This window comes from Humulus lupulus, chromosome 2, assembly GCF_963169125.1.
Source record: "Humulus lupulus chromosome 2, drHumLupu1.1, whole genome shotgun sequence".
Taxonomy (NCBI): Eukaryota; Viridiplantae; Streptophyta; class Magnoliopsida; order Rosales; family Cannabaceae; genus Humulus; species Humulus lupulus.
This window is the reverse complement of record NC_084794.1, coordinates 14,306,702-14,378,790: the sequence shown is the minus strand read 5'-3', so window position 1 is coordinate 14,378,790 and position 72,089 is coordinate 14,306,702. Positions and strand designations below refer to the sequence as shown.

Here is a 72,089-nt window from a genome sequence, read left to right as displayed (position 1 = left end):
CCAGTTAGAGGAGCGCAGAGATGGTGTCTTAGCTGGAGTGGCCAAGGACTTCTCTATTTCAGAGATGGAATACCAGAGGTACAAAGGTCGGATTTGTGTTCTGATGGATTCTGATATTCGGCGAGAGATTCTGGATGAGTCTCATACCACTCCCTATTCTTTACATCCAGGGTCGACGAAGATGTACCAGGATTTAAGAACCTTGTATTGGTGGTCGGGAATGAAGAGGAACGTGGTGGACTATGTGGCTAAGTGCTTAACTTGTCAGCAGGTAAAGGTTGAGCATCAGAGGCCAATAGGGTTATTAAAGCCTCTAGGTATTCAAGAGTGGAAGTGGGAGGATATCACCATGGACTTCGTGGTTGGTTTGCCGAAGACCGTGGGACAACATGATTCAGTGTGGGTGATCGTAGATAGGTATACCAAGTCCACCCACTTCTTGCCTGTTAGGATGACTTATACTGTGGAGCAGTATGCTGAATTATATGTGAAGGAAATTGCTCGACTTCATGGGGATCCGAGATCGATAGTATCCGACATGGACCCCACCTTCACCTCCATGTTTTGGGAGAGTCTGCAGAAGGCTATGGCATGCAATTACGATTTAGTACCGCTTATCATCCTCAGACGGATGGATAGTCTAAGATGACAATTCATATACTAGAAGATATGCTACGAGCTTGCGTGCTGGATTTTGGGGGATCTTGGAGTAAATATCTCCCATTGATTAAGTTTGTATACAACAATAGTTATCAGGCGACTATCGGATGGGAGGAAGTGTAGATCACCTATCCATTGGGAAGAGACGGGTGAGAAAAGGTACTTAGGTCCTGAGATGGTTTAGAGGACCAATGAGGCAATTGAAAAGATTAGAGCTCAAATGCTCGCCTCCCAGAGTCGCCAGAAGAGTTACTCGGACTTGAAACACAATTCTAGAACGGGTTGGAGAGGTAGCTTACAGATTGGTGATGCCTCCAGCTTTATCAGGGGTTCATGATGTGTTTCACGTGTCCATGCTCTGAAAGTATGTATAAGAATCTACTCATATACTGAGGTATGAGAACTTGGAATTGGATCAGGATTTATCTTATGAGGAGAAGTCGGTTTAGATTCTTGATCAGAAAGATAAAGTCTTGCGGAGCAAGACCATCGCCTTGGTGAAAGTACTATGGAGGAACAACAAGGTAGAGGAGGCGACGTGGAAACTTGAATCAGATATGCAAGAGTGGTATCCCAAGTTATTTAGGTAATTTCGATGACGAAATTTTTGTAAGGAGGAGATCGTTGTAGCATCCCAAATTTGCTAAGTAAGGCTTAGGGCCTTGATTAGCGTGCCTGGGGGGCAATAATTGATTTATTATTTTAATATGTGAATTTGATAAGTATGTGATTAGAAATGCATGTTTATGTGAATTAAATATGCATGTGTGTCCCATTTGGTTATTAGGGGCATATTTTTAATTTTAGCCCAATGAGGGCATAAATGCAATATTTGTCTATATTGTGAGTCGTACCACGAGTGAGTGGTGATATATTTGTGATGCACGATCCGAAACAGTGCTAGGGAGCAGTTTAGCTAGATAATCACAAGTGAGAATAATTAGTAGTTAGTGGCATTGTAACACCCTGGTTACCCCAAGATGGTTACTGTGAACTTTGAATCGTGCTTAACTCGCTAATCAAGTTCTTTGGTTAAAAACGTGCTTCTTGGTATTATTAATAGGATAAGGTGAAAAATCAATCAAAAAGAAATGATATATCTTATTTAAAACATAAAAATTGTTCATGGGCCCTTAAAAATGTTTACAAGTTATTTACAATCCAAAATGGTCATTATAGTTTGAAATTTACAACCCGTTGACCTAAGCGGTAAAAATAGGGTAAACCCCCTAGTTCCTCTGAGAACTCTTTGGCCGTGGTGGTCAAGCGGCCGCATATGTACACATCGCCACCTCAGCTCTCCACTCAAGGCTAGGTGAGCTTTTCTTTCCCTTTACCTGCCCCACATAGCACCCATGAGCCAAAGCCCAACAAGAAAACTCAATACTGCATATAAATAATATCAAATGGTGATCATGATAATCATCCAGGACTTATAGTCCTAAACTGATGAGTAGCAGATGCATAAGTCACTAACATGGGATTCCACACCCTTTACAAATAAGTGATCAAGTCACTAGCTTAAACAGAATAAGTGATTGATGAGCGAGTCACTAATATAAACCAAGGGAGTGACCATGGAGTCACTACTGTGTGTTCCGTACCCTTAGACATGTGACGATAAGGTCACATGGGCCTTCTGACCCTAGCTCTGAGTAACTAGTCATAGAACTAGGTAAGCACTTTTAGTTTTCATCGAACTTGAGGTCGGTCTGGCATTAATGCTCATGATGAGTCATTCAATGCTGATGTCGATTAGATCTAATATTTCATTGGCTCTGCGTTCATGATGCTTATGCCACTCCTGACTCTTAGGTCAGTAACATACGACCATTGCTCAAAACTACTGTCAAACTTGACTAGTAAGTCACAGCTTCACAGCTAGTTCTGACACCATTGTCGATTCTGACTAGTAAGTCAGTGCTATTCACAAGTAAGAAAGATTGATAAGCATTTAATATGCAATCGATGTCCACATTTAAACACTCAATGTTGCGTAAAATAAAGTTAAGTGCAAGTGTACACTATCAACAACAAGTAATATAGTAACAAGTACCAGATATCGTATCCACAATGACTGTTTCTTTAAGTTTTTACTTGTGAAACTAAGTTCTAATAAAATGATTTAAAAGCACTAAAATTGATTAAAAAGATTGTGGTCTAAGGAATAAGTAATTAAATACTAATTAAATGCAGAAAAATAAGATAAACAACTCAGGAAAATTGATTCAAGGAGTAACAAATGGTACGATGGAAACTAGAATAATTATCCCCCTAATATGCAACTCTGACACTGATGTTGGATTGATGCTGCAGCAACTGGAAGTTTATTAGCCCAAAATTTTAGTTAATTTTCATAGGCTTTTGTCAAAAAACTATGATTTTAATCTTTTAATTAAATCACATATGTCTATGCTAATTCAATTTCAAATATTTAATTCAAGCATCAATTCCATAAGACTATGCATGGTAATAATATATGTCTATATCACTACAATTTTGAATTCAAAGAGTTCAAGCATGCACCATTCAAATTGTGTGTCAATTAATTTTAACCTTTTCAGAATTAAAAATTAACCCAATTACCTACTAAAGGTGATCAATTAATAGTAAGCATTAACCATGATAAATATTTGAATGAATAAACATCAAATTTCATAAGCATCAATATAAAAGTGTCAAGACAATCACATATTAGGGTTCTAATTATCCTAGCTATATAGAGTTTAGCTCATACTCATAATCTCAAAAACACCCAAAGAAATACAATCCATAATCTGAAATTTTAGATAATAAACTGAAAGAATATAGAAATAAAAGTAAGAAATTCAAGCCCAAGTGATGTCTCAAGTGATTTGTCTTCTTGCTTTTCCTTCTTTTTTCCTTCCTCTCTCCTTTTTCCTTCACATTAATGGCTGCCAAAAAAAAAATGGGTCTCTTCAATATGCACCAAGCGGCTGGTATTCTCTTTTTTTCTCTCTGGTCGTGTATATATCCAGCAATATATCCAGCAAGAAAGAAGACTTCCCATATCATCTAGGTCATTCCTCCCTTTTTGTCATGTGGGCCTCCCTTCTGTTTAATTGATTTTTTTGTCCTCTTTACCACAAATGGACAAAATATAACTAAAGCCCACATATTCTTTTATCAATTAATTTCAGCATAATTAAGACAATTACACAAATGAGTTAAAGACCATAAATTTGAAACTTCACTCGTGGACCCTCAAAATAGAGCATCTGCCAGGATGCGATGCTGCAGCAATGCCATAGCATTCCTCAAATTCTGATTTCACTTCACACTTCAATTCTTTCTTAAATTGCTCCAAACTCAAAGACCACTTATCAAGATAATGAACCAACATTTTTTTAGAAAATTTCCCAGCATTACTATACTATTTAATATTATCCTACTTTAATTAATATTTAATGAAAACGCAATAAAACTACTACAAAACATCACAAATCACTCGTCCTTGATAAAAAATATAAGTTTAAAAGCATAAAAATAACTCTAATTCCTAGAGTTATCACACCCCAAACATATCTCATTGCTCGTCCAGAGTGATGACACAAACAAAACACAAAAGACACAAACTAAATAAAACAACTCAACACAAAAAAGACACAAAATCAAAACATACAATTTGGAATCAATCTACAAAGGATATTCAAAAGTGGGGATAATGCTCTCAAATCAATTATGCAAATGATAACTCAAACATGCTCACAAACCAAATTCCTCAAGTATTAAAATGCTAACAAGGCCAAGATTTTAATGTTATTCCGGTGAGTGTGTGAATAGTCCTTTCCAATCAATCCCAAATCCCTAGATCAAGTTAAGCAACAATCCTAAGGTTCAATTCATGCTTTCATATGATGAACTTGGTAACCCCTCTCCACTAATGTAGTTAGCTTAGCAATCTAGATCAATAGGTATTTATTTTTGGTTGAAATGTAGGCTAGGCTAAAGGTATGGATGAAATGGACATTTGTAGGCAATTTAATATCGTGGGTAATAATAAAAATGTAGAGTCCAAGAACTTTACTTAGCTAATTGTTTAGTAGTATTAAAGTATGTTTAGTATTATCTTTGTAACTGTGGATTTTTGGTTCAGACCGGGAATTATTTGGACACTCATAGTAGTACTTATAGATTTTCTAAGTTTAACCTATAGTTTAAGAATATTAATGTTAACCTAAGGTTTGATTAATGTGACTGATATTAAGGATTATATTTATTATATTATAAGGTTTAGACATCAACCAATAGGATTTTAAGCACATGTTATGAATGGTAATTAAGGATTAAGATTTTTTGAGGATTAAATTAAATAAGGGTAAAGTTTGAATGATATAGGGTCAGTCAGCAGCTTTGAATACGTTGAAGGCTTAGTCAAGGCTGTTTACTCCATTCAAACTTAGCTAAAAATGTGTAATTTCGTGTTTAAATATTCAGCGTGTGCCGATATATCGCAACACGTAGATACGGAAAACACGAGACGATGCACGGTCGCCTCGGGCATACTGGCCCAGGCGATATATCGCCTACAGGGGGCGATATATCGCCTCCTTCAGCATGAATTCAAACTCTTTTGAATTCATTTCCTTTCAGCCATTCAAACTCCTTCAACAGTCCAGCATCTTTTGAACGAGTCTTCAGCCTCTGCTGAACGATTATTCAAATGATTTTCACCTAAAAAGCCATTATTTTTATTCAAGTAAAATCAAGATATTTTCATTCCCAAACTCTATAAATAGGACCTAGTACCCAGCCATTATTCACCATTTGCTCTAAGTTCAGAAGCTGCTAGTGTTAAGTGAGTGTGAGAGTATAAACACCTGGTTTGGGGAAAAACTATAAGCTTAAACATCATAAGCTTATCAAACACTTTGGGAAGTGAGTTCTATAGTATTTCGGTGGAGGTGTAGATTGGTCTTTCAAGTCTTTGAGGTAACCAAAACTCTAGTTCCTTTCTGTATTTCATGTTATTTCCTTTCTCAAAACCTTCTACTCAGTCCCCTAACCTCATTCTTATTTTGGTTAGGGAATCCAAGTTCTTAAGCATATAAGTCGGTAAGTATGTTTTTTATGGTTTAGTCTTTCCATCCTTTTCATTTCTTCTTCTTCTTTCAACTCACTCTTGTTCATTATGGTTTTAGGAGTGTTCCAAAAGTCCCAACTCAGTCCATTATATCCCGGTAACTTTGGTAAGGAAAATAGGCTAGAATCAATATGATATGTGCTTATGTTATCTATATGTTTCATGTTATTAAATGTGTTATGATATGTATGTATGTTTGTAGGCTTGGGCATATGACCCATATGACTAACAAGACCCCAAATGGGTTATGGGCATATGACCTACTTAGCTAGTAGGACCCCACTAATCCCATGGGCATATGCTTGTTTAGTCTATGGGACCCCAAGAATAATGGCCATTATAATAAGTGTATGTTATATGTATTATGTTAAGTCTTTATGTTTCTTATGAAATTATGTGTATGACTATGTGTTAGATTTTCCTTGCTGGGCATTAGGCTCATTCCTTTCTGTTTTATGTGCAGGAAAATAAGCTTTAGAGGCGGTAAGATTCTTGACGCTTGGAGGATGTGTATCGATGGTGAATGGAGTCAAGGGGCCGAGCGTTATTCGATTCGAGGATGTAGTCTCATTTTATGTTTTTATGATTTTATGTGTATTTTCCGCACCAATTATGTAATGTCTTTTATTTTAAATCGTCTTTTGTTTTAAAAACAGTGGGATCCCATAATCCTTCTTAGTATTCTGTTTCTTTGTAAATAACTCTTATTTTGCAAGTTACTCAATAAATTATGGTATTTTCGTAAAAATGTAAGTTTTATGTATAGTTTCGTTAATGGTCCAAATAGTCTAGATTAGTGGGTCATTACAAAAAAATAGGCCATTAAGCTCAAGATAGGTTAATTAGGGATAATATTCAACAAGGTAGGCTTGAAAGGCTTAAACGGTCAGATGGAGGATATCTCGCCCCCTACAACAGGGGGAGGGATATCCTGATCTAACCGAGACCCAGGCTGGCTGGCTGGGACATCCGGAGCAGGTCATTTTGCTGGAACCCTGTTCCGTGAGTATTGAGCCAAGGGGCCGGCTCGGATGAGAGTCTCGATCTCATCTTTTAAATGCCTACAATCGTCGGTATTGTGGCCCACATCGTTATGAAAACGGCAAAACTTGGAAGTATCTCTCTTTCCCTTGTGGTGCTTCAATGGCTCCGGCCTCTTCCAGGGGACTCAAGTAGAGTTGGCCAGGAAGATACTCTCCCTGGACTGGGTGAGCTCGGTATACGTCATGAAAACGGGCTTAAACTTGTCTACAGACTTATTCTTCTTTTGGCCGTGCTGACTGTTTTCGCCATTTCCCTTTCTTTTGCCTCCACCGGGCTGGTTGTTCTGTGTGACATTTTGGGTTGCTGCCACGACCTCCGTCCCTACTCCAGCGGGCTTCTCGGGGACCTGGCTGGTTCCCGCAGCTGAAGCTTCAGCTTCTTGCAAGTTGATCCATTCTTGGGCTCTGTTAAGGCTTTCGTTAACCGAGCTGACTCCCTTCCTTTGTATATCCTTCCAGAGATCTCCTCCGACGAGGATTCCAGTTCTCATGCCCATGAGCTTGGAGCTATCATCCGCGTCTCTGGCTCGAGCAGCAACGTTCACGAATCTGCTCAGGTAGGCCTTCAGAGTCTCACCGGGCTGCTGCCTCACGTTAGCCAGGGAGTCGGCCTGAACACGGGCAGCCTTGGAGGCTCGGAATGCCCTTTTGAAGTCAGCTGAGAAGGTCTTCCAGGAACTGATTGACTGTCTTTTACTTTGCTTGAACCACTGCCTGGCTGGTCCGGTCAGCGTGGAAGGGAAGATTAAGCATCGCAGCTCGGGGCCAATGTTGTGGGCCATCATCAGGGTGTTGAACATCCCTAGATGGTCCGATGGGTCTCCGTCCCCATTGAACTTTGACAAGTGGGGCATACGGAAACCAGATGGGTACGCCGTTGCTGCTATACTGGGGGCAAAGAGTTCCATCTCGTCCCCTGAATCATATTCGTCTTTTTCTCTTTCTGATAGGAGCTTCCTCATTAGCTCCTCCATCTGAGCCAAGCGCTCGAGGGTTTGGTCCTGATGTCCTTGGTTATTCCAGGGCTGTTCAACAGCTTCGGACCCATTGTACATATTTGGTGGGTTATTGCCCCTCTTATCTTGAGATAGGTTATTTGGGACATTCCCTCTGTTACGTACTTCTGACAGAGCCCCCCCTGAGCGAGCCTGGCCATCTCCTCCTGCTCTGTCCCCTCTATGAGAGTTGAGGCAATCTCGAAGGTCGCCTCCCTGGGTGGTCTGATGACTCTGCGTCGAACTCAGACACTGGCGCAGGTCACCCCCCGAGAGATCACTTCGGTGACTGCCGGTCCAATGGCTCCTGATAGATAGGCTCGTAGTCCGCCTTTGGTGCTGAGGATCTGGGCTTTCCCTCGGCGCCCTGCTACGCCGGGAAGGTCCTGCCGATGGCGAATTTCTCCTACTACTCCCATAGGCTGGGATGTCTCAGACGGGCCGAGGAGGAGACGGATATCTGATTGGAGAAGGAGGATGCCTGACTGGAGAGGCTATCCTAGTTCCGTCAGGACGGATCAAGTTTGGTGGGGGCCTTTCGGCCCTGCCAACATGCTGGTCCCGCGCCTGGCGATCTGGACGAGGCGCAGGATAGTTGTTGGGAACGGGCTGATGTCGTGAGCCCTCCCCGGATCTCCTTCAGGAATTTCCTCGAGCTCCTCTGGGCGTCCTCGAGGATGGTTGGGAGCTAGGAGTCGACGTCCTGACCGAACGGCTGTATTGCTGTTGTTCGGCTCTAGGCATTCCTCCGAAGTCTGCCTCTCGATGGTGTGATGAAGGGGTGGAGTTGGCTGCTGGAAGTCTATCCGAACGGCTATGCCTGGACCGGTTACCCCGACGAGACTTAGGAGCCTCGCCTTGCCTCTCTCCGACGTTAACGCCGGTTGTGAGAGGGGGTAGTCTGGCTAGCATATCCTGGATTTGCTGGCTACTCGTTGCTAACTGGCTCCTCAGCTGAGCGTTCTCCATCTCCACCGCAGTATAGTAACATGGGTTCGGATTAGGCGGCCGGGGCGCCGAACTACCAGTATCATCTTGGTCCGCCGGCTGTTTTCCTGGCCGCTGCTGGACTTCAGGAACTTGTTCACTAGGGACAGCAGTATGATGAGCCTCTTGCCCATCATGCTGTTCTGTCTCGTTACCATGCCTGGACCGAGTAGTCACCATAGTTGGATGTTTGCGATAGCACTAATTGAACTTGCTCTCAATGAAAGCACCAAACTGTTGACGCGGTTCTTCGCCAACAGGTAATTAAGAGAAGAAGAGAAAGGGATTAGTGCTAAATGTAGAACTGTAACAGATATATGATCTTAGAGAATGAAAGAGGTGACTCGAGACACATTTTTTAAGTGGTTCAAAGGTTAAAATCCTTCTACTCCACTAGTCCTATTATTGCTCTATACTGGATATTTGATTACAAGGCCTTTTTTTTACAATAGAGAATCCAACCCTTATTAAGTCCCAGGGTCTCCATATTTATAGGAGAAGGCACCTGGGAGTTGGTAAGAAGGTCATCCCGTGACCCTCTTATCTATCACATCAGCTTTGTGACATTCATGATTAATTCCTAAACCTGACACATTAGTGTGGTCAAATCGATAGGTAAGGAGATAATGGGCCGCACGGCCCAAACCAGTCGTGGGTGTCTGAATACACACGTTACTACTGTGTGTCCGAGAAGTCAGGGGGATATCAAACACGTGATGTCTGATATATGCACGTTTACCTTGCGTGTGTTGACTTCACAAAGGGTCATAGCCTCCATATCCAGCTCGCACCATGAGCTGCATACTTGACTCGACCTTCTACCTTCAGAATCCCTGCCCCAGTCTTGGGCAATGAAGGCGAGCCCTTGGGGTTTCCTAGAGCTAGGTAGGTACGACCTAATGACAGAAGCTCCGGTCTGTGGTGACGTCCACGAGATAACTATGATTAGGCCGCAACTCGGCTGGCTAATCAGCCCGTGGGAAAAACAGGGCGTACACTATCTCATGTGTTGAGAATTGCCCACACTAGTCTAGGTGATTCTAAGGATACATTGGAAGATTGTGAAGAAAATAGAAAATCGTTTCAGTTTCTTGATAATACTCTGCGACAGAGAGGATACAAGAGTTAGAGAAACTGAAGGAATGACTCTTAATTCCGCTGCGTATACAGGATCTTTATTTATTTTCATGTATATCTAATATTAAACAAATTAATACGAGATAGCCTAAACACATGTTTCTAAAATTGAATTCAAAGAGAAATAATGAATAGAATACTTACAGTATATGCAACAATATTAAAGAGTCATTCCTTAAGTTTCTCTAACTCTTGTATCCTCTCTGTCGCAGAGTATTATCAAGAAACTGAAATGATCTTCTATTTTCTTCACAATCTTCCAATGTATCCTTAGAATCACCTAGACTAGTGTGGGCAATTCTCAACACATGAGATAGATATAGAGAGAAGAAGAGAAAATAACAAAGAGGCTTAGAAAATGATTTGTGTTTAGAGAGAATCTAAAACTATTAGAAAACTAGTGTCTGTCGTCTCAGAAATCTTAATTTATGACTTCTCTCTAAGCACTCATTTTAAAGACTCAATTAGGTCATTTAATTTAATTAAAAAATCAATAAAATAATAGCCAATTTGAAGCCCTAGGTCCAAATTATCATGGGCTTTAGGCCCGTGAAATTTCTCATTTGATTATAGGCCCATTGAACTTAAAATCAATACTTGTATTATTTTCTATTGATTTAATTAATTAAATCATTTATTTAATTTATTATTTATAATTTGAATCTTGATTTAAATTTATTTATTAATTTAGATACCAATTTATCTTAATTAATAAATCTGCCATAATTTCTCTTTTCTTCTCAAATTACATAACTCTGTGAAACTATCCAAAATTGACCTGCTCAACTTTGATAATTCTAATTGATAATTAAATCAATTAATTGAGACTATCTAGATGATTTTATCCAAGGTACAATGGGGACCATGGGCCTATGAAATCAAGCTCCAATAAGTTATCATAAATCTAACAAATAAATTTACTAACTTATTAATTCCTTGTGACTCTACTATAGACTCGGAATTGCACTCTTGAATTCATAGAACGCTCTATAACAAATATAGATACACTATTAATTATCCATTGTTACAACTATAATTGTCACTCAATCCTCTATAGGCGGTCTACAATGAGATAGGACTAAAATATCATTTTACCCCTCATTGTATTTTATCCTTAAAACACTTAGTTCCTTGTAAATGACATTTCAGTAAACTAATTTAATTACTGAAATGAGATCTTTATCATTTAACACCTTGAACCAAACTAAAAGGAAACCATCGTTTCACTTCTTCATCAGAAGTTATAGATGTTCATATCTATGATTAACATTCCCACTAAATTATACTACCGAGTTCCCAAGATGTAAGTATGGGCTAGTCTGTAGGGTAAGCTGGTAACGAACAAGTCAAATAACTCAAATAATACAATCAGTTAGAATACTAATCACTCAGAATTGAGATTGAATTGACCTATGATCAACTATATGATATGACTATAATAGATAATAACATTATGTTTACTTATCTTATTAACAGTCAATATCGGTAATGTCTGATGTAACAAATACATCCGATCTTATCTACTTTGCTAATGTTCTGGAAAGAACATAACACTATAATGTGTAAGTAGATCATATCGTAGATTGGCAAGTCAGTGTAAATCCGGTGCACTGACTAATCTTAGGACTAACTTATTTTGAACATATAATCATATTTATATTCCACTGTGATTACGTCACTATAAATAAGATTAACTATATGCTCGGGATTTAATAGAAGTTTATATTAAACAAATAATCATGAAAATAAAACTTGAGAACAAAGTGATTAACCAAGTCAAAAAATAATTTCTATTCTTTTATTGATAATAAAATGAGATTACAAAGAATTTGAGTTTTAATTAGAGCATAAAACCCCAACAGTTAGATCGTTCAAATTGGAAAAAACTGGAAAGTAGTATTGGTTGTCAGCCTCACTGGTCACAGTTAGGAGTATCAGTGGTAGCGACCACTAGCCTCTGTCCCCCAGGGCGCGACCAAGTATAAACAGTGGCCGCGACCACAGGCAATTTTTAGTACAAAATTTTCAGTTTTCTAAAACACCCCAAACCATTTCCTCATGATTTTGTAACATCCATACACCTAATGAGAGTTAAAAACATGTCTCCAACAATCATATTTCATAATGGCTTTGTGAAATCCAAACTCAAATGTGTAACACACAATCTACACTTTGTTGGGTAATATTTGGGAGTTACAAATTTATAACTGATTTTGTAACTAAAAAATATGTCACATTTGGGCACACACATGTGTCCAATTTTATGATTCTTAATAATATGTTACAAGGTATGACAAATCACATTATGTCACATTTTTTAATCTAACATTATATTATTTAAGATAATATAACAATTATAATATACATGATCATAAAAAAAATTCGTCGAAAATTATCCTGGTACCAAAAAACAGGAGAGGGTGTACCGGTATGCCCATTTTTAGGGGGTGTACCTTAGTTGTATCCTATATTTATAACCCATATATATATGTATATATATGTATATATATATGGAGCTTCTTAGGGTAGGGAATACGTAAGACGTTTTCTATTTTCGACACTTGGAGAAATTATGACCTAGTTTTTTTTGTATGACAGCGTACAAGGCATCCCGCCAATTTTTTGGAAATTCGAAATAATTTATAGTGTCGAAATTAGGGTTTAAACAATTTATTTTACACGCGTATAAAAAGAATTAGGCACACGTGTAACTGCCTGTTTGAACTTTGGTTTTGACACCATAAGTTATTCAGAATTTTTAAAAATTGGCAGGATATCTTGTATAACTATAATGTATAGAAACATGCCAAAAAAATATTAAGTTATAATTTCTCAGAAGAAGTACTGAAAACAATCCTTTGGTAAAGTTGAAAGTTATGCCCTGATTTATAAAATTCCTATAAATATATATCATTTTTACAACTATCCTCAAATAAATGAGAGATAAAATTCGGTCCAAGTGTCGTGTGATTTGGGTCACTAGATGTAGACAAAGTATCATGATGGCTTTGAAGAGTCCAAGTCTTTGGTTTGAATTCTTCTTTTTCCTTTTTGGGTTGGTTGTTTGTTGACGGTCACCATCTACATTAATTTACTTTATGTGAAGTTATTGGATTAACGCTAATTGTCTAGCAAAACATTGATGCTTTTAGGTTTTTAAGTAGCCTGCATTCTTTTTCTTTTTTCTTTTTTTTTTTGCTTAAAGAGTATCTTGCATTCTTGTTAATGCAAAGTACTACTTTTCTCATTACAGAATTATAGGTTTCCCTTATTGTGTTGTACAATGTTATAACCAGACCAGTCATCAGCATCTTGTTTGAGACCGTGATTACCGCACCATGAATGTGGACAAACTAACTGGCATAGACTTATAGGAACCATTTGTTCTCTCAAGTCTCAACTCCTGTTTACTGTTGCCCTCCCCCACCATTCTCTAGGAATCATACGAAAAGAAAATGGCACTGTAAATTTTTAAGGCAATCATGTCCTGCTTATTTTATATTCTCTGGATTTTGTATGGTACTGTTTTCTTTGTCAGGTATTCGGCTGCACAAACAGGAAATTCTTCATTTCCCAGAACCAGTTACACATACCATCTTGATTCAGGACTTCCATCAACATGGTACAACAACAACTCGGTGATCATGGATGGTGGGAAGAAGATGAGAGTTATCCTTGTAATACAAGGTTACAACCGTAAAATCGGCTTTTACTGCGGCTTTTACTCTGACGGAAGTAGTAATTTTTACTCGCTTTCAGTCGTCGCCGTTGCTGTTGCCGTTGCCGATGGAGTTGGAGATCATAATGTAGTTTGGTCAACCGATAGAAACTCTTTTGTGAAAGAGAATGCGTCACTTCAACTGACAAGAGATGAAGGCTTAGTACTAAGAGATTCAAATGGCGACGTGGTATGGTCAGCCAATAAATCTGGTAAGCCTGTGGTGGGAATGAACCTAACTGAAGCAGGGAATTTGGTTCTCTTTGGCAATGAAGGAACTGTACTTTGGCAGTCTTTTGATCACCCCAGAGACACATTGTTGATTGGGCAGAAACTCTACAAGGATCAAAAACTTGTGCCGAGTTTCTTTTCGACCAAAGGAAGCAACAGTCCCTTCTTTGCCGCATTAACAACAGCTCCCTATTTCTCTGCTTTTTTCAATACTAGTGATGGTCAATTTCTAATGTATTATCAGTTGGCGCTGAATAACAATTCAAGAAATCACTCTGTACTGCAGTATGGAAAAGCTGAACAAAAGGAGTTTGTTGCGAATATGGGAACATATTCTAAATCATCAAATCTTCTGGAGTCTATAGTGTTTGTAAAACTAGATCAAGGCGGACGTTTAAAGACTTATACTTATAATCCAATGAGTTCGAGCACTCATATTGTTGACATGGTCTCTCAAGAATGCCAGAATTCATCAGCTCCCCACCTTCTTAAAGAGGTAAGAGACATTACTTACCCCGATATAAGCAATGCAGATATTGAAGTTGTGCCCACTAGAACGATAGACGATTGCAGAAAAGCTTGTCTTCAAAATTGTTCGTGCATTGCATTTGTCTTCAGGAATGGCAAAGATATTTCAGAAGGAAGTTGTTATATGCCATCAGAGATCTATTCTACTGAACACAACAGCACAGGTCAAAGCAATTCACTTGCATTTATCAAGGTACTAAATACCAATGGGGAACCAGTGGCTCCTTCATCCTCTTGGACTGCAAGACATCGAAAAGAACTTATAATAATCATAACAGCTTCTACTTCTGGTGGTGTTGCCATGATAGTTGTTGTTTTTCTTGTGATGTCACCAAAGAACCAAAAGGAAGATGATGGGGAGGAAAATCTAAAACAAGCTCTTGGAATGCCCTCGCGGTTTTCATTAGAAGAGTTACTGATTGCAACAGAGAATTTTAAGGAAACACTTGGCGTTGGAGGCTTCGGATCGGTTTTCAAAGGGATTCTAGCAGAAAATGGGACAAGAATTGCAGTGAAACACTTAGATAAAATGAGTCAAGGGATGAGGGAGTTTTTAGCTGAAGTTGAGACAATTGGTAACCTTCACCACTTTAATCTTGTGAGGTTGGTTGGATTTTGTGCAGAAAAATCTTGCAGGCTTCTAGTCTATGAATATATGAGTAATGGGTCCCTAAACAATTGGATTTTCAACCCAAATCAGTCACAATATCTAGATTGGCAAACAAGAATGAATATCATACTTGACATAGCGAAAGGTCTTGCTTATCTTCATGAAGAATGTCGACAGAAAATTATACATCTTGACATAAAACCACATAACATTCTCTTGGACGAAGAATTCCATGCTAAAGTCTCTGATTTTGGGTTGTCAAAGCTGATTGAAAGAGATGAAAGCCAAGTCCTGATCCCAATGAGAGGAACTCCGGGGTACCTTGCTCCAGAACTGCAAAAATCAATAGTCACTGTAAAAGCAGATGTGTACAGCTTTGGAATTGTTGTTCTTGAAATTGTTAGCAGAAGGAGAAATGTGGATAGTTCACGATCAGAGTCAAGTTTCCATTTGCTTGAAATGTTGCAAAAGAAGGCTGAAGAGGATAATCTCATTGAAGTTGTGGAAGACTTAGATGAAGACATGCTAAATAATAGAGAAGATGTGATAAAAATGATAAGGATTGGAGCCTGGTGTTTGCAGAATGATCACACGAAAAGGCCTTCGATGTCTACAGTAGTTAAGGTCTTAGAAGGACTATTGGAAGTTGACCCTGGTATCAGCTACAAGTTTTCTCACGCCATGGCCTTTGCCTCTGATGCAAATGACCACAATACTGTGGCACCACAAGCATCTTTTCTTTCTGCTCCAAGATGAAACGCATAATTGATGAGGTAAAACAATTGTGTTTTACATTTGTAATTCTAGAATCATTTTTTTGTATAAGATTTTATCTTAACTGAATCATCTGAAATTTATTGTATTCGTTTCCAAATTTATTTATTCCTGATGGGAAATGTTTTGCTGGAGATTATTGTTGGCATGTCAAGAGATTTCATTTCATGTTACATAGAGTTATTGCATTTTTAGTTTTATTCTTAAATGGAGACAGAAACACTTCTATTCAAAACTGAACTAGAAATTTGTGAATATTTATTCTTATTGGTTGGCCATTGTATTCGCTCTATTTATATCTTATATCTTACAATCAATCAAACGTGTGTGTTGACTCGATTTTTCGCCAATAGTAGATTAAGAAATTTGAAAATAGATAATTAGGCTTTTATGAAACCATAAATAAAGAACACAAGAAGATTTACGTGGTTCAGTGATTAAAATTCACCTAGTTCACAAGTCTATGTTATTCTGTGTTGGCTCTCCGGAGAAATTGTTTAAGATAAGTTGTGTAAAGCTTTTGCATACAAAATTATGTCCCTTTTATTGTCCATTCCCCCTCTATTTATAGGAATTTGATGGACAATTTTGGGCAATCGTTAAATATTTGGTAACTTACAAAAATGGGTAACTTCCCCCAATCATAAATAAATTCCTTAAATACATTGATTGCCAGATATTGCACATTTATTAGGCAATGATTGCAATACATTAATTACGTATATAAAGTCTCTGAGTTTGTTGGCATTGAAGCTTGTGCGCTTTATGAGACTACTACGATCTGAATGCATCCCTCAAACTGGAAGTGTATGTTACGGCGATCTGACCCGAAAGATGCTTGTAGCCCGATGAGGGCGATCTTGGAATGATTCCATTCGACCTCTGTTACATCTATATGTCGTGATCAGGGGAGCCTCTTGATAACATCAGTTGACGTAAACTCAATCTATTCATCATGGAGCTAGTATACCCTCCCCAGGGCCAGCTGTACCTCGAAAAAGATGATTTAGGTCATATATTTTAGGTACAACATTTGCCCCCTAAGTCCTTGCTCGTGTATGACGTCACCCCTGACACGCACAGTAGGGACTTTTCTTCTTCTGTTTATGGGGAACGTGCTCGCCTACCCACTCGAGTATGGGACATGTGTCTGTTTTTTACAAGCGTCTGTTCAGGTTTCGAGTACAGTGACAGTTGTCTTGTCAACTTCTTGTCACTGTTTGATTCATTTAATCTTAGCCTTTCGATCTTGAACTACCTTGATCGTGTGGCTCTAAATCTTTCCCGATTTTTGCGTATATATAGGGGTACAAAAACCTGATTCTCGCCACCTTTGCATTTCAAAGTTTCTCTTTTTTTTTTTCTAAAACCCTCAAACTTTTATTTGGTGATTTCTTCTGTAGATTTCTCCCTTGCATTTTCAACTTGCACAATCTTCTCAGATTCCTTGGATAAAAAATTGTAAGTTTCTATTTTCTCTTTCTTAAATTTCTTTTACACGTTTCTATACGTATTTGTGAAGTTTCTTGTGTTTCTTACGGTTTTGTAAGTAGCTTTGGTTGTGTTTGTGTACCAAAATAGACAGGGCCCCTTTATAGAACCCAAATATTTGAAAGAATGGAAAAAGTAAGTAGGCTTTTTAGGCATTTTCTAGGTTTTAAGGGATGTTTGAATAAGAATGTAGGAAAAATGCAGATCTCTATTCTTGAAACTGGGTAGCTTAAAAGTAACTTTTCCTGATCGATTTTGCATTAAAATCGCTTCATAAAACCACGGTTCTAACATGCAATTTCCGAGGTGACAGTACTTTTCGACATTAGGGTGCATGACTTAGGGGCACGCGTGAATGCACGTAAGAGGGCCTTAATTACGCTTTAGCCCGTAGAATTTTTAGTTCAAAGAATGTAGCTTTCAATCTGTAGGTCGAATTCTCCCATGATCTTTGTCCTAGGTTACACCCCTAGATCGCCTTTAACAGTGAGCCTTGTTTTGTACCCATGCAACTTAACCATTGTAAAATGATCAACCTAAAAGGCAAATGTATAGCAGGCTCCTCCTCCCAAGGCCATCGGGTCACTGAAACCCCCATCCCCCATTTCAGGCCAATAGTTTTTGTGAGGCCGAGAGGATAGTCTCCCGAATAATTTTGACGCCACAAGTAAATAAAATAATGAGGGGCCACGGGATCGAGACAGATTCTAAATTTTATGCGCAACCTCCGCTTGAAGGTGATCGGAGTTGCACTCCCCTGAAGGACGACTTCGGGACATGGAGCGACGAGCACCTGAAGGCAGACGCATTCCTCCCATTAAGTTCATATTTTACGGACTTCTTAAATTTTGTGAAGCTAGCTCCGTTTCAGCTTCCCCTCAACACTATCGCCTCCTTGAGGGGCTTAAGTATTTATTTCTTAAGAACGAGTGGGAGGACCCCACTCCTGAAGATATATTATATTTCTTTTGCCTTAAGGCCAATTCAGACACCAGAACCAGTGGTGATGGTTTCTAATACTAGATTTCCAAAAACAACTAGCATCATTGACCTCCCCATCCATCCAAACGACTATAATGACCAGTTCTTTATGTCGAACGGGTACCATACCTACGATTGGCGTTATTTCAACCGACCTCGTAAGTGTTTTCGCCTTAGCCTTATTAAATTTTATGCCTCAATATTTGCTTATTCTTATCGTTTTACTTTCTTGCGCAGCCATTTACAAGAGGCATGCGGCTTCCCAAGCCGTTTGAACCAATAACAGACCCTTGCCTCTGCTTCTTCCGCTGAAAAGGAATACCGAGTAGTGATAACAGATGCCAACATATTGGCATGTGATTTGATAAAGAAGAGTCAATCTTTGGCTCTAAAACCTCGAGCTCCTCCAAGAAGAGGCCCATGGCCACCATAGAGGAGGCTAAGGAAGAGGAAAAGGTCGAACCCTTGGTGCGTAGACGGGGTACTTGAGGCAACCAAGATAATAATCCAGGTTGAACGGAATCGGGTGTAGCAACCAGCATCTCTGGCCAAGGTAACAATAACAATGATATTAGCCGAGATGCTGCCAACTTTGTGCTAGCTCGCTATGATCCAAGGAAGGTTGTGACTAGGCATCCCGAGGATCCAGACAAGGACGTCACTATGCGACAATGTGTCGATCTCGTAGTCCTTTGTTAGACTTTAGCCTTCCCCAAATGATTATATTTGTAGATAATACGCTACATATTAGGCATCAATCTTTTGAACAGTACGGAACCAACCTCCAACCTAAGTATTCTTTAGATTTAGGCAACTTTTTCCCAGTTACCAGGCTGCCCAGGTATGATCCAAGTTCGAATGAAGAGCTTGGGTCTGAAATGGTGCTCGATGTAGTTTTGTTAGAATATCCTCCACCTCTCATTGCTCAGGAGTTAAAGGTTCCCCAAGTAGCTAGCCCGACCCTCAATCTGAAACTAATTATCGTAGTTTCGTCCTTTAGTTTGGAGGGTAGGACTATTCTTCTTTTCCCTATTGTTTTTTTTAATTATAATTTATTTAACCCTATTTTCATCGTTTAGCAGAGGATGTGTCTTTACCAGTTCCGGTCCCGTCGTTAAGAGGCAGCGAGTCTCGAATAAGGTCGCCTTCGGGGTAGGAGCTTCAACATGAACTCAGGCCAAGGAGACCATGTCCTCCCAACAAGTTTCAATGGTAACGATCGAGGATAATCCTCCCCCAGCTCCCCGAGTGACTGATGTTGGGATTTGTGCCTTTAAAATGTATTTATGTATGAACGATTACTGTTAATTAAATAAATTTAATATTTTGCACTCATATTTGTATTTAATTATACATGTCATTTATCATGAAGATCCAATATTATTGATGTAGTCTTGAATTAAGTATGTGTATAATGATATATAAACAAGAGGATTTAATTCAAGAAAATAATATAAAAGTTGTTTGTAATCGCTAAATAAAGTGGGAGGTTTATTTAATAAAGATTATAAGTATGGCCTATCTTCTGTTTAAGACATAACATTTTATCCAGACTGTTAAGTGTAGCGAGGTACCATATACAATATAGATTGTATTGAACTGGGCCACGATGAAAGAAAGCACTTATGATAATCTCTGTTAAAATATAGAAGTTCAACATTCATCAATCGATGGTCGTTTGAGACTTTACCTAAATCGTGAAGTGAGTAATGAACTTCTATTTGTGCTTTTATAACTTTTAACTTATCAGATAAGGTTCAATATTTCTATGACTGAATTCCTGATACTTGGAGTCATAGAATTGCAAGTGGCTGGGAACATACTTCACAAATATGAAATATGCTCCTTACTTAAATGAAAGCGGATTAGTTGTTCCTTTTAGTGTTGATTCTATGCTTGAACATAGAGCGTTCAATTTCTGTTAGATAACAGAAACTTCATTCTATAAATAAATTTATAGAATAATGATCATTAGAGGATCAATGAAACTAATAGACAAGGAAATAATAAGAGGGCTTGACGGACTAAATCTAATTATGAACAACTAGCCGAGGGTCATAACTCATGCAATGACTAAATCAATGGACGACTTTATAGTTATAGCTTCTAATAATATAAGACTATAGTTTTGAGAGTTCAACTATGAATTTCTAGTGGAATAATTCATAGTTAATAAATTAATTAATAGAACTAACAGTTAGTGAAATTAATTAAATTATTGAAGCTTAGAACTATGAGTCCATACTATCTCCGTACTAGCTCAATAACACCGGTAGGATTTTGGTATTAAAATGAATTAATTAAAAATAATAAAGTATTACTTTTAGTCTCACAAAATAATATTATTTGTGAAATAATATTCAAGATATTATTAATGAAATAATATTTAATGGCAAATAAAATTATATTGATAGTTTTGTGAAATTAATTTTTATTGAAAAATTAATTTAATCATATTTAATTTTGTGGTATAATTGTATACTAGATAAAATAATATGATAAAAGACCAACAAATAATATTTTATAGAGATCAAATACCGCAAGGCCCAAAGCCCTGTAGTTGGCGCCAACCACAGTCCAAAAGGACTGTGGCCCACATAGAGGCCCAATGAGATTAGGGCTAGGTCTTATTTTGATTGTTATATTAATATAATATAACATCATAAGAAAAAAGATATCAGATGAAATTTAACGTTATTTTGCCGAGAGAGAAAAATAGAGAACTTGGTTCTCTCTTAATTGTGAGAAGAACACTCTCTCATGTGTTGAGATTAAAAAAAATATTCTTGAGTATCCTACCAAATAGCATAGACATCCACCTGTCTCATTCTCTTTATGTGAGTCATAGTATGTAAGATGGTGGGTTAAGAGGCTAAGACGTTATTTGATCTACACGTGTTCTACATCTAGAAGGTATTTGTAATTTTCTATTTTATTCAGATTCATGCGCATGAGAAAGATCTCATTCTAGTTGTGATTCCTAAAGTGTTCGTTCTTATGCTTTAATCATTGTTATTGTCGCATTGAAATATTATCCTATGCTTCCGTTACACTGTCAATCACATGATCAAAAACTAATAATTGATTCTATAGTTCCCTAGATTATCCTGTCAGCTCCTCCTGTTGCCATCCCAGCTCCTCATATCGAGGTGGGAAAATTTCTCAACCATCTCCGAGCTTCATTCCAGGGCCTTACTAGCCAAGTGGTCGCACATCTCAATCAGCTCTCTGTGAAGGAGATGGAAGCGATTGAGAGAGAGGTCGCCCCATCCGTTATGAACTCTGGCCTTGGGGTGTGTCTGACCATGAGTTTCATTGCTTCTTTTCAAAATTTATCCCATATTTTCTGTAGTCTAACCCTTCATTTAAATTTCAATGCAATCATGTTTTGCCCAGATCCGGACTGGAGAACGGATATGTTCTGCCCTTGCTGTTGTAGAGAAATCTGCGAAGGAGCTAAACGAGGTCAAGGACAGGTGCAAGCAGATTGAGGATGCAACCTCTAAGGAACTGGAGCAAGCTAGCAAAAATACTCGACGTGTTGAGGTGGATTTGGAAACTTCCCAGAACAATGAGAAGATCACCAAGGCACAAGCCATGGAAGTGATCCAAACTCGTGACCAGCTTCAAGGGAAAGTCGAGGAACTCCAGTTGAAGGTCAAGAAAGTCAAGGCATAAGTCAAGGAGCTCCAACTGAAGGTTAAGGGAGCTGATGCGGAGCTGGAAGAGTCCCTGGAACAAATGTTTTGCAAGGTCTAGTGCTTTAACCAAGAAGGTGACTTTTCCTTCCTGGACGCCGAGCTATGGGAGCGATATCTCGCCAAATTCTAGGACCAACTGGCGAAAGAACCGGCCGAGGCAGTGGACACGACCTCGGGGCTGGAGGAAATGAAGGGGAGGATGATATTTCTTCTCATGAGCAAGTTTCTAGAGCTCAGATTTGAAGGCCTCGTCTATTTATGCTTTATATGTTTTTCTTTTTTCTTGGGGATATTTTTATCCATTGTAATTAGGCCTTATAGGCCGAGAGAATTTTCCTTAGGGCTTTGTTCGAGGTTATTTATCCTTGTTTTATATTTACTTATCCACAATCTTTATGCATTTTCCTTTCTATTTATTGTTATTGTGTTTTTAAACCTCTTAAGTTTTTATACACATGCATAGTTATAGGGACTGCTTTAGATCAAATAGTATGCTTGATACCTGACCAGTTGTTCTTCAGGTCGCAGACCTAGTTATATCTAGGATTTTAATTCACAGTTTCATGCACCTGTTAGTATTCAGGCCTCGTACCTGGTCTAGTTTGGGGTTTTTCCTTTGCTTTGAATTTTCTTAACTGAGTTCTTCTTCGGAATTGTCTGGAAAACTCGAGCTTTATAAAGCCGCAAAATTTATAAATTTTCAAATTCAAAGTTGATAATTTTTTTTCTAAGTTGCAGAATTTTTCAAAGAATAAACTAAGGATGTATGCCCCCCAAGCGACTAGAATTTATAAATATTCTAGATCGCTTTTACAAAACGAACTTGTACAAAACAAGATTTAGTGACGAATTTGGTACTGTGTTTAAACTACACAACAACTATTTTATTAATTCAAGAGAAAAGTAAAGAAAATGTATTTTATAAATAAGCCTTACAAAAATTATAACATAAATTGAACTTAAAAATAGGCCTTTTCATTGATAATATTTCTTCAAATGTAATGTGTTCCAAGTTCACGGAACTGCTTCTTGTAACAAGTCATGATTTCACTCTTGGTCAAAATTTCTTTGCCTATGTGAGGCCACTAAGGTATTGACTGGGAGCATAACTTCACTACCGAAGATTAGTGAGAAAGGAGTTTGCCCAATAGAGGTACGATGTGAAGTTTTATAGGCCCAAAGTTCTTGCGGGAGTTGTTCGGACCACAACCCTTTAGTGTCCTCCAATATCTTTTTTAAGTTGGTCTTGAGTGTTTTATTCACTGCCTCAACCTGTCTGTTAGCTTGAGGGTATGCTACTGAAAAGAAGCTCTTGATCACACCGTATTTTTCACAAGAGTTCGTGAATAGGTCGTGTAGCGTTCCAAATGTGGTAATAAGGCTTAGGGTCTTGATTATCGTGTTGGGAGGGCAATAATTGATTTAATTATGTTAATATATGAATTTAATGATAATGTGATTAGAAAAGTATGTGTTAGGTGAATTAAATATGCATAAGGGCCTTATTCGGCTATTAGGGGCATATTTGTAATTTAGCATGTTAAGGGCATAAATGTAATATTTATGTATATTGTGATTGATTCCATGAGTGAGTGGTGATATACTTGTAATGTGCGATCCGAGACGATCCTAGGGAGCAGTTTAGCTAGATAGTCACTTGGGAGGAGCCTAAGGGTATTTTCGGAACACAGTTGGTGTTTGGGATTTACCGGGTAACGGGTAGTAGTTTATTAATGATTTGGATATGTCAGGATTAAACGGGGATTTATAGGAATACTCGAGGACTTAACGGGTTGTGGCATATCACGAGATCGCCCTTGGTGGCACTTGAAGATTTAGATGGGTTTAAGGGGTATTTTGGACCTTTTGGCTAAGGATAGATTTATACACTTAGGCATCTGTGTGGCTTGAGAAAACACCAAAATTAAGTAAAGGACAAACAGAACTTCAGCTCCAAGACTCATTCTCTCCATCGGTTCTCTCTCTCTCTCTCTCTCCCTCTCTCTCTCTTGTGGTGTTGAAGGCTTGAAGAAACCCTGAGGATTTTAGGCTAAGGAAGAGAGGAACTGGAAACTTGTAGTGCTGGGAAGTGATTCAGGGACTGAATTAAGTGCAGAGGTAAGCTCCTTAACTTGATCTTGTTGTTGAATTCTGCTGAGTTGTGTTAGAACCTTAGGCTTGCATGAAAATGGATTCTAAGACTGGTGTTGGGTGTTTATGAGTATATAAATTGTTTATGAGATTTGTTATGGAGCCTAGGTTGTGTGGAAGGGAAGTCTAGGCTTTATTATGAGTTTAATTGGTGTTTGAGGTATTAAATTGGGGTTTAGGCTTGAGGAAAAACGTAGGAAAAATGTTGATTTTCTGGGTTTGGGGGCTCGGGCCGCAGCCCTGTTCGCTGCGGCCCGTGTGCTCGAAAAGGCTGGAAAGCCTCTGTTTTACCTAGGCGCGCAGCGGCATGGGGGGAGCATGCCACGACCCATGTCCTCCAGCAGGGAAGGCCTTGCCCCTTGACCAAGTAGTGGGTCGCGTCCCTAAAGGGCATGTTGCGGCCCTAAATGGAAAAATAAGAGAGGTTAAGGTTTTTAGCTCGGGAACATGAATGTTAAGGCTCCAGAAGGATCCTGCTACCCAGATTAGTAGAATCTAAGGTCCCGGAGGGTAGATTTATTTTCCAAAGTTATTTATTGGTTTAGAATTTTATGGATGGTTATTATGAATACGTTGTGACTAGGTTTTCAACGAGGCTTGGGTTAGAGGACTGTGCTCGGGATCGCGCTATTCAGATAGCTCGGGACACAGGTAAGAAAACGGTTGTACCCGTATAGCGAGGCATGACCCTATTGTTTGTATTGCAGGGCGCAACCCTAATGCTTGTGTTTAATATGCGTTTAAATATCTGTGATTTTTATGCCATGTGATGCATGTTTGTGATTGAACGGAAAAGGTCGGAAACGGCATGAAGCCGGGTACGGCAAAGGGCCAGGATCGGCGTTAAGCACGCGGAGTACAGGCCATTAGGGTGAGACCCTCCTAAGGTGTTACAGCCACCCTCTCGGTGAAGACCGCGAACCCAGGGCCTGGTAAAGTTCTTGGGACGGCGTTGGCCGCTATGTGTTTACCCCGTTGGCTGTTTTGTTTTATATTGTGGATTGTTATGCATATGTTATATGTTTTGTGTTGGGTTTTCTTGCTGGACTTCGACTCACTGGTGCTCTATGGCGCAGGTAAGGGCAAAGGAAAGATTGACCAACTATGAGTACGGAGAGCGTGGAGCGACGGGTACATGTTCGGCCTACCTAGCTGCCACTGCCAAGGTTATTTTGGGAAAAATATACTGTAAATAACCATTTCGTCGTCTAGGTCAATCGTGTTCATTTTAAGTTGCAATACAATTTTCTAAACAATATTTTTGGGATCCCAACTGTATAACTTTCTATAACTTCAAGGAATTTCCAAAGTTTATAATTTTTGTCATTTAACGAGTTTAACTTCAGTTTAGTCACACTTTTAACCTAAAACATCGATTAGCGAGATAGTGGCACATTTTTAACTCACATAGTAACGACTCTAAGGAAGTAGGGCGTTACAGGTCGATATCGAATTGAGTCCCATTATCTAACATGATCTTCTTTGGGAGTCCTAAATGACATATTATGTTCTTTATGATGAAGTCAAGTACTATCTTCGAGGTTATAGTTGTCAATGGCTCGGCTTCGGCACACTTTGTAAAATAATCGATAGCTATCACAATATAGTGAACTCCCCCATTTCCAGTGGGTAATGAACCAAACAAATATATTCCCCATATGGAAAATGACCAGTGCGAGGAGATCATGGTTAATTCTACAGGCGCAACCCGGGAAATCGTCAAAACACGCTGGCACTTGTCACACTTTTGAACATATGAGGTCGAGTCATTCTTCAGGGTAGGCCAAAAATATCCCTGCCTCAATTTTTTTAGTGTTAGGATTTGTCCCCCTAGTATGGTCCCTACAGCCCTCATGGACTTCTTCAAGGATAATATGGGCCTCCTTGGGCAAAACACATATAAGGAGTGGCATGGAACGACCTCGTCTATACAGAATTCCCTCGACCAGAACATACCTCGAGACCAGGTACAACAATTTTCGTGAGTCCTTGCGATCCTCGGGAAATTCTCCAAAGGTGAGATACTCCATGATTGTAGTCATCCAGCTCAGGTCTTCGCGAATCATAGAAACTTTTTTCGATTCTTCCTCTATACTGGGCTTGTCGAGAAACTCAACTGGGACCACATTCAATTTGTCCACCTATTTGGTTGCGGCAAGCTGTGTGAGAGCATCTGCATTTGTATTTGCTCGTGTGAGAGCTACTCTATGGATTATAATTCAAATTTCGACAACTCATTTTTTACCTTGGCCAGACAAGCTGTCATCTTGATCCCACAAGCTTGATACTCTCCTAGTACCTGGTTCACCACAAGTTGAGAATCGCTAAAGCACTAGATAGTGTTTTCTTTTAAATCCTTGTTGATCCAAATTCCATGAAACAATGCTTCGTATTTGGCCACGTTATTGGAGACACCAAATCCAAAACTGAGAGTTATGTGAATGCGATGCTCTTTGTGTGTAATCAAAATTATTCCAGCTCCAAATCTGTGCATGTTTAATGACCCATCGACAAAGAGTTTCCACAATTCTTGGACCAATTCTCCCATAGGCTCATCTTGGAAATCAATGCATTTGGCCATAAATCAGCAAGGGCCTGCCCCTTTATGGATGTTCGTGGCTTATACAAAATCTCGAATTGACTGAGTTCGATGACCCACTTCAAAAAAACGTCTCGACGCCTCAGGTTTTTGCAACACCTGTCTTAGAGATTGATTGGCTAGGACGTATATGGAATGGGACTGGAAGTATGCCCTAAGCTTCCTTGAGGCTGGGATCAGAAAGAATGAGAGTTTCTTGATCAAGGGGTATCGAGAATCATCTCCCAAAAGCCTCTTACTAATATAATATACTAGTTTCTATGCTCGATTTTCCTCTCGAACTAAAATGGCACTGACAACATTCTTGGTTATTGCCAGGTAGAGGTATAAATCCTCCCTTCCAACGTGCTTGGATAGGACGGGGGGGTTCGACCAGGTGCCTCTTCAAATCTTGAAATGTCTGCTCGCATTCATTGGTCCATTCGAATCGTTTGTTTCCCCTGAGAAAATTGTAGAGGGGGAGACACTTATCGATAGACTTTGACACGACCTTTCTAGATAGAATTTGGACTTCTTTTCACGACATGGGCGATGACATCTCTAACAATGATCTGATCTTCTCTGGATCAACCTCGATCCCCCTTGAGTTGACAATGAAGCCTAGGAATTTCCCTGACGAGACCCTGAAGGTACCTTTCTAGGGATTTAGCTTCATGTCATACTTTCTTAGTATGCCAAAACATTCTTCCAGGTTGGATACATGGTTGCTGGCAGTTTTTTACTTGACGAGCATGTCATCGACATACACCTCCATGTTTTTCCTGATCTGTTCAAAGAACATCTTGCTTACCAATCTCAGGTAAGTTTCTCCAGCAGTCTTCAGCCCGAACGACATGACTTTGTAACAGTACATGTTGTGTTCGGTCATAAAGCTGGTATCTTCTTGGTCTGCAGGGTTCATCGCGATCTGGTTATATCCAGAATATGCTTCCATGAAATATATGAGCTCAGACATTTTGCCTCCCTAATGAATCTGCATTTTAGGAGGCGAGCTACCTTTTCTTCTAGGGTCTTTCCTCTTTCATTCCCCAACAGCCTTCTCTTCTGCTACTTGGCAGGTATGTTTTTGTCCAAATTCAGTGTGTGCATGATCATGCTTGGACTAATTCCTACCATGTCAGCATGTGACCAGGCGAAGACATCGAGGTTATTTCTTACAAACATGATCAAATTCCTTTTGCATTCGGCAATGAGCTTTTACCAATCTTTACAACCTTTGAGGTTGCATCCTGGTCAGGAATTACCTCTTCTAGCTCCTCCAAGGCTTGGATCTCATATCGGTCTTTGCCTATCCTTGGGTCAATTTCTTCTCGTTGGGCGACCTCATCCCCTTCTATTTGAGGTTCTTCTACCCCCTCGATGACCTCCATCGCCCGGGGCTCCTTGGTTTCCTCAATTATCAACATGGCCTTGTAACGACCCAACTAATCTAGACTTTGGACCATTAATGACTACTATACATAGACACTAATCTTTAAGAAAACGTACATATGAAATGAACATTACTTTATTAAAACTTGTAAAACAAATGTTAAACTATATAAAATTCAAAGTTGGATATGGGATCCCATTGTTTTGAAAATAAAAACATAATATATCATAAATAAATGGCTTACAAAATTAGATGTAGAAATACATAGAAATCATAATTAAAATACTAAAAAGCAACTTCATCCTCGAATCGTTCACGCAATCCACCGATGCCATTCTCCCTCAATACACATTCCCAAGCTGCCAAGAACCTTCCCGCCGCCAAAGCTATTTTCCTGCACATATAAAACATAAAGGAATGAACCCAATGCCCAGCAAGGAAAATCTACTACAAGCATGAAACATAATCATACACATAAACTATAAACTATACACATATATCTATAAAGACGTACATTATATAAGACTATACTATTAATGGCCATTAAAACATGTGAAAAACCATCTACGTCCCCTTTCTAATATCTGAGGTAGGTTAGATCACAAGGTAGGTTTATGATAACCCATCTATGTCCCCTATCTAATATTTGAGGTAAGGCAAATCATAACCATGAAACATAAGAAGACATATCATAACATATTATAGCATAACTTATCATAACATATCAGCATAACATATAAGCATATAAAGCTATCCTATTTTCCTTACCAATATACTGGGATGATGAGAACAAAGTCGAGATTTTAGGACACTCCTAAAAACCATAATAGAGAGGTGAGTATACTAAGGAAAAGAGATGAAAAGAACTAACTACACCATCGAAAAGATACTTACCAACAAAAATCTCACGTTCAAGATCTTAGATGCCTAACCAAGAATAGAGAATACGAGTTAGGATTTGAGTAGAATAACTATAAGAATCAATACAAAAAGGAACTAGAATAAGGAATACCTTGAATGCTTCTATGACCGAACTACACCGCGAACCGAAATATACTATAAACCTTACTCCCCAAGTGTTTATTAAGCTTATAATGATTAAGCTTATAACCCCAACCAAAGTGTTTAACACTCTAAAGTAATCCTAGCAGCTTGTAGGCTCTGAACTCAGCTTGATGAATGAAGAAATGGTTGGGTACTAGGTCCTATTTATAGAGTTCAAGAATGAAAAGATCTTCATTTAGCTTGAATAAAATAATGGCTTTTTAATTGAAAAATATTTGAATAATCGTTCAACAGAGGCTAAAGAGTCGGTCAGAAAGATTCTGGACTTATCAAGAGGTTAAGGATTAAAATGAGCTCGGTTTCAAAATAGTTCAAAAATCATGCACCATAGTCGATGTATCACCTATGCTAGGCGATATATCGCCTGGGCTGATATACCCGAGGCTCGTCGAGGTGGTCGTGCGAAGCTACGTGTTTTTCGTATCCCCGTATGGCGATATATCGCCCCCTAGAGCTGCAATATATCGGCATACGCTGAAATATTATACACGTAATTACACTTTTTCAGCCTAATTTGAATTGAGTAAACAACCTTGACTAAGTTCTTTAACAATTTCAAAGCTGCTGGCAAACTCTAGGATTTCAAATATTACTCTTAATAAACATATTCCTCAAAAATACTTAATTTCTTCATTAAACCTACACAAGACAAGTGTTAATATCTTATTGGGTCTATCTAAACCTTATAGTATAATAAATATCACCTTCATAATCAGTCATATTAATCAAACCTTAGGTTATAATTAATATTCTTAAACTATTGATTAAACTTATAAAATCAACAAGTGTTACTACGAGTGTCCAACTACATCCCAACTTAAACCAAAATCCTCAGTCATAAAAATACTACAACTATTACTAGCTATTACTATTACTACTACTATCTAACTAGCTAAGTAAAGTTCTTGGACTCTACAGGCCTGGTGTCTGGGTCGTGATTTTCCCTTCATGGAAATGCTATAGCATTCCCTAGCAACAAGTTGATCCCCTCTTATTGTGCATATTCGACTAGGCGAAGGGAACTTCATAGCTAAGTGGTGGATAAAAGTTATGGTTTCAAATGTCATCAAGGCTGGTCGCCCCAAAATGGTGTTATAGGCAGTCGGACAATCTATTACGATGAACTCGAGCATCTTTGTCGTAGCTCGTGTTTCTTCCCCGATGGTTACAACGAGCTCGATCGTTCCAATGTCTACCATTCTTTCTCCTAAAAATATGTATAGAGTCGTGGAGGTCGCCTTTAGATTAGCTACTGATAGCCCCATCTTTTCTAAAGTAGACCTGAATAGCACGTTCATAGAGCTCTCGTTATCGATCAAGATCCTTCGAACTCTCCAGTTTGCGAGCTGAATGGTTATGAAAAGCATATTATTATGGGGGAATTGGACATGACTAGTGTGGCGTCCCGAAACTCCTAATATGATTAGTACCTTGGTTAGTGTGTCGGGAGGGCATGTGGGATAATTATGTGTTAATTAATTGATTTATGTGACTTATATGATTATATAGTTGAGTATGCATGATTACGTGTATTAAATATGTTTAAAGATTTGTTTTTTTTTTGTTAAAAATTAGTAATTTCGTAATTTTGACTCATTGATATTATATTTATATTTATGTGCTATATGTTTAAGACTACATTATTATATAAATATGTTTGTAATATTCCACGTGAGTGGATATAGAGGCATGACTTTTCTTCTATCCAATTTAAAATGGGTTTATACATTTTTTGACCCTGTGTTTTTTCTCATTACCTGTTTGGACCCTGTGTTTTAACAAATTACTTTTTGGACCATGTGTTTTGTAAAATAGTTAAAATAGAACCATAAATCTGATTTTGATCAATGTTTTCTCAACTAAAATCACAAATAATTTACCAAACTAACAATTCAGAACAAAAATAAAATTATTCTGCTTAAAAACTGTGTTGTTATATTCAATTTTTTCTTCATCAAAATTGAGTTTAGGGTTCTATTTTAACTATCTTACAAAATATAGGGTCCAAAAAATAATTTATTAAAATACAGAGTCCAAACAGATAATGAGACAAAACATTGGTCCAAAAAAATATAAACTCATTTAAAATTATGGAAAATGCAAAAGTTACTTTAATAAAACAAATATCAAAAGAAAGATGTCGGCCATCTAATCTAAGCAAGATGATGTGTTGCGTTTGCATACACATATATTACAACTTGGCTTAAAAGGCTTATCAACAACTTGTACGTTGTTTCTTAGCTGTGCTTTTCTCTCCTTGGCCATGACTAAGAGTAAACCAAAAAACGAAGAAAGAGAACATATACTATTCTTTAGTCAAAATTTAATATTATGAGAAACAATAATAATAAATAATGATGAATTGAATTTGAAATGGACTTTAAATTCAATTTCTTGACAAATAATTGACCATTTTGGCAAACAGGGCGTCTTTCTTTTGTTTTGGACATTGGACTTGTGTTGTGTTGGCTGGTGAGAAATTAGCCAAAACTCATAAGAACTTGTCGTACGTGGAGTTGGTTTATAAATATTACACAACTCCATCTGTTTGTAAAAAATACTAAAGGAAAAGAAGCCTATTTGATTTATCTGTTTTTTAGTAATCCCCTAACTCTAAGCCGTATCCAGAGTTGTCCATTCAGAGAGTAAGAAATGCAAATGATTAAGGAGGATGTGGTTATTGTGGGAGCAGGAATAGCTGGTTTAGCTACTGCAGTGGCACTCAAGAGAGTTGGGGTTAAGGCCCTGGTTTTGGAGAGATCCGATGGGCTTAGAGCCACAGGTGCAGCTTTGACCCTCTTCCCAAACGCTTGGGTTGCGCTTGATGCCCTTGGCGTTTCTCAAAAGTTTACCTCCCTTTACGCCCCTTTTCAAAGGTAAACTATCCTATAAAATATTTTCTTTGGAAATTTACTTAATACACTTATTTTTGCTAAAAAAATTACATTTTTATGGACTAAGAAAGTTTTTTTTTTAATTTTACGTTTTTAAGGAAATTTTACAGTTTTGCCTATTTTTCTTATTTTGTGTTATTTTTATTTGTTTTATGTTGTTTTTTTAGTTGTTTAGGTTTATATATAGTTGTTTTTGTGTTGTTGTTCATTTGTTTAGATATATGTATAGTTGTTTTGTTGTTGTATTGATGTCTAATTGGTGTTTAGTTATTTTTAGTTATATTTTGAATTTATTTATTTTTAAACGTGTTAGTGTATAATAGGTTGACTTCTAGTTGTTGTCCAATCGTTGTCTTTTAATATGTTAGTATGAGTGAGTTGATGTCTAGTTGTTGTATAATCATTGTTTTTTAGTTGTTTTTTTGACACAATATTTTTGTAAATAAAAAACTTTGAAAATCAAATTTTTGAAAACCTAAGTAAATATTTTGTTAAGAAACAAAATAAGAGACAGTAAAAAAAGTAAAAAACCAACAAAACAAAAAAAAAGTATATTTATATATATATATATATATATATAAACCTTATATAAATAATCACTATGATGTGTCATATATGTCATGTGTATGTTAAGTGTGTAAAATAAGTATGTCAATCATAGGCACACCCGCATATTATATACTTCATGATATAGTATATATTTTTTACTATTGAGATTTATTTAGGTGGAATGAACTCCACTAATTTAAGGTGTTGTTAAAAATACATGCTGCATCGTTTTGAGCATGTAAAATAAGTATCCTGATCAATATTCTCACTCATTTGTGTCTTTTGGCATTTTGTACCAGAATGTATATAACCAATATCAATACTGGAGATATTCAAGAAGTCTATTTTCAGGGAGCTAATAGGTAGCCATTGCCCCATAACTCTATGTTTTATAATAGTACCGAAAGATTAAGCAATGGTCGGCAACAAAGATTTTGTGTTAGGACAATAATTTCTTAATTAATAGGTTTTTGTTCTCCTCATGTATGTGAATCAGTGATGGAAATGAACCTAGAGCAGTACACAGGAAAGCTTTGCTCGAAGCTCTTGCGGATGAACTTCCAATTGAGTTTATTCGCTTTTCAAGCAAGATCACTGCCATAGAAACCCAAGAACAAGGAGATTCATCTATTGTTGTTGTTCACATGGAAGATGAAACTTTCATCAAAGCAAAGGTATTGTTATCGAAGTTACCTTTGAAATGTACTAAGAATGTAACGACCCGACATATTCTAATTAATTACTATAAAACAGTTATCGAAACTCATTTGAAAACAACATGAATTAAATATTTTTTACAAAATATCCAACTCAAGATCTCATTGTTTAAAATAAATCATATTTTACATGCATATCATAGTTAAAAATACATGTTATTAAAACTCAACAAATAACCATAACTTGAAGACTTTCAAAACCATGCATAAGTAGCAACCCCTTTGACCCCACAGGTCAACTGATCACGACATGCACACATCTGACCGCACTTGCTCCAACTCATCGCCTCATCAACTATGCTTATGCCTTTACCTGTAACACAGAGTATCTGTGAGCTAACGCTAAGCAAGAAGAGTTATATAGGACACAATCCCCAAAGCCCAATAACATAAGACATAAAACATACAACATAAAATATAAAACATAAAACATAGACATAAACTAATTCTTATCATCACAACCTAAAACATAAACTACTCATAGACGAAACCTTATCATTCAAAGTTCCATAATCGATCATATTGTAACGTAACATAATCATAGCATATTGTAATCTATACTAACCTGACCATAACGTAACATAAACATAGCATAAAATAATCTATCCTAGAATAATATATTCAATCCATAACACATATTATCGGTTTCGTTTCAGTCATAAACTAGTGCTGATCTGGTCAGTTGTGCAACTGAGCACGAATTAGCATAAGCATGTATTTTTCGTAACGTAAGCATGCAATTTATCGTAACATGAACATGCATTTTCATATCGTAAGCATGACACACAAACATACATCATATTCACATATATTTCAGTCACACACAACATGCATCACTCATAACATAGCTCCTAACATAATTCATAATGTAACTCATAACATAATTCATATCATAGTTCATAACATAACTCTTAGCAAAGTTCACAACATAATTCATAGCATAGCTTATAACACAACTTATAATGTAACATACAAAATTTACCACACTTAAGTACGCCGAGCATACACCTTGCATGAAAATATCCACTCTTCTTACATCAGGTCCAGCAGCGCTCCACACACACTAATGCTTCCCTTCAAGTATCCTTAGCAAGCCTATTATATCATATAACATCAAAAGCTTGACTCTCAAGCCAAACCAAAAACCATAATAAAATATACACATGTCCCTCTTAAGGATAATTCATACCCAAAATATCGTTAAGAAAGTCTTAACACCCTACTGCATAAATTCTCAAACCAAAAGGTAACAATATATATCAAACGGGTGCATTTAAACCAAAATAATGCATTTCTGGGCAATCAGCGCGACCGCGCCCACAGAGCACATGGGCTTTCCAAGCAAGTAGTGTGGTCGCGCCAGGGCTGGGCGTGGTCATGCTAATCACTAAATAAAGAAATCACAGATGTGATTTTAAACCTAGATTTCAACCCCAAATCGTAAAGTTTCGACCCCAATTTACCAAATCGTTCAACCTAACATGTTTATAACCCTTGAAACTCATATATAACCAATCATAAACATCAATAATAACAAATACAATAAAATCCCTTTTGTCAACATCAAAAATCTAAATCTATCATCAAACCTAAACGGTAAAATTGGAAGAAATTACCAATCAATATTCAACCGCCAATCTCCCAATCCTTGCTCCTTTGTATGGTTCTTAGTGCTCCAAATTACTAAATCCACGTCCTCATTTGGATCCCTAAGCCTCAAAGATCCAAATCAAGAACAAGAGAAGTGTTCTTGGCCTGTTTCTCTATCACATATCGTAAATGAGGAGTGTCTGACTATCGTATCCACTCTAAACCTAATTCCCAATATTAATTTATTTCTGATAATTAATCATATAAAGCCAACTTACCATACTATCCTCATTCTCTAATTTTCCTCAGTAATTACTTAAGCCCATCTTTGTATTTTCTATCAAAGCTAATAATTTGACTTTCCTTAATTACACTTTCTACCATAAAACTCATATATCTACTTTGACCCCTTATTTCCAATATCTTTGGCACTTAAGCCCTCGATACTTGAAGGAATCATGTTTTGTCATTGTCATACATATGCATATCATAATCATAAAACAAATCACATATTATCATGAAATTTAAAAGAAAAAAAATTCACATATACATCAATCATAAATTACCAAATTTCCCTCACAGACCAAATATCCATAAAATGCAAAGGCGAATATTGCAAAGAACCTTCATTCTCTTACATTTTATCTCAAAACAACTTTTAAATTTTAGAGCTACATGAAATTTGCAGGTTCTAATTGGATGTGATGGGGTGCACTCAATAGTGGCAAGTTGGTTGGGACTCGCTGGACTAGTTCATTCTGGTCGGTCAGCGGTTCGTGGAATGGCTGTGTTTTCTAAAGGCCATGGATTGAAGCAAGAAGTCCAACAGTTTGTTGGTGCAGGGAAAAGGGCTGGTTTTATTCCCATCACTAATACTGATATTTATTGGTTTATAACTTCTGCGTCTCCAAATAATGGTTCAATTTTTCAACCTTAACAATTATTTCAGTTCTTTCATATAACAATAGGAAAATGAAATAGTCTAGATTTAGAAAGATTCATTATCTAACATCATATCAAAACAAGAAGCTTTGTAAGTGAAGTAATACCTTTTGAATTTCATATTTATCCATGTTTCATTGTAGAGGCATACTTGGGAGGAGACCCTGAAGCAATTCTCAGAGAAGTACTTGAAAAATATGCCAACGACTTGCCAGAACTATTCCAAGACATTATCAAGCAATCTGATCTTTCAACATTGACATGGGCACCGTTAATGTTTAGGAAACCATGGAAGCTAGCATTTGGAAACTTATGCAAGAAAAACATCACGGTGGCCGGGGACGCCATGCACCCTATGACACCGGACTTAGGACAGGGTGGTTGCTCAGCACTTGAAGATGCTGTGGTGTTGGGCAGACACATTGGGGCCTGCATTGCAGAAAATGGAGGACTTCTCCCAAGAGAGATGATTAAAGCATTATCTAATTATGCAGAGGAAAGAAGGTGGCGAGCCACTTGGTTGATCATAAGCTCCTTCTTATCAGGGTGGGTTCAGCATGGTGGCTCTATGTGGGGGCTGAAGTTCTTCAGGGACACCATATTTTACAAATTTGTTTTCCCCAAGATTGCAAGTGTTATGTGTTATGATTGTGGGAAACTTTCCTAGAATCTTCATTCCTATCAAGTATAAGTTTTCTAATTGAAGATAAAAATTCACATATTTCTTAATTGAACAAGAGCAATATTTGTCTTACTTAAGGAATTCAATCATTCTCATGGGTTTTTTAATAATAATAATCATGATGATAATAATAAGTGAAAGTTGATTTACTACTACTACTTATTACCCACTTAAACTAAATACTAAAAATCATATTCAACAGACAACAAAGTGCAGTAAAAATAAAAATGACACAATCATTTTTATATGGTTCAGCCATGATTTCTTACAACCTCTTCCATGGAATCTAGTCTAAAGGTGAAGCAAATCCACTAACAATATCAAAAGATATTAAAAGAATCAATACATAAAAATAATTCAACACCCTCTTTCAAATTGCTTTAGAAATCAAGCACTCAACTCCCTGTTTTGATGAAGATCTTCTTGCAACCAGCCTCCTGCTCGTATTGATGTTTTTTGGACTCCCACCAACTTGACCTCGAGCTCTCAGGATCCGCCGAGGGTTCCTGAGATTCCTCTTCGCCTTGAATGGCCATTGCCAGCTGCCCGGGTTTAGATTTTCCCTTCATGGAAATGCTGTAGCATTCCCTGGCAGCGAGTTGATCGCCATGAATAGTGCAGATTCCCGTTGAAGTAGGGAATTTCATTGCGAGGTGGCGAATGGATGTGACGGCCTCGAAGGTTATGAGCGTAGGTCGGTCCAAAATGGCGTTGTAGGCAGCGGAGCAATCCATAACCACGAACTCAAGTAGTTTGGAGACTGTCCGAGGTCCTTCACCTAGGGTGATCACCAGCTCGATCGTCCCTATCGCTGCTGATCCTTCTCCCGAAAAACCATACAACATCATGGAGGTTACCTTAAGCTCGGCGACAGTCAAGCCCATCTTCTCTAAGGTGGATCAGAAAAGCAGGTTCACCGAACTTCCGTTGTCTATCAGTACCCTTCTCACTCTCCGGTTGGCGAGCTGGACTGCTACAACTAAGGGATCATTGTGAGGGAACTGGACATGGCCTGCATCTTCCTCCGTAAAAATGATTGGTTGCCTCTCCAATCGCTGCTGCTTTGACTGACGCTGTTCTGGGATGAACTCCACTCTGTTATGAGCCTTTAGTTCGTTCACATATCTCTTTTGGGCGCCTCTGCTCGTGCCAACGCCGAGGGGGAAAATTTCGTCTTAAGTGAGGATATTGACCCCCTAATAGGCGAGGACAGATCCGAGCTCCAGGCAATAGCGGAGCTCGAGGAAGTAAACATTGATCCACAGAATCCGTCACGAATGGTCAGGCTCGGGAAAAACCTCTGTAGCCAGAGGAAGGCAGAACTGACTACGTTTCTGCAAGATAACTTGGACGTATTCGCATGGTCGCACGAGGATATGGTGGGAATTAGCCCGAGTGTCATCATGCACACACTTCATCTGGATAAAAGCGTTCCTGCCAAGTCCCAGAAGCAAAGGCGTTTAGGAACCACTCAAGCTGAAGCCCTAGAGGAAGAGGTATCTCGGCTCAAGAAATGCGGCTTTATCCGTGAAGCCAAGTTTCCAGTGTGGGTTGCCAACCCCGTGCTGGTTCCAAAGCCTAACGGGAAATGGCGGACCTGCATCGATTTCTCCGACCTAAATAAGGCCTGTCCCAAGGATTGCTTCCCATTGCCCAGGATCGACCAGTTGGTGGATGCCACGGCGGGGCACGAGCTCATGTCCTTTATGGACGCGTACTCGGGCTACAATCAGATCGCGATGAATCCGGCGGACCAGGAGCACACTAGCTTCATGACCCCAACTAACGTCTATTGTTACAAGGTCATGCCGTTCGGTCTAAAGAGCGCCGGAGCTACCTACCAAAGACTAGTAAATAGAATGTTCGCAGACCAGATCGGAAAAAACATGGAAGTGTACGTTGATGACATGCTAGTCAAGTCAAAGATTGCTGATAACCATGTTTCCGACCTGGGAAAATGTTTTAAGATACTACGGGAATATAGAATGAGGCTAAATCCACAGAAATGCACTTTTGGAGTCGCGTCAGGGAAATTCCTGGGGTACATAGTCAATACCTGAGGAATCGAGGCAAACCCCGACAAGATCAGATCCCTGCTCGAATTTCCTTCTCCCAGGTCGCAAAAAGATGTCCAAGGCCTGACAGGAAGGGTGGCGGCCCTCAACCGGTTCATTTCCAAGTCCACCGATAAGTGTTTTCCCTTCTACAACCTGCTCCGAGGTAACAAGAAGTTTGAATGGTCAGTAGAGTGCGAAAGCGCATTCCTCCACCTGAAAGCACATCTGGCTGAGCCGCCCGTGCTATCCAAACCAAAGGCAGGAGAGCCTCTTTTTCTCTACCTGGCTGTCACTGAGGACGCAGCTAGTGTCGTGTTGGTACGAGAGGAGGACCAAGTTCAGAAACCAGTCTACTACATCAGCAAGAGACTTCTCGGTGCTGAGTCCCGATACTTGCTGATGGAGAAATTGGCGTTCTGCCTTATCACGGCTTCACGAAAGCTCAGGCCGTACTTCCAGTCCCACTCGATTCACGTCATGACCGATCAACCTTTAAGGTAGGTTTTGCAAAAACCTGAAGCATCGGGAAGTTTGATAAAGTGGGCCATCGAGCTTAGTCAGTTTGAAATTCTGTACACTCTGCGAACTGCTATAAAAAGTCAGGCCCTAGCCGATTTTATGGCAGAATACACGGGATTCCAGGAGGATCCCGCAGAGAACTCACCCCAAATCAACTCGCCCCAGGCTTCGTGGAGGATCTTTGTAGATGGTTCGTCCAACGAGAACGGCTCTGGCGCTGGAATCATTCTGATATCCTTTGAGGGACATAGATTCCACTCGGCGCTAAGGTTCGGATTCAAAGCCTCCAACAATGAGGCCAAGTACGAAGCTTTGCTGGCGGGACTGAGGATAGCCCAGGAGTTAAAGGCAAGCTCCGTCCAGTGCTTCAGTGACTCCCAGCTCGTGGTCAACCAGGTTCTGGGCGAGTATCAAGCACGGGGACCCAAGATGGCCGCCTATCTGGCAAAGGTAAAAGTTGAGCTGTCCGCATTTGAGCGAGGCTCGATCGAACAAATACCTCGGGAGCAGAACGCTAATGTAGACGCTCTCGCCAAGCTCGCCACCTCTGCAGAAACGGAAACCTTGGGGCTAGTGCCAGTCGAATTCTTGGAGAAACCAAGCGTAGAAGATATCAGGATGGAGGTCGAGATGATCGATGCCAGGCCGACCTGGATGACCCCCATCCTTGAGTATCTTGCTGAAGGCAAGCTACCTGAAGGGTGTAACGATGCACGGCGAGTCATGTACCAAGCTCCTAGGTACACGATAATCGATGGGGTGTTGTACCGACGTGGGCACTCCCTACCTCTCCTTCGGTGTGTTCTTCCAGGTGAGGCAAAGGCCATCCTGCAGGAAGTGCACGAAGGATTTTGCGGAGACCACACTAGGGGGCAGAGCTTGGCCTTAAAAGTCCTGAGGCAGGGGTACTACTGGCCAACCCTATCCAAGGACTCGATCTCATACGTGAAGAAGTGCGACAGGTGCCAGCGATTCGCTGCAGTTGCCCGAGCTCCTCCAGTCGAGCTGAAGATGATCTCGTTCCCATGGCCGTTTGTCGTTTGGGGGATAGACTTGGTTGGCACCCTCCCCACTGGAAAAGGCGGGGTCCGTTACGCCGTGGTAGCCATCGACTACTTCACTAAGTGGGCCGAGGTAGAACCTTTGGCAACGATAACGTCCAAAAAAGTGCTTGACTTCATGGTTAAGAGCATCATCTGCTGATTCAGCCTACCCAAGAAGATCGTTTCCGACAACGGCACCCAGTTCGACAGCGACCTGTTCACCAAGTTTTGTGAAAGACACGGAATTGTGAAAAGTTTCTCCTCCGTGGCCTATCCTCAGGCTAATGGCCAGGTCGAAGCTGTCAACAAGACCCTAAAGGCGAGCCTCAAGAAGAGATTAGACGAAGCAAAGGGGGTCTGGCCAGAACAGCTCCCCTAGGTCCTATGGGCGTACCGGACCTCACATCGGACTCCTACGGGTCATACTCTCTTTTCCCTAACCTTTGGGAGTGAGGCAGTCCTCCCCGTGGAAATTAAGGTGCTTTCGCATAGAGTCTAGCCTTACGACCAAGATCAAAACCACGAGCTCCTGTGCAATTCCCTCGATCTAGTTGATGAAAGGCGAGAGGATTCGCAACTCCAGCTCGCCCATTATCAGCAGAAAATCACTCGCTACTTCAACACCAAAGTCAAAAAATGCGCCTTTAGCGTTGATGACCTGGTCTTAAGGAGAGTTTTCCTGGCCGGGAAAGATCCCAGAGATGAAGTTTTGGGACCAAACTGGGAAGGACCATACCAGGTCATCGAAATCATTAAAGAGGGAACTTATAAGTTAGCCCGGCTTAATGGAGGGGCGGTCCCGCGCACTTGGAACGCCATCCACTTAAAGAAATATTATCAGTAATTCACTTGTAAGGCTTGGAAGGCCACTTTTTATGTATTAATGAGAATCAGTTTTTATGTATGTTTGCAAGTGTAATCTAAAGTAACCACGAAAGACCCTTTCCCAGTTACTTGGGGGGCATATGGTACCTGGATATAACCAGGTCTCCTTAATGACTTAGAAGTTGATTCATATCGATTGACCGTTGTTTTTCTTAAAAAAACACGAGATATTGATAAGGATTAACGCTAACTAAGTCCTATCCTGGTCTTAACCGGGTCATAAAACTTAGAAGTTGATTTAAATCTATTGATCGTTGTTCTTCTTAAAGAGCTCGAGATATGGATAAAAGTTAACGCGAACTAAGTTTTCAAATTAAGTTCCTGGTCTTAACCGGGTCATAAAACTTAGAAGTTGATTTAAATCTATTGATCGTTGTTCTTCTTAAAGAGCTCGAGATATGGATAAAAGTTAACGCGAACTAAGTTTTCAAATTAAGTTCCTGGTCTTAACCGGGTCATAAAACTTATAAGTTGGTTTAAGTCTATGGATCGTTGTTCTCCCTAAAGAGCTCGAGATATGGAAAAAGATCAGCATAAACTAAGTTTTTCAAGAAATTGTAGCTGAAGTGCGTAAAGGCAAAAAAGAGATCAATTGAAAGCGTTAAAGCAAATTGTCTCGAGGTGAAAGCACCTCATGCAAAGGTTACATACAAATTATTTAAAAAATATTGGGGGGCACAAGAAACGCCCTAAGCTCTGCCATTTGGGCCCTTGGAGGCCGCCGTCTCGCCTCGCTCAACTGTGCCAGAACTATCCCCGGTCTCCGAGGGCGCCTCTTTATCAAGGCGAGCTTAGAACTTCACCAGCAAGCGCTCCCAGAGGCTCGCTGACATGAAGGAGAAGTCCGCATCTGGATTGTAGGCCCAACATTGGTAGAACAGATCTTCTATGGACTTTTCCAAAGTTGTCCACTCGACCTCTAGGGCAGCCTGGGCGGCCTGGACCTCGGTCTTCGCGGCGTCTAGGTCCGTCTTCGAGGTGGCAAGGGAGGTCTCGAGCTCTTGGACCTTCAAACGAGTTTTCTTCAGCTCGACCCGCGAGGCCGCCAGGGCATCCTTGGCCGCCTACAGGGTATTCTGATGCTCGTCCCTCATGTCCCCGAGCTGAGTCTTGGTCCTGATAATGCTCTGGTGAAGGGCGACAATGATCATGCAAAAACAAAAGCGAAGGGATAAAGAAAAATTCATGTGTACTAAGGGAATCCTACCCCTCGGGCTAGAAGAAGAATCTAAGTCGATCACTTCCCGAGCTGGCACAAGTTCTGGGTCCGGGTCTAACTCAGGGCTAGATTCCTCTACATACTGCCTAAGCCCCGGAGCTACGTCACCCCTCCAGAGCGATGGCCATGTTCGAAGGTTGGTCCCATACTCCTCGAATAGGATCGACCTAAAGGCTAGGGTGTTATCTACTACTACGGTACCCCTAGGCCGACTATCTTGATAGTCCAGCACAAGCCGGTCAACACAATGGAGCAGGGTCGTGTTCAGGTCCGGATCGCTCCGGTGACGATGGAAGAGCTGCCTAGGATTGAACCTAGCTAGCCGGGGGTCTGCTGTGGCCCTATCTAGACTCCTAAACGTGTAAGGGTTACCTTGGCCAGAAGGACCCGCGGCTGCTCCGGATTGGATCCTCTCCTCGCCCGTCACCGGGACGACCTCCAAGGTCCGCTTCCTATTCCTCACGAGCGGAACTTCATCGCCTTCGTCCTCCTCATCCTCGTCTTCCGCGACCTCCTCCAAGATGATGGGTCTAGTGTCGCGAGCTGGGGGAAGCCCCTGGGGCCTCCTGAGGTTCAAAGTCTGATTTGGGAAAATCAGCTTGTAGGCCACCATCGTCTCGTCTGTTACGAGCATGCGATAATCCTTCTCGTTGGGGGGCAAGCCCGCCAGCGTCTCTTATTGGGCCCCGAGGGTCACAGATTTCTCTGTCCTCGCGAAGATGGCTGCAGAAATAGCCTAAGTCAGAAAGGGGTACGGGAGGAGCTAAAACGACACTTAACTTACGAGCTAAGGAGAAAAGATACTTACGAGGACGATTGAAGTAGTGGAGCTCGCAGTTTTTAAACCCCGTCGACATGAAGAACTGGTCCTTGAAATCGTTGGGGTGGCTGGGTATCTCGATGACCGCAACCGTATTGGGAAATCGGGTTAAGTAGTAAAACCCGTCGCCTCGCCCCCGCTGGTCCGGGCTGGCTTTGAGGCAGAAAAAATATAAAATATCCGCAGGAGTGGGGACCTCCCACTCATGCTTCTGAAACAAGTATTTCAACCCAGCCAGCAAGCGATGGGAGTTGGGGGGAGCTGAAACGGTGCCAACCTCACATAATTTAGGAAATCAGCAAAATACTGATCCAGTGAGAGGAAGGCCCCCGCCTTAAAATGTTCACCGCTCCAGGCCGCGAACGACTCGTCGAGCGGCGCACAGCTCCGCTTGCCCTCTGCGGCAGGTCGGGCCACCACGGATGCTTTCCCCAGGGCGATGTTGTGGGAGAGAAAGATTTTGTTGATCTTCGTCTGGTCGATGACCTTTGAGACGATCCTCTCCGCCTCAAAGAAGGCGTCGGGGGCGACCTTGACCTCCTGCTCCACCGCCGGCCCAAAGTTGGGGATTGGGGAGTCCGGCATCACCGCCTTTCCTTTGTCCTGCTGTGAGGCCGAGCTGCTGACGGTCTTCTTGGGGGCATTCCTTTTCGGTGCCATCTGGTCGCCTAACGAACAAAAGAAAACATTTCAGAAAAGGCGACCCAAGCGTGAGGAAAAGTCAAATGTTATTTACACGAGCTGAGGTAAGCCCAGCCCGTGGAGAGTGGGACCACGCGGTTCGATGAACACGCGCCTGTGCTCCAAACAGATCCCCGATTACTCGGAATTCGTGTGTCAGGAGGGTCAGGATAGAATTTGCCTTGGGGGGAAAGTTTCAGTAGGCAAAAAATGCAAAACCGCCTGTGAAGCGTGTTCCCTAAGCTACCCGATTTTGCACCCAAAAGTTCCAAAACTCCTACCCAGAAATTTTCTCCAAAAAAAGCATCCTGTAAACCATACTCTTAAACAATTTCCTACAGCAAAAATACCCTAGCCTAAAAAGGGGTTTTCACCCTCCATATCCAAAAAACCCAATACAACCATGCATGCGGCTACAGTAAAATATTTACCTAAGCTACAGTGAAATATATTTCCAAAACACACATGGTCAGGGAACTTACAGTGTTTGACTGGGAGGTGGGTGAAGGTATTGCCTGGGTGAAAGCTTCGTCAGAGTACCGGCTTCCAAAGCTTTGAAGAAATCCTGACGTCTGAGCCTCTTGAACGCTGAGTATAGCAGTCACAGAGAAGAGGGTTTTTTCTTTCGTCTGAGATGAAGAGAGAAGAAGAAGAGATTCGGAAAAATTTCAAATGAAAGGGTGGCCCGTGCGTAGGATGGCCACCCTTTTTTATATACGTGAAAGGTCACGTATAGAGGGCCGTTGGATGACCCTGATGAGGGATCCGAGGCCCTCCACTCGAAATACGAAACGACGGCTGAGCATAGGCTAGGCCATTTAATGTGGTTCTCGTAAGGCGTACCGTCACCAACCACGATGTTCCACGTATCAGGCGCCTGCGTAAGAGGTGGAATATGAAGAGTTCATGGGGAAGCCTAAAAGCCCCTACTGCAGTCTTACCCGACGTGGCATACCACGAGCAGGGGCTTGGGGGGCAGATGTACGCCTTATTTTTCCCACGAGCTGATTAGCGAGCCGAGCTGCGGCCTAATCATGGTTATCTCGTGGACGTCACCGCAGACCGGAGCTTCTGTCATTAGGTCATACCTACCTAGCTCGAGGAAACCCCAAGGGCTCGCCTTCATTGCCCAAGACTGGGGCAGGGATTCTGAAGGCCGAAGGTCGAGTCAAGTATGCAACTCGTGGTGCGAGCTGGATATGGAGGCTATGACCCTTTGTGAAGTCAACACACGCAAGGTAAACGTGCATATATCAGACATCACGTGTCTGATATCCCCCTGACTTCTCGGACACGCAGCAGGAACGTGCATATTCAGACACCCACGACTGGGTTGGGCCGTGCGGCCCATTATCTCCTTACCTATCGATTTGACCACACTAATGTGTCAGGTTTAGGAATTAATCATGAATGTCACAAAGCTAATGTGATAGATAAGCGGGTCACGGGATGACTGATAAACGAGTTTTAGGCTCGTTTATGGTTCTAGTTTTTAGGTTATTTTTCTTTAGTTAGGATTGTTTTATTTCGGATTTATGCTCGTTTGTTCTTGTTTCAGGGTAATTGATGTTAAGTGTTGCAAATATTGAAAAGGAGCGAAAATGGAATGAAATCGAGACGGATTAGTGACTTTTGGGTGTTTCTGTAAGTAGCGCTACAGCGCTACCTTGGGAGCGCCGTAGCGCTAGGAAGAATTCTTGACGAGCTTCAGCACTGACTTAAGCGCTACAGCGCTACAACATCAGCGCTACAGCGCTGGGAAGCAGTTTTCAGGAAGATAGTTCCTGACTTTAGCGCTATAGCGCTACCAAAAGAGCGCTACAGCGCTGGTGCCTAGTTTTTTCCCTGTTTTGTTTCTGAGTTTAGCGCTACAGCGCTACGATGTTAGCGCTATAGCGCTGGGGTCGCGATTTCTGGCCTAATTGGTTATTTTTGATGGGCAATTCAGTCTTTTCGAGAGGGGAACTTTGGTAGGTTTTTTTTGGAATCATATATGCGACTGAAAGAGGGCTAAGGAGACGACGACGGCTGGAGTAAGAACACCATATTGGAGGATTCGTCCCTGAGTTTTCATCATCTTTTTCTGTCAATTTTCATGTTTGTAATTGAATTATCTTATTGCTAGAATGAAGATCATAGGCTAAATTCTCTTTTAGGGCTTTTATGTGAATCTTTTGGAAACCCTTGTTATGGTTTAATGCAAAGTTGATATTCTTCTTCATCTCTTTCAATTCCTTGCAGTCTATGTTAATTGTGCGATTATTGATTGATCACCTCTAATTGCTAATTTATGAATCAAATTAAAATCTGAAAAGTGAAATTTGATATACTTTGATTGTTTGGATGCAAATTTAATTTAGAACGAAAGTATCTAGGTTATTTGCTTATTTTCTGAGTTGCGTGGCTAATGCCCTCTACATGATTCAACTTACCATAGAAATATAGGAAGTTGTCATTTAGATTGAATTTCATAAGTCTTGACCAGATTATGAATTATTGTTGCAACTTATTCTTGAATAGGGAGAAGGGGATATAGATGCTTGCATTAGGAAATAACAGGGTGGAAAAATAGAGGATCATAATTGTCCTAATTGTATTTTCTTTGTTAATTTGTTTAATTCTTCTTTGCGCTTTGTTAGTATTTTTCTTAGTTTAAAATCTCTGATAATTGTTTTATCAAATAGAATTAAAGGATTAATTGATTGGTAATTGATAAATCAGTCCTTGAGGACGATACTCGGTTTTTACCATTTTTATTACAAATTGCGACTGTGTGCACTTGCATAGCTATAAATTTCGCAACAAGTTTTTGGCGCCGTTGCCGGGGACTGAAAATTATCAATATCAGTCTAATTAATTTTTATTCTAATTTGATTTTTATTTCTCTCGTTTCTAATCTGTTTATTTGCTTAATTTGTCTATCTCAGGTGAATTTTGGTATATGCGTGGCAGGAAAGGAAAAGCCACACTTGTTCCTCTGAATCCCGAGATCGAAAAGTCTTGCAATCAAATCAGAAAGAATAAGAGAGAGACGCAGAATTCTGTGAAGATGGCACAGAATGATGGGGATGGCAGGAATGGTATAAATCCAGGAGTTGTCCAAGGGGTTCAGGCTCAGACCAATGCTGAGAGGAGTCTGAGAGATTATGTGCTACCCACTCTGACGGGAGTACAAAATAGTATACGCCCACCAGCTGTAGAGGCCAACAACTTCGAAATCAAGCCTGCTATTTTACAAATGGTGCAGTCCTCTGTGCAATTCAATGGGTTGCCCTCTGAAGATCCTCACACCCATTTGTCCAACTTCCTGGAGTTGTGTGGAACCTTCAAATATAATGGGGTGAGTGATGACGCAATCAAGCTTAGGCTCTTCCCATTTTCTCTAAGGGACAGAGCTAAGAGTTGGCTGAATTCTCTGCAGCCAAACTCCATTGTCACTTGGCAAGATCTGGCTCAGAAATTTTTATCCAAATTTTTCCCTCCGTCAAAGGCTGCTAAACTGAGGGGAGAGATAAATAACTTTTGCCAGAATGACGGGGAGTCACTGTATGAAGCTTGGGAACGGTTTAAGGAACTCCTGAGAAGATGTCCTCATCATGGCATTGAACAGTGGATGCTAGTACAGAATTTCTACAATGGTTTATGTCCAACAACCAGAACTATTATAGATGCTGCAGCAGGTGGTACTTTTATGAGCAAGAGTGCAGCTGGTGCTTATGAGCTGCTGGAGGACATGGCTACAAACAACCATCAGTGGTCAGAGGAAAGATCATCAGGAGTTAGAAAGGTAGCTGGAGTGCATGAGCTAGATGCGATTACTGCTTTAACAGCGCAAGTAGCCTCTTTGACCAAGCAGTTGCAACAGAGTAGTATGTCTGCTAATGCGGTTCAGATGGCAGTGAGGTGTGAAATATGTGGTGGTGCTCATTCTTTCGATCAGTGCCCTATCTGTAATAATAACACCCCAATGGATCACGCCCAAGTTCAAGCGGTGGGAAATTTTCAGAGGCCACTCAATAACCCATTCTCCAACAACTACAATCCAGGGTGGCAAAATCATCCAAATTTTTCGTGGAAAAATAATCAAGGCCAACAACCTCCGTTTCAGGGCCAGTTTCAGAATAACATGTCTCAGCCACCTATGAATCAAGCTTCGTCATCACTGCAGCCTAGGCCTCAACAACCAATGCCTCAACCTGAGAGACCTAATGAATTGCAAGCTGCCCTGTTGACTCTTACTAATACACAAACTCAATTCATGACTGAGACCAGATCCTCCATTAGAAACCTTGAGACACAGGTTGGGCAGTTGGCCAATATGCTCAATAACAGACCTCAGGGAAACTTGCCTAGTAATACTGAAGTAAACCCCAAGGAGCAAGTTCAGGCAATTACTCTGAGGAGTGGAAAGCAAACAGAGCAGCCTAGACCTCCACAGGCAGTAGTTCAGAAAAAAGAGATGGGTGCACAGTCTGATTCAGAAAGGGTTTCTGAAGACCATCAGAAGTCAGATCAGAGTCCCCCAGTTGTCATTGAGCAGCCAGTTAGAGTTCCATACCCTCAGAGGCTTAGAAAGACGACCCTTGATAAACAGTTTTCTAAGTTTCTTGAGGTGTTTAAAAAGCTGCACATAAACATTCCTTTTGCGGAGGCCTTGGAGCAGATGCCCAGTTATGTTAAGTTCATGAAGGAGATTCTGTCAAAGAAAAGGAGAATGGAGGACTATGAGACTGTAGCACTCACTGAAGAGTGCAGCGCTATTTTACAACGGAAGTTACCCCAAAAGCTGAGAGATCCGGGGAGTTTCACCATACCTTGCACCATTGGCGAGTTTGAATGTAAGCACGCCTTATGTGATCTGGGGGCAAGTATCAATTTGATGCCCTTATCTGTGTTTAAAAGACTTGGTTTGGGGGAGGCAAAACCAACAACTGTCACTTTACAGCTCGCAGACCGATCGTTAACACATCCACGAGGTATTATTGAGGATGTTCTTGTGAAAGTGGATAAGTTCATATTTCCCGCTGACTTTATTGTTCTGGACATGGAGGAGGACACAGATGTCCCTATTATTCTTGGTAGGCCATTTCTAGCCACAGGCCAAGCTCTTATTGATGTTCAAAAAGGAGAGCTTAAGCTTAGAGTTCAAGGAGATGAGGTGGTCTTTAATGTCTTCAAGTCTATGAAGTATCCGATGGCTAGTGACAGTTGCTTTAGTGTGGATGTGATAGAAAAGGCAGTCTCCAAGAGAAGGATGAGCAGTGATGCCTTAGAGGCAGTATTATTGGGTGATGAAGGCGATGATGATGAGGACGCTGAGATCAGAGAATGTGTCAACTGGATAAATTCTTTCTTACCATATTGGAAAAAGTTCCAAGAATTAGCGGATGCGACTGAAAAACCGCTAACCTCCATTCAGCAGCCACCACCGTTGGAATTAAAGGTTCTCCCAGATCACTTGCAATATGCTTATTTGGGAGAGAATGAAACCTTACCGGTCATTGTGTCAGCTGACCTTTCAAAGGTAGAATTGGAGAAACTGTTGAGGGTTCTAAGGGAGCATAAATTGGCCATTGGGTGGACATTGGCAGATATTAGAGGAATAAGCCCAGCGACAGTGATGCATAAAATTTTATTGGAGGAGAATAGCAAGCCATCCATAGAGGCCCAGAGAAGACTCAATCCAGCCATGAAGGATGTAGTATTGGATCAGATTCTTAAATGGTTGGATGTTGGGGTGATCTACCCAATTTCTGATAGTGCATGGGTGAGCCCTGTGCAAGTGGTACCTAAGAAGGGTGGAATGACCGTGGTGAAAAATGAGAACAATGAACTCATTCCAACAAGGACTGTAACGGGGTGGCGGATTTGTATAGACTACCGCAAGCTCAATAAGGCAACAAGGAAGGATCATTTTCCTTTGCCTTTTCTTGATCAGATGCTTGACAGATTGGCAGGCCACAGCTACTACTGTTTCTTGGATGGGTATTCTGGGTATCATCAGATCGCTATTGCACCAGAGGATCAAGAGAAAACAACCTTCACATGTCCTTATGGCACATTTGCTTTCAGGAGAATGCCATTTGGACTATGCAATGCCCCTGCAACATTTCAACGGTGCATGATGGCCATATTTTCAGACATGGTAGACCGGTGTATTGAGATTTTCATGGATGACTTCTCTGTTTTTGGCTCATCATTCGACCTCTGTTTGGGTAATTTAAAGAACGTGCTGCGTCGTTGTGAGATGGCTAATCTGGTGTTGAATTGGGAGAAATGCCATTTTATGGTGAAAGAGGGGATTGTCCTTGGCCATAAAATTTCAAGTGAGGGAATTGAGGTAGATAGAGCGAAAATTTCTACCATTGAAAGGCTGCCTCCACCAGTTTCAGTAAAAGGAGTTAGAAGTTTTCTTGGTCACGCTGGGTTCTATCGAAGATTCATCAAGGATTTCTCAAAGGTGTCTAAGCCTCTTTCGAATCTGCTTATGAATGGAGTTGTCTTTGATTTTAATGACGAATGTTTGAGGGCGTTCAATTTCTTGAAAGAAAAGCTTATTTCTGCTCCAATTGTGATAGCTCCGAAATGGGAATTGCCTTTTGAGTTGATGTGTGATGCCAGTGATTACGCAGTGGGGGCAGTTCTGGGACAACGGATTGACAAGGTATTCAGGTCTATTTACTATGCTAGTCGGACTCTAAATGATGCTCAGCTTAATTATGCCACCACAGAAAAAGAGTTGCTAGCTATTGTGTTTGCTTGCGACAAATTTAGACCATATCTGATTGGCAACAAGGTGATTGTCTACACTGATCACTCTGCCATTAAATATTTGATGTCAAAGAAAGATGCCAAGCCCCGCCTGATTAGATGGATTCTGTTGCTTCAAGAATTTGACATGGAGATTCGTGACAAAAAGGGCAGCGAGAATGTGGTAGCTGATCATCTCTCTAGACTTGAGGCGGAGGAGACTGAAAATAAGAAAGCAGTGCAAATCAATGATCATTTTCCTGACGAGCAGTTGTTTGGGGTAAGTGAAACCTTAGCTGTCCCTTGGTTTGCAGATATAGTGAACTTCTTAGTTGCCAAGATTGTGCCTTCTGAAATGTCAAGGCAGCAATTAAAGAAATTCTTTTCTGAGGTGAAACACTACTATTGGGAGGAACCTATTCTCTATAGGCACTGTGTTGATCAGATTATCAGAAGGTGCGTTCCTGAAGAAGAGATGCAATCCATTCTTAATCACTGTCATAATCAACAATGCGGAGGGCATTTTGGAGCATCAAGAACGGCGGCTAAGGTATTACAAAGCGGTTTCTATTGGCCTTCATTATTCAAGGATGCCAATGTGTTTGTCAAGGCTTGTGATAGATGTCAGAGAACGGGCAATATCTCGAGGAGAAACGAAATGCCTCTACAAGGGATTCTTGAGGTAGAACTGTTTGACGTATGGGGCATCGATTTCATGGGGCCTTTTCCACCATCTTACAACAATGAATACATTCTATTGGCGGTGGATTATGTATCTAAATGGGTGGAGGCTGCAGCAACTAGATCCAATGACGGAAAAACTGTCCTTAATTTTCTGCAGAAACATATTTTTACTAGATTTGGTACTCCCCGAGCTCTGATTAGTGATGAAGGGAAACACTTTGTGAATAAGCAACTGGATGCATTGTTGGCTCGTTATGGAGTTTATCACCGAAAAGCTTTGCCTTACCATCCTCAATCAAATGGGCAAGCTGAAGTTTCAAATAGAGAAATCAAGAGCATCCTGGAGAAGACCGTTGACAGTTCGAGGAAGAATTGGTCGAAAAAGTTAGATGATGCGATTTGGGCATACAGAACTGCATTCAAAACACCGATAGGCATGTCTCCTTACAGGTTGGTGTTTGGTAAAGCATGTCATCTACCAGTTGAATTGGAGCACAAGGCATTCTGGGCTATGAAAAAGTTGAATTTTGATTGGAATGCTGCTAGTGAACGAAGGCTGTTGCAACTGAATGAACTTGACGAGTTCAGAAATGAGGCTTATGAGAATGCCAAGATTTATAAAGAAAGAACAAAGGCTTGGCATGACAAGAACTTAATCAGAAGGGAGTTCCAACCAGGGCAGCAGGTACTTCTGTTCAATTCAAGACTTCGACTGTTTCCTGGCAAATTGAAGTCAAGATGGTCAGGGCCCTTCACTGTAGTTCAAGCTTTTCCATATGGCTCTGTAGAAGTTCGGGGAAATTCAGGTGCTTTATTTAAAGTCAATGGCCAGAGATTGAAACCTTACTTGGGTGGTACTTTCGATCAAGCAAAGTCTGTCCTTCTTCTGAAGCCTCTTTGAAGAGGGATCCAGCGTCCGGCTAAATGACGTTAAAGACAGCGCTTTGAGAAGGCAGTTCTCAATTGTGAATTTTATTTTATTTTATTTTATTTGGTTTTGAACAATGATGGGATTTTGTATTTAGTTTTTATTTTTATTTTTATTTTTTTTATGTATTTTTGAACCGTGAAAATCGTGAAAAAATAAATAAATAAATAAATAAATAATAATAATAAATAAATAAAATAAAAAAAATAAAAAATAAAAAAAGTGGTGATTTCAGGAGCTATAGCGCTATAGCGCTGCACTTGCAGCGCTATAGCGCTCTTCTCAGAAAGGAACAGGAGATTCGAGGTTCAACAAGCGCTACAGCGCTGTTAAACCAGCGCTATAGCGCTGGTTCCAGAGGCCCACTCCCAAATCGCGTATGAGCGCTATAGCGCTACTCCTATAGCGCTATAGCGCTCGGCCCAGTGAACCACTTAATAATCAGAAAGGTGCGATTTTTTTTTCCCTCATTTCTTCTTCTTTCTTTTTCTTCATCTTTATTTCTTTCTTCCTATCCTCTCCATCCCTCCATAGCCTTGCCATTACAGCCTTTTTCCCAGAAATTTCCCCACACACCTTTCATTTTTCCTTCATTCTTCATCTTATTTTCTTTTTCTTTTTTTTTTTTTTTTCTTCCCTTCCATTCCAATCTCTTTCAATTTTGCCCCAAATCTATTTTGAAATCCTAGAATTTCATTGATCCAAATTCTTGCAAAAAGAGGAAATTCTGAAGGGGGTATTCACATTCAAGTGTAAGGGAATTTATTGCCAAGGTTTGGTAAGTGTTTTTCTTTCCTCCTCTCTTACGATTTGTGTTGCTGTGATATTTGGGATTGGCTGGCCTTGTTTGATTGAAGAGGGTAAATCCTTTCTGTGGTTTGGGTTTGGGGATTCTAGTTGATTTGCTTGAAAGGTTGAATATTGCTACTGTTTGTAAAGAGGAAAAAGATCCATAAAGAGGGGAGGTGCTGTAAAAATTTTGTCTTGTGGTTTGGTGATCATAAAGATAATGGCACCCAAGCAAAGAGCGGGTAGAAACAAGGGGAAGGGGCAAGCTTCTGCGTCTCAATCCAGGGAAGAAAGTTCTGAGCATGAGTATGATGAGACTCGATTTATCAATTTCCAGGCTCAGGAGCGGTATGAGAAATTTGTCAGGAAACCTTTGATCTCCGAGAGAGAAGTAGAATTTCAGTCTGAACCGTTTGCTCATCCGATCTTTGAACGGGTTCGGGTGAACCTCATGAATAGGAAATGGGGCGATTTTGTAACAAGGCTGGCTCAGGCTAATGTGTCGTTGGTGTATGAGTTTTATGCCAACCTACGAGATAAACACAATGACACAGTCTTTGTTCGAGGGAAACGTGTGCCCTACACTGCTGAAGCGATTAATAAGGTGTTCAAGGTCCCGCAGATCAAACAAGAGGAGGAGGAATATGCCCAATTCTTGGGCGGTTCTATAGATTTTGCGGCCGTGGCTGATAAACTGTGTTTTGAAGGCGCCCCTTGGAATTTATCTGGCAGCCTCCCTAAAAGTATAGCATCATGCCAGCTTAACAGGGAGGCGAGATTTTGGGCGTTCCTTGTTTGTGCTCGATTCATGCCTGTTAGTCATGTATCTGATATGACTAAGGATCGAGCCTTATTAATGTACGCATTGATGCAGGGGATGAGTGTTAATCCGGGTATTTGGATTAAGGCCAACATCAATATCATTGAAAAAGGGCACACTACTGGTGGTTTGGCCCATGGATCAGTCATCACAATGTTATGCTGTAAGGCTGGTGTCCCAGAGTTCGTTACTGATATCTATCATTCGCTGCAGCAACCATTATCCATTAATCTGATGAATGACTATCCCGAGCCTTCTTTATATGTGCCACAAGCAAGAAAAAAAGGAAAGCGTCGTATGGAAGCTGCTGTGGAGGAGGACGATGAACCAGCTTTAGTGGGTAGCGATAGCAATTCAAGCTTGCAGCAAGTTAATGAGAAGTTGGATTATCTAATCCAACAGAATCAATATGTGGTTCAGCAGCAGCATATGGTGAATCAATATTTAGGCCAGCGTTATGATTATGAAGTGAGTCATGTGGCTCAACTAAACAATTTGGTGAACCGCTGGTCGCTAGATGATTCAGATCGCACGTATTTTGCTCCACCTCCACCTTATCCACCGTACTCTCCGTTTTACCCTCCGCCTCCACCACCGTCTTTTGCTGGTTTTCCTGCACCTGAACCTCCGCAATCTCAGCCTTTCGAAGGCCCTTCGTTCCATCCACCACCACCGCCATACTGATGTGGCTGGTCAGGTAAGTTCTCTTCCTCTGTTTTTATTTTTTATCACATTTGGGACAATGTGCATCTTTAGTTTGGGGGGGGCTTATGCTGTTTTTATTTTTCTGTTTTTATTTGTTTTTGAGTTGTAGTGTTATCATTAAACCATCATTCGTGTCTGTTGCTGCTTTGTTTTTGTTCATGAAAAGGAAATTGAATTCAACTGTGTGCTTGGTTCAATTGGTTTAGCGTTTAATTTAAAGGTTTTTTGGGAAATTTTTAATATGTTTTGAAAATGCAACATTTTGGAGTTTATTATATATGTTGGACTAGGGTTGGTGGTATGACAATTTGAATTTGATAGAACTTGCATTGTTTGGCCTTTGAGGCGAAATCCTTGATGACATGTGTTTAGAAAAGTGATTTAGGCAATTTTATTGGATCGATTGTGCCTTTCAAGCCAACCTTGATTATTATCCTTAGTCACCCTTTTTGAACCTTAAACTTTGTTTTTTGTTCTTGATCATACTTTTTGAGCCTGAATTTCTTAACTTCTTTATTTTTGTTTTCCTTTCCTTTTGTTATCATAAGCATATAATCTGTGGGAAAGAAGAAGAAAAAAAAAATAGTAAGAAGTTGGTATGATGGGAATACAGTATGATTGTATAAAAACGAAAAAAAAGAGAGAGAGAAGTCTTTGAAAAAAAAATAATAATAATAATATCACTTTGTCACACTCCTTGATCATATTTATATATAGAAAATAATAAGTTTGGGGGAGTGTGATTTGAAAAAAAAAAAAAAAAAAAGAAGTGATAAGTCTAGAAAAAGAAAAGAAGAAAATAATGAAAAGTGTTGTCATCTCTCTCTCTCTAATTGTATAAAAGGGTGATTTTTGGTGTGGTAAAAAAAAAAAATTGGTTGGTTTTAAGGTTTTATGCTTATGGTAACGACTGAGCTTAAATGACAATTTTATCTACCCCTGCCTAAGCCAAGCTATAACCTGTGAAAGTCCTCTTGATTTCAAAACACATGTTATTGACATTAGTGAAGAAGGTCAAGTGATGCAAAGCGTATTGAAAATTTGGTTTGTGGAATTGTCTGAAAGGAGTTGAGCATATATGATAGAGTCCAATTGTTGCAGTAATTTTCATGATATATTTGTGATTTCCCTAATTGAACTTTACAAATCGGACTTTAAGGCAATTGAGCTGAAATTCTGGTTATTGTTATTGCAATTGAGAGTTCATGAGTTTTGGCAAAGTAGTATAGATAGTAATGATGGTTTAATGTGTTCGTTTTGTGTTTGTTTCGTTTTGTTAGTTTAAGTTAGGATTTACTCGAGGGCGAGTAAAGATTTAGTTTGGGGGAGTTTGATAAACGAGTTTTAGGCTCGTTTATGGTTCTAGTTTTTAGGTTATTTTTCTTTAGTTAGGATTGTTTTATTTCGGATTTATGCTCGTTTGTTCTTGTTTCAGGGTAATTGATGTTAAGTGTTGCAAATATTGAAAAGGAGCGAAAATGGAATGAAATCGAGACGGATTAGTGACTTTTGGGTGTTTCTGTAAGTAGCGCTACATCGCTACCTTGGGAGCGCCGTAGCGCTAGGAAGAATTCTTGACGAGCTTCAGCACTGACTTAAGCGCTACAGCGCTACAACATCAGCGCTACAGCGCTGGGAAGCAGTTTTCAGGAAGATAGTTCCTGACTTTAGCGCTATAGCGCTACCAAAAGAGCGCTACAGCGCTGGTGCCTAGTTTTTTCCCTGTTTTGTTTCTGAGTTTAGCGCTACAGCGCTACGATGTTAGCGCTATAGCGCTGGGGTCGCGATTTCTGGCCTAATTGGTTATTTTTGATGGGCAATTCAGTCTTTTCGAGAGGGGAACTTTGGTAGGTTTTTTTTGGAATCATATATGCGACTGAAAGAGGGCTAAGGAGACGACGACGGCTGGAGTAAGAACACCATATTGGAGGATTCGTCCCTGAGTTTTCATCATCTTTTTCTGTCAATTTTCATGTTTGTAATTGAATTATCTTATTGCTAGAATGAAGATCATAGGCTAAATTCTCTTTTAGGGCTTTTATGTGAATCTTTTGGAAACCCTTGTTATGGTTTAATGCAAAGTTGATATTCTTCTTCATCTCTTTCAATTCCTTGCAGTCTATGTTAATTGTGCGATTATTGATTGATCACCTCTAATTGCTAATTTATGAATCAAATTAAAATCTGAAAAGTGAAATTTGATATGCTTTGATTGTTTGGATGCAAATTTAATTTAGAACGAAAGTATCTAGGTTATTTGCTTATTTTCTGAGTTGCGTGGCTAATGCCCTCTACATGATTCAACTTACCATAGAAATATAGGAAGTTGTCATTTAGATTGAATTTCATAAGTCTTGACCAGATTATGAATTATTGTTGCAACTTATTCTTGAATAGGGAGAAGGGGATATAGATGCTTGCATTAGGAAATAACAGGGTGGAAAAATAGAGGATCATAATTGTCCTAATTGTATTTTCTTTGTTAATTTGTTTAATTCTTCTTTGCGCTTTGTTAGTATTTTTCTTAGTTTAAAATCTCTGATAATTGTTTTATCAAATAGAATTAAAGGATTAATTGATTGGTAATTGATAAATCAGTCCTTGAGGACGATACTCGGTTTTTACCATTTTTATTACAAATTGCGACTGTGTGCACTTGCATAGCTATAAATTTCGCAACAATGACCTTCTTACCAACTCCCAAGTGCCTTCTCCTTATAAATATGGAGACCCTGGGACTTAATAAGGGTTGGATTCTCTATTGTAAAAAAAAGGCCCTGTAATCAAATATCCAGTATAGAGCAATAATACTGACTAGTGGAGTAGAAGGATTTTAACATTTGAACCACTTAAAAAACGTGTCTCGAGTCACCTCTTTCATTCTCTAAGATCATATATCTGTTACGGTTCTACATTTAGCACTAATCCCTTTCTTTTCTTCTCTTAATTACCTGTTGGCGAAGAACCGCGTCAACAGATAGATATAGAGAGAAGAAGAGAAAATAACAAAGAGGCTTAGAAAATGACTTGTGTTTATAGAGAATCTAAAGCTATCAGAAAACCAGTGTCTGTCGTCTCAGAAATCTTAACTTATGACTTCTCTCTAAGCACTCCTTTCATAAACTCAATTATGTCATTTAATTTTATTAAAAAATCAATAAAATAATAGCCAATTAGAAGCTCTAGGTCGAAATTATCATGGGCTTTAGGCCCGTGAAATTTCTCATTTGATTATAAGCCCATTGGACTTAAAATCAAGGCCTGTATTATTTTCTATTGATTTAATTAATTATTTATAATTTGAACCTTGATTTAAACTTATTTATTAATTTAGATACCAATTTATCTTAATTAATAAATCTGCCATAATTTCTCTTTTCTTCTCAAAATTACATAACTCTGCGAAACTATCCAAAATTGACCTAGTCAACTTTGATAATTCTAATTAATAATTAAATCAATTAGTTGAGACTATCTAGATGATTTTATCCAAGGTACAATGGGGACCATGGGCCTATGAAATCAAGCTTCAATAAGTTATCATAAATCTAACAAATAAATTTACTAACTTATTAATTCCTCGTGACTCCATTATAGACTCGAAATTGCACTATTGAATTCATAGAACGCACTATAACAAATATAGATACGTTATTAATTATCCATTGTTACAACCATAATTGTCACTCAATCCTCTATAGACGGTCTACAATGAGATAGGACTAAAATATCGTTTTACCCCTCATTGTGTTTTATCCTTAAAACACTTAGTTCCTTGTAAATGATATTTCAGTAAACTAATTTAATTACTGAAATGAGATCTCTATCATTTAACACCTTGAACCAAACTAAAAGGAAACCATCGTTTCACTTCTTCATCAGAAGTTATAGATGTTCATATCTATGATTAACACTCCCACTCAATTATACTACCGAGTTCCCAATATGTAAGTATGGGCTAGTCTGTAGGGTAAGCTGGTAACGAACAAGTCAAATAACTCAAATAATACAATCAGTTAGAATACTAGCCACTCAGAATTGAGATTTAATTGACCTATGGTATGAATAGAATAGATAATAACAGTATGTTTACTTATCTTATCAACTGTCAATATCGGTCCTGTCCGATGTAACAAATACATCCGATCTTATCTACTTTGCTAATGTGTGGAAAGAACATAACACTGTGATGTGTAAGTAGATCATATCGTAAATTTGCAATTCAATGTAAATCCTGTGCACTGACTAATCTTAGGACTAACTTATTTTGAACATATAATCATATTTATATTCCATTGTGATTACGTCACTATAAATAAGATTAGCTATATGCTTGGGATTTAATAGAAGTTTATATCAAACAAATAATCATGAAAATAAAACATGTGAGCAAAGTGATTGACCAAGTCAAAAAATGATTTTTATTCTTTTATTGATAATAAAATGAGATTTCAAAGAATTTTGGTTTTAATTAGGGCATAAAACTCCAACATAAACATTGTCTATAATTTTAATAAAAACGGTTTCACTGTTTTAATATATATAAATATAATAGAATAAATTATAGTTCTAAAGTATATATAAATATGTATATCAATAATCTCTACATATATAACATTTAAACACAACGGTGACATAGATATATACATATTTACATGACTATATGACATGTATATAAAATATAATAATATTTAAAAAGAAATTAATAATAGAAATAAAATAAGAATAGAAAAAGTCATAGTGTAGATAGTAGTATACATGCATCAATTATTTTTAGTTTATAATGTATCTCACAATGTCCTTTGATGAATTTGATGAAGAAAAGAGCTTCAATCACTTGATAAAAACAAACTATCACACAAATTTATAAGATAAAAAATGATATGTATGCCTTTATTATTTTTAAATAAATATGATTTAATTATTTAAATTATCATAAAATATCTTAAAGTTTAAGTTTAATTAAATTTTATTTAAGTTATAAAATATATGAATTTATTATTTTTAAATAATTACTATTGTAAATATATCAAAAATATCTTATTTTAATTTGTTTAATTATTTATTTGTTTAATTTTAAGTCAGGTTTACAATCTACCGTTAAATATAAGAATATTCGGTTATAGTTAACGGATAAAATAAAAAACCGTTAAAATCAACAATTTCCGTTATCTATACACTTTTTATATAGAAGAGATATATACTATGGGAAAACAATGAGTAATTGCTAAGTTTTATTTAAAAAATTTATTAAATTTTACATATAAATTTTAGATAAATAATAACATTATTGATACAAAATAGAGTTATTTTACTATATTTTATGTGTTAATTGTTGCTTAATACTTGAGTTCTTAATTGATTTATTAAGTTTTTAAGTAATTTTACATTTATTAGTCTTATTGTAATTTTCTAGATTTTTATACATTTTTATAGATATTTTATTATAATATGTTGTAGTTTAAATTATGTGTAATTAATATAGTTTAGTTAGAAGTAAAATAAAAGTGCAATTTTGTTGATCTTTATTGATAAATTAAATTAAGTTTTAATTAAGTATTTTCAAATAATTAATATGATTTATTTATAATTGAAAATATTTAATTGTTATTTAATTTAATTTTTTATGGTGTAGGAATTATGTTATATCTTTTTTGTGCTTGAAGTGGAATAAATGATAGAAAGTTCAAAAGAAAGAAAGTGGCATTTCTGAAAAGAACGGGCCCATTCCAAGACTTCCTTGTCCGCCTGCTACAGTACCATTTCGGCCCAGCAATGAAGACTCCCAGCCATTCCCTGCTTCCAGCTCTCCGCCTGGCACACCACGAAGACACCCAATGCCGCCACCTGTCTCCAACGCCAGTCACCAAAGCCTCCATTCTCTCCCACACCCAAACCACCTCAGCATATATCATTAACTCAGCCTTCAGCAATTCTCTCCAACCGAACCTCTTCAACACAAAGCAGCTCCCCATCACGCATAAGGCCCAATTCCACCAAAGCACACCAGGCCCATTCGGCCCAGCACTCCTTCAGCACCAAACAACCACCAAAAAGACCAAAAAGTCACATTTTTCTTCCCAATATTTTTTCCTTTCACTCAAATATCAATTCACTCTTCCCTATTTTTCTTACCTAAATAAACATTCTTAATTTATTTTTTTTACCCTAGCTTTTCACTAATCTTTTACCCAACCAAACATTTCATCTTTCCAATACTCTTACACTTACTCTATTTATCCTACCACTTCCCAACACAATTAAATTAATCAATTTATTTATTTTAATTTGATTAATTTAATCTCCATATTTTGCCTATAAATAGAGTCTTGTAAGACCATTTGGGGAGCTCTTCTTCATCTTTTCAACCTCTTCCACACTTCATATTTTTCTCTCTTCTTTTCATTATTTTCTCTACCATTTTCATCTTTTGAAGAGCATGTCAAGTATGTTATTTTGTAATTTTTATCTAGTTATGAGCTTCTAATCTTTTTCAAAGATTATTAAGATGATGATGAAGCAAAATATAACTAGATAGTATTTTTTGTTGTATGTTGATTTCCCATTTGTACAACATTGGTTATGGATTTTTCTATCAAAGATATGCATTTTTCATCTAGTGTTGATTGTTAAAGCATATTACACTTAGTTCTTCATTATGCAAAAATATGATATTCTTTGATTAAATGTTTTTAATTAAATTGTTCACATCTAATTCTTAGAGCATGAGTATCATATTTTGCCTAAACATAATCTCTTTGATTTTTTGTAGTTTCATTAGGTTGTAACACAACTAATGCTTAGAAATTATATCTTATATAAGTGAAGAAAAATCCTACATTTTTTTAAAGTAACTTGTGCTTGAATAGAAAATGTATTTTGAAAAAAATATAGTGTGATTTATTTCAACTATATTTAAACTTGGGAATCAATATACTTACAAATACTATTGAACTTGCATTTTGTGGATTTTAATATCTTAATAATCTTATTTTACTTATCTCATTTGAAAACTATTTTTCTATTTAATCTTAAATCTTTTTATTACTTGTCTTTTATTTTTCTAAAACAAAATCTCATCAAATATATGGAACTAGGTTAGAATATTCTTGCTTTGTTTAAAATAGTTTCTTTTGATGTTAGTCAACTCCCATGGGTTCGACCTCGTACTTACATGAACATTATATTCCGAAACGATTCATGCACTTGCAAGTTTAAATATTAAAATACCCTCTTTTGGGATCAACAATTATATATAAAAAAATGACATAAACATATTAAAAGAACAATTAAACCTAAATATTGTTTATGGTATTTAAAAAAAAAAAACAAATATATGGTAACATCTTAGATCGTAAACTACACTATTTAATGTATAAAACATTCATGATATTATTAATTCAGGTCACATATTTATAATTGAAGAAGAAGCTTGTTTATTTTTTTTATAGAAGATAAATGTTATTCTAGTTTTTTACGTAGTTACACAGTCATAATATTTGTACACATACGACACATATATATAATATATTTATAATGTTTGTTGTTATTTAATATGAATATATATTTAGTTAAATTACATTAAGTAATAAAAAATGTGTTTTATTTATAAATATAAATAATAAAAATTAAGATTAGATATTATATATTATTATAATAATGATATTTTATAATATTTGAATTTATATTAATATAATTATTAAATATTAATAAATATATATTTTTCATTACTTTTATATTCCGTAAACTATTTGTAATATTAAATATCTAGTCTTGTATTAAATATTATATAATAATAATATTTTATAATATTTAAATTTACATTAATATAATTAATAAATACTTATTTTTAATAACTTTAAATGTATATTTCATTAAATATTTGTAATATTCCGTTAAAGATAACCAAAAAAAAATAATTAAAGCCAAGAATTTATGTTATCTATCACACTTTTTATGTGTAAGAGATATATATTAGGTGCAAACAACGTGCAATGCACGTTTGCTTAGTTTTATATTTAGAAAATTTATTAATTATTTTTATTAATATTTTATGGTTGTCATATAAGTTTTAAGTAAATAAATAATATTATATATAAAAGAATGACTTAAACATATTAAAAGAAAAATTAAACCAAAATATTGTTTATGATTTTTTTTTTAAATAATACGATTATATTTAATAATATTTGAATTTATATTAATATATTTAATAAATATCTAGTTATAATAATAATGATATTTTATAATATTTGAATTTATATTAATATAATTAGTAAATATTTTTTTTTTAATTTTTAAAAAAAGTATATTCAGTTGAATATTTAGAATATTCCGTTAAAGTTAACAAAAAAAATTGCAAAAACTAAAAATTTCAATCATCTATAAACTTTATAGAGATACTAGATGCAATGCATATTTGCTTAGTTTTATTTTAAAAAAATTATTAAATATAATTTATTAAGTTCTTAGGATTGTCATATATATTTTTAATAAATAAAAAATATTATATATATATATATAAAAAATGACATAAATATATTAAAAGAATATTTCTTAAAAAAAACATATTAAAAGAAAAATTAAACTGTTTTAAAAAAAAATTATGATAAAATTTTAAATCATAAGCTACACTATTTGATGTATAAAACATTATTTATGATATTATTCAAATCTTACATTTATGATTAGAAAAAAAACTTGTTTATTCTTGATAGAAGATAAATATTATTCTAATTTTTTATGTAGTTACACAGTTATACTATTTGTACACGCAACACACAGTGGCAGAGCCAGCCACAAAGTTCAGTGGGGGCTAAAAAAAAAATTTGATGTTATAAAAAATATTGAGAAATTCTCCTATAAAAGAGACTATTGGTGTACTATTTGTGCTTTTAGTATATAGATATTTAGAATCTTAATTATTTTTATATGATTGTATATATTGTAGTTATAATATACATTACACAATATTTTTAGAAATTATGAATAATTTAAGGTACCGAAAACAAGTTTCAAACATTTATGTTAACACACGTGTTTGTTTTTTTTATACATGAGTGCAACAAAATATTTAAAATAAAAAGAAACAACAAAATTAGGTGATTTTTTTTTTTATTATTTTGAAGTGTCTCATAATTCAACTTTATACTAACATATAATAATATTGATTGATCAAAGTTTTTGTTTATATACTAAAAATTAAAATATTTATATATATGTATTGTACATATATATAATATTTTTTTTAACTTATATGCAAAGTAGATAAAATTATTTATTTGACCCCACTATAATTTATGTGTATATTTCAAAATGGGTTCAAATTCTATTTTAAAAAAATTGTAAAAGTTGAGTGAGGGCACTTGCCCCCACATGCCCCCACCTCCCTCCGCCCTTGGGAACACACATATATATAATGTATTTATAATATTTGTTGTTATTTAATTTGAATACATCATTAGTTAAATTACATTAAGTAATAAAAAAAAATATGTTTTCTTTATAAATATAAATAATAAAAAATTTAATAAAAATTAAGATTATGTATTATATATTATAGTTATAATAATTATATTTTATAATATTTAAATTTATATTAATATAGTTATTAAATATCTAGTTTTAGTCTTAATTTTGTATTGTATATTATTATAATAATAATATTTTAATTTATATTAATATAATTAATAAATATTTATTTTTAAGTTAATTTTAAAAATATATTCCATTAAATATTTAAAATATTCTATTAAAATTAAAAAAAAATTGTTAAAAAAAAATTTTATGTTATCTACCCAATTTTTTTTATATATAGAAAAGATAAATAAATATATTTATACATTTATATCTCTCGATGATTAAGATACTAAAGACATAAAAAAGCTTTTCCAGAATTATTTTCATACCTTTATAAGTCATTTATTGCTGTCATTGGCCAAGGTAAATTTATGATTGAGGTTAACTGTTCAGGAAAATCAAAAAATGGTTTCCCCAAACCAATAGAATTCAATCGAATAATTAAAAGAGGGATTAAAGTGGAAAATGGTGAATGAATTACCTGGAACCAAAACAGATGGTCACGCAGACAACCAACTATAACCAATCAAAAAGAAAACGACAACAAATAAGAAAAAACGACCACACTTAAAAATTATGCTCCTGCAACAATTTGACAGCTAGTTTTTGGTGATTTAAGTGTGTGTATATATATGAATAAGTAACATATTCTTACAACAACTCAACTCATTTCACAAATATTGGTACGAGACAATCATTTATAGGCAAAAAAAATTGAGAATCTGAAAATCTTCGTTATTAGCCTACACAGTTTTGGTAAAGAACTCTTTTTTACCAAATGGATTGACGTACACCAACTTGCTTCTGTATTCTAAAATAAGGAACAATCTCAGAGCAAAACAGTTCAGGCAACTAATGGTCTCAAGTTTCTCTTTAGCTACAGATAAAATAGTTCCCTCTTCTTTCAAGAATGTGCGATCTCAGTACAGAAACTGAATAAAAAATTTCAATATGATAATCATATTAAATAATAATCACAAAAAAATCCCATTGACTGTAGTCTGTAAGAGTGTGGCATACCTCTCCTTACCAGTAATCTCCACAAGAACAACTCCCATTTTTGAAGTGATGAAATCTGCTAGTGTCACGTACAATAATTTCTCTGTTTTTTATCTGAGATATGTATTTAATGGCAACGTGACAATCTTCACATACACGCAAATTCTTCATCACCCTTATCGGTGTACTGTCGCTAGTGTTCATTAAGGCAAAAACAATCGCCAATTTCTCACTGTGATGTGTCAAGTTGTTCTCTTTCTCCTCAATATCCATATCATGCAAAACACATCCAGTATCAGGCGTGTAACCTCGCAACTTCATCTCAGCAGTTAGTTCCTTCAGATACAAATCAATTTCCATTGATTTTGGATGAGCTTTATCACCCATACAGAACTGATGAACTTGATTCTTAATTTCCAGCCAGCTTATACCTGGTTCCTTCTTAATGTTGTTGTCCCTCATGGTCTTCCTCACCACAGATACATCCTTCCACCTTTTCGCAGAAGCATGAATGTTAGAGAGTAGCACATAAGAAGCTGAATCATGTGGATCAACCTTGAGAACTTCTCCAGCAACCTGAATCGCCATGTCTGCATTCTTGTGTATCTTACACGCTGATAACAAAGTTTTCCATATGATAGCATCTGCTTTAACAGGCATTGACCTTATCATAGCCTCTGCTTCCTCTAAACAGCCAGAGCGTCCAAGTAGATCAACTATACACGTATAGTGCTCTAGTTTAGGCTTGAATCCATACTTCTCCACCATCATGTCAAAGAACTCCATCCCTTTATTCTTCATCCCGCAATGACTACAAGCATAAAGCAAGCTTAAGAAAGTAACATCATTTAACTCAACTCCTTCATCCTCCATCCTTTCTAAAACTTTGATTGCTTCTTCTCCTCGACCATGAAACCCATAAGCAGCAATCATAGAGCTCCACAGCACAGAATCCACATCTTTGCTTTCCGCAAAAGCTTTCACAGAGCCTTCCAAACATCCACATCTCGAGTACATGCTAACTAATGTGCTAATCACATCAACTACTGAACATGCCCCAGCTTTGATTGCCTCGGCATGAATCTGCTGACCCTGTCCTAGTGTTGCCAATTCTGAGCATGAACTAATGGCACTAACAAAAGTGATTTTGTCTGGCCTAAACCCCGCAAGTTTCATGATATTATAGTTATCCAACACTTCCTCTGAATACCCATTTTGTGCTTTTCCTGCTATAAGTGTATTCCAGGCAACTACATTTCGAGCTGGCATAGAGTCAATCACTTTTTCCCCTTCCTCCAAGCTACCGGACTTTATATACATGTGAGCCAAAGAGCTCCCAACAACCAAATCAAACTCAAACCCACATTTCAATATGTAAGCGTGAACCTGCCTCCCTCCATATAAAGATCTCAAACCAGCACATCCCCTAAGAATGCTACCAAGAGTGAACTCATCAGGCGAAAATCCAAGCTCATACATTTCTGAAAAGAGGCCAAGACCCTCTTCATTAAATTCAAACCGGATCAAACCAGCCACCATGGCATTCCACGTCGCGACGTTTCTATCGGGCATTTCGTCAAATATTTTGCGGGCACTCTCAAAATCACCACTTTGTACGTACCCATTAATCATTATATTACAGGACATCTTATTTCTCCTAAGCATATTATCAAACAGTGTTGCAACACTTTTTAAGTCTTTAAATTTGGAGTACATGTTTAGGAGGTGATTGGAAACAAACGTGTTCGAACACCCAGATGCGATTATCAAAGAATGGACCTGTTTCCCCATGGAAAGTGATTTTCTTAGTATGCAAGCTTGGAGGAAGTTGGAGAAAATAGATGGGTCTGACCATATTTGAGACTTGAGTACCGCAAAGGCTTCTTTGATATGCCCTTTTGAACAGAGAGAAGTGATCTCTTCTCTAGAATGAGAAGCAGTTGTGGAGACAAAACGGCTTATTTGGATGTGTTTGGATTTCACCAAGTAACAGAAACGCAGATGGCTTAGACCAGACCTGCCCATGCATCTGGTTTGCCTTGGTGAACTCTTCAAAGCTAAGTTCAAGGAGTTTGAATATTTTGTTTACCAAAAAGAGGTACTTCCTCGCTACAACTGATTGATTGTCAAGCAGAAAGAAGCTTAGAAATCTCAGCTTCAAGAATGTGTTTGCTAGACTTGCAAGATGGCCAATATGAAAACTTGGCCATGCTAGCATGTTTGGTTGGGCATAATCAATCTTTAGATGAATTGATCATTACCATTCTTGCTTTGTAATTTTAGACCAAATATATATATGGCCAACTATTCCAACGGAATGACTCCCGCTCATCATTTCTTTATATAAATATATATGTACTAGCCTGAACTTTGATTTATAGGGTGTTGATTTATTTTTTATTTTAATATACAATTGTAACTTATGGTTTTGGTTACCCGTATAAATTTTTTTATATTAAAAAAATATTAATTGAATAAGAATATAAATATCTTTCTATATAAAAGTAGTATATTCAAATTGTTAGTATACTTCAAATGTAATAGCTAACTGCACATTATTTACAAAATTTAGCACAAAAATTTAATATAAGTTACACAGATGTTGCTCTAGGATTCACATCTATATTTTAATTTTCTTTTGCTAGAACTCATGGCCTTCAACTTTTATATTAATTTTTTTTTACTTGAAAGATGACTAACAACTATTTATTTAGCTTTTTATAATTGTTGAAATACATGGTTAAATTATTTTCTTAATAATGAGATTTTGATTGTAAGCTTGATATTTTATAATTTAAAATTCTAGTTATTTAAAATACAATGTTTAAAATCATATAGGAATTTGGGTTATTTTAAAAAAAAAAAAATTTAGTTTATATTATATGCAATATATTTATGAAGGACAGAGTGCTTAAATTTGACAAATCATTACAGGCGACCGAAGCACTCGTTAGGGTGATTACACAAGATCTGGACTAGTTTCGATTCACCAAGACACTAGTTCGGGTCAGAAGTATGACGCTGGACTCGTTTGGATGCACCGAGTCACACATTAGTGTGATCATCACCCTTTCAGCGCTCTTTTAGGTGCACTGGCTTCCATGCAAATCATTACGGGTGACCAAGGCACTCGTTAGGGTGATTACACAAGAGTTGGACTCGTTTCGATTCACCGAGTCACGTGTTCGAGCCAAGAGTCAGGCGCTGGACCCGCTCGGATGCTAATCTCTCATAAATTGAGAACTAATTTGGTAACCTTTTAGTAATTATGTTACTAGGTTTGATATATGGAATATTTTGATAGTGTTTAGTGTTACTTATGGTACTAACATCCTTAATACCCCATTTACTTGCCCAACAACCCTACTAATGCAGTGAACCACATCATTTGTACTACAATTTGCAACCTTTGAGCTAATCTACCATAATTTGAGAATTAATTTAGTAACCATTCACTAATAAGGTTACTAGGTATGACATTTGAAACAATTTGTATATGTCTGGTATCACTAAAAGTACTAATATCCCATTTAATTACTCGAGAGCCCTACTAACATGGAAACCACGTCATTTTTACTTACAAATTGCAACTTCCAAGCAAATGTCTCACAATTAGATAGTTAATTTGGTAACCATTCACTAATTAGGTTACTAGGTGTGATATTTGAAAGATTTTGACCGTGTCTAGTGTTACTTATATCTCCAATATCTCATTTACTCACTCAACATCCCTTATAATGAAGAGAAATACATCATTTATACTCACAATTTGCAACCTCTGAGCTAATAAATCATAAATTGAGAACTAACTTGGTAACAATCCACTAATTAGGTTACTAGTTATGATATTTAGAGCATTTGACTATGCATAGTTCCACTAATTGTACTAACATCCCCTAATATCCCACTTTGTTACTCAGGATAGTGATCTATTAAGAGATAGTGATCTTATAAATAATATCCTGTACACAATAACATTGTGTCCTGTAGGTTGCGCATTACACATGATTATCATAATTATTCCCAAAAGACTCCTGCGTTGAATAAGGCATGTCACTTTCACCTCCCGCGTTTTCATTCCCCGATTCTGTGTACCGATCGATACTAACACTACTTGTGCTTGCCCCTCTTCCTATTCCAGTTGTGCGGCCACGATTGGGACATGTTCGACTGTTGTGACCAAGGGCACCACATGCTCCACATGCCCTTTGTCTGAAACCTGATCTGTCTGTTGAAATCTCATGCCCGTTGTCCCTTCGCTGCCCTGGATTTCCCTGACCTTTTGTCTTGACTCTAACTGGGTCTTGCATTATGTTAGGATTTTCTCGGTACGATCTCCTCGTGGATGCGCCCTGTGATACTCCTTGGATGTCCATACCTTCCTTGAAAATGGCAGTGAGACGAGCAATTTCCTCCTTTGCTGTGTTATAATATTGTGGTGACTTAGACGCGTAGAAGTTCATCATGGTAGCATCTGAATTAAGTGCATCGAATCTTGACATTTCGCAATGCACAGACTCTTCTTGAATAGGTTGGCTTATCTCCATGTTTTCCGGATGGGATTTTGCATGCAAGCTCCACCGTTTGAGGAGCAGTGAATTTGGGATTATTCTTACGCAATAGGACTTCATCATTGCCCAAATATGTCTACATGGGCAACCATTAGTATCGTAGAATAAGCAACTGCATTCGAAATGGTTTGTTCCAAGAGTACGAGTGACCTTATATCTTGTTTGACCGTCTCGATAATTTCCAACATTGAAGATAGTGTGATTTTCATGATCTTCATAGTTGTTGATGAAATACGCATTTTCTCTTTTGATTTCCGACTCCACTTTGTAGTACATTTCTCGGGTGTAGAATTTTGCACACTGATCATAATAAATACTTAGAGCATCTGAGGATAAAAGATTGGGGAGCATGTGCTTCGTTGTAAAGTCATTTTCTCTTTCGATGTGCCGTATTTTTGTCACTGCGATGTCAATGGCCGTAACGAACTCACGTAGGGTGTATCTCTTCAAAAGGAATTTTTTAAGGCAGAAATTCATTAACTCGCAGAGCTGTGTTGTTCTCATTCCAGCAACAAACTGCCCATGGAGGTAGGTTTCTGCCCACATTCTCTTTCTTCTGTATTGGAGTTGGCACCATTCGTTGTCTTCCATTTGATATGTCTCCATCAACTCTTTCCATTTGTTCTCAAACACCTCCTCGTTGTAGTATGAGTACATCAAATTATTGAATGCTTTTGTGAATCCAAGATCATTAGCAGCCCTAGATGCATTTGTGCTTAGATGCCAAGCACATAATCGATGTGTGGATTCTGGAAGTATTTCTTTTATTACCTCACGCATTGCATTATCCCCGTTTGTGACCACGACTAAAGGTTTTTTTTTATGGTGACATTCTAAGAATGCTATTAGCATCCATGAGTAAGTCTCCATTTTTTTCATTTACTTGCAACGCAAACCCAAAAACACAAGTGGATAAATGGTGGTTGACACCCATCAAAATGCACAATGTCTTATTGTACGTGTTGGTCAAGTACGTTGTGTCAAATGTTATCACATCCCCGAATGCCCAGTAGTCAATTCTTGCAGTCCCATCGGCCCAGAATACGTTGGCGAGTCTGTTTTCTGTGTCAACTTGGTGGTACAGAAAAAAATTTGGATCTCGCGCAGAAAGACAATCCAAGAATCCTAATGCACCTTCCGCATCAGTTTCCAGTTTTTCTTCCCTAATTGCTCCTGCGATTCTATTGTACACATCTCTGACTTGACATGGCATTCTCTCATAACCTCCCGACTGCATAGCAATATGGGTCATAATCTGAGAAGTTTTCATCCCGACTGATTTCATTGAACGAACTTGTGCAAGCAAATCGTCGAACACCACACGATTATTCTTGAGGAATTGCAACTCAGGGACCGATACCATTTCATGATTATGTTCGTGGCTAAATTCTTTGGCCAACCATAAGTCGTTATCTTTCATATGAACCACTTTGAGAGCTGCCTGACATCCAGATCTTGTGATTGGCCTTGATCATTTTTTGCGATTGGGCATATTCACATATTCGCTCCGTCTATAACCTTCTCTTGTACAAACCCACCTTCTCATTGATACTACCCCATTTCTTCTCTTCTCGTCATCCGACCTTTTGCCAAACCCCATCCACTTTGCATATATTTCGTAGAACGACTCCCACTTATCAACTGAATCTAGATACTTACCAACAATGTCCATTTTTTCTAGTTCGTTAACTGTTTTAGTTATATTTAACTCATGTATTATCGAAGCCCACTAAGGATTTGAACTTGTATCAATGTCTACCATCTGTAAAGAAATTGTAAAATTTCTTAAATTTACCATGTTATATTTGTTCAGTTTAAATTATATATGGATTTTGGAATAAGCCCATTTATTATTGGGCATTTTGACATGCTATTGTGATTGGGCTACATCTTTAAATGAAAATGGGCCCACAGTATGTGTGTTGTACTTTTAGTAATACCCATATTTGCTAGGCCATGACTAGTTGGCAAAAAATGATATTCAAATGTACTTTCAGGCCTTGGTATTATTATAAAAAATTATATTTTTTGACAAGGGTTTTGTGTAAGTAATAATGTGGAATTTTATCAAATCTTTAAACATTATCCAAAAAAGAGAACTAAAAAATTATAGAAATGAGATTTTTCTGATTGTATATTCTTTATTTAAAAAAATTAAAAAATCAGTAATTATGACTAGACTACATGTATTACATATGTATAACTTAAAAATATTGTGATTTCATAAAGCCACATGTATGACTACATAGATTTAACTACGGATAATATCATCATTATACCACCAACATATATAAACGTTTATGGAGCACTAATATCTTTACTAACATGTACATATTATTTTTCGTTAATTAAGACTTAGATTAAAATAAATAAGAATGTATCCACATGCATGATTCACAAGTAAGAATACATTTCCAGTTAAAAAATTCGTGTATTTAAAAAATAAATGCATGATACATACCTTCGTAGCTGATGTAGTGTTACTTGTAGTGGTGCTCTAGCTTGACTATTTATCATGTA

General features: G+C 38.0%; 5 protein-coding genes and 1 non-coding gene across 7 annotated transcripts; 2 read left to right on the top strand and 4 right to left on the bottom strand.

Moving 5' to 3' along the window:
* Window positions 1-13,108: 13,108 nt before the first annotated feature.
* Window positions 13,109-16,118, top strand: LOC133817348 (G-type lectin S-receptor-like serine/threonine-protein kinase SD2-5). The gene has a single exon (XM_062249844.1). The coding sequence runs from the start codon at window positions 13,409-13,411 to the stop codon at window positions 15,767-15,769; it is 2,361 nt and encodes a 786-aa protein (XP_062105828.1). The 5' UTR covers window positions 13,109-13,408; the 3' UTR covers window positions 15,770-16,118.
* Window positions 16,119-31,435: 15,317 nt separating this feature from the next.
* Window positions 31,436-36,601, top strand: LOC133817347 (monooxygenase 2-like). Of its 2 annotated transcripts, XM_062249842.1 has the most exons (5): window positions 31,440-32,023; window positions 32,890-32,952; window positions 33,087-33,264; window positions 35,585-35,813; window positions 35,982-36,601. In XM_062249842.1, exons 1-5 carry the CDS (start codon window positions 31,800-31,802, stop codon window positions 36,503-36,505), a joined length of 1,218 nt encoding a protein of 405 aa, XP_062105826.1. In that variant the 5' UTR covers window positions 31,440-31,799; the 3' UTR covers window positions 36,506-36,601. The 2 variants fall into 2 exon arrangements, with proteins under 2 accessions (XP_062105827.1, XP_062105826.1); XM_062249843.1 differs by lacking the exon at window positions 32,890-32,952 and having other exon boundaries at window positions 31,436-32,023.
* A 10,639-nt stretch (window positions 36,602-47,240) lies between these two features.
* On the bottom strand, window positions 47,241-47,347 carry LOC133820562 (small nucleolar RNA R71). The gene has a single exon (XR_009886967.1). It is a non-coding gene; the product is annotated as a small nucleolar RNA R71 (small nucleolar RNA).
* A 17,166-nt stretch (window positions 47,348-64,513) lies between these two features.
* On the bottom strand, window positions 64,514-67,277 carry LOC133817346 (pentatricopeptide repeat-containing protein At2g41080). The gene has a single exon (XM_062249841.1). It carries the CDS (start codon window positions 67,021-67,023, stop codon window positions 65,026-65,028), a length of 1,998 nt encoding a protein of 665 aa, XP_062105825.1. The 5' UTR covers window positions 67,024-67,277; the 3' UTR covers window positions 64,514-65,025.
* A 1,719-nt stretch (window positions 67,278-68,996) lies between these two features.
* On the bottom strand, window positions 68,997-70,349 carry LOC133813943 (protein FAR-RED IMPAIRED RESPONSE 1-like). Its single transcript, XM_062246970.1, has one exon. It carries the CDS (start codon window positions 70,347-70,349, stop codon window positions 68,997-68,999), a length of 1,353 nt encoding a protein of 450 aa, XP_062102954.1.
* Window positions 70,350-70,389: 40 nt separating this feature from the next.
* On the bottom strand, window positions 70,390-70,932 carry LOC133813942 (protein FAR1-RELATED SEQUENCE 5-like). Its single transcript, XM_062246969.1, has one exon. The coding sequence runs from the start codon at window positions 70,930-70,932 to the stop codon at window positions 70,390-70,392; it is 543 nt and encodes a 180-aa protein (XP_062102953.1).
* Window positions 70,933-72,089: the final 1,157 nt, after the last annotated feature.

Bases quoted from the DNA above. Each gene is read 5' to 3' on its own strand.
- LOC133817348 (XM_062249844.1), top strand. From the start codon at position 13,409: ATGTCCTGCTTATTTTATATTCTCTGGATTTTGTATGGTACTGTTTTC.
- LOC133817347 (XM_062249842.1), top strand. From the start codon at position 31,800: ATGCAAATGATTAAGGAGGATGTGGTTATTGTGGGAGCAGGAATAGCT. The intron at 32,024-32,889 runs GTAAACTATCCT...ATTTTGTACCAG, and splicing joins CTTTACGCCCCTTTTCAAAG to AATGTATATAACCAATATCA. The intron at 32,953-33,086 runs GTAGCCATTGCC...TATGTGAATCAG, and splicing joins TATTTTCAGGGAGCTAATAG to TGATGGAAATGAACCTAGAG.
- LOC133817346 (XM_062249841.1), bottom strand. From the start codon at position 67,023: ATGGGCAGGTCTGGTCTAAGCCATCTGCGTTTCTGTTACTTGGTGAAA.
- LOC133813943 (XM_062246970.1), bottom strand. From the start codon at position 70,349: ATGCGTGAGGTAATAAAAGAAATACTTCCAGAATCCACACATCGATTA.
- LOC133813942 (XM_062246969.1), bottom strand. From the start codon at position 70,932: ATGGTATCGGTCCCTGAGTTGCAATTCCTCAAGAATAATCGTGTGGTG.